We start from the raw sequence: 72,089 nt of genomic DNA, 5'->3' as shown, positions 1-72,089 counted from the left end.
GTGGTATCTGTGTGTCATCCTCAAGCTCGGGTCCTCTACCAGAGGCCTGGGAGTTTGAGGGTTCTGCGCAGTATCTTAGCTGTTCCTTGGACTGAGCTCTTCTGGACTGAGGCTTCTGATGTTGTTCCTGGGATCTGTTGGAGCCACTCCCCCAGTTTGGGGGTCACTGCCCCGAGTGCTCCTACTACCACGGGGACCACGCTCACCTTGACCTTCCACATCTGCTCCAGCTGTTCTTTCAACCCTTGGTACTTTTCAACCTTTTCATGTTCCTTCTTTCTGATGTTGGCGTCTGCTGGTATGGCCACATCTATCACCACCACCTTCTTCTGCTCCTTGTCTACCACCACTATGTCTGGTTGGTTGGCCAGGACCTGTTTGTCAGTCTGGAAGCTGAAGTCCCACAGCACCTTGGCCCTGTTGTTCTCAGCCACCTTCTGTGGTGCGGCCCATTGGGATTTGGGTACTTCTATTCTATACTGGGTGCAGATGTTCCTGCACACTATTCCAGCCACTTGGTTGTGTCTCTCCATGTACGCTGACCTGGCTAGCATCTTACACCCTGCTGCTATGTGCTATACCTGATATATGAGGTACACCTGTTTATCTACATTCGTTCAATAAAGTGCAGTTTAGCCAATGAGAAACTACTATTTTCCGTGTCCATGGTATGTGTTAAGAAAGTTGGACTACGTTCTCCAGAATCAACTCACCAGTGACATTCAGAAGCTGCCAGCAAATAATTTGTGTTCACGTCACACAGGTACCGTCCTGAGTCTGGACACATGAGTCCGTCTCATTTACATTACTGATCAAAGTGTTTCCTCTGATCATATGCTGAGCTGTAAATGTTCCCTTCTACTACTGACCTGAAATCTGAAGTCGTGATCTTCAGGCACAGAGTGAATAAATAAAAGATAAAAAGCAACCAGCTGAGCTGCTGCTGCTGCTGCTGCCAGTCCCGGTCCCCAGTAGAGTCCGAGTCTTCCCCGACTTCTTGTGTTTTGTGTCTCAGGTTTGGGCAAATCCCTCGCTGCTGTAAAGAGACCAAACTAATCGGTGTCATTCATACAAATCAAACTAAATACCCACAACAGATCTCAGTATAACTATACCTATATATAATCATACAAAGCTAACCACAAGTAGGTACAGCGTTCTCAGATATAATGGATGGAACTATACCCTGCCTTCCAAACATTATTTTATTGAATGATGACTCCTCTCTTGCTCTATCCAAATCAAATAGATATTTTCTGTGGAATAAGTGCAGAAAATGGCAGTAATGAGATGGAAATATCTGCATATTGTAAGCTTACTTACAACTTACAACAACACTATTTATCATCACATTTATTTTATCATATTGACAATATGTGAATCCAAATGTACATTTCTAATGGCAAAAATCAAATGGCAAATCAATAAAAACATTTGGTCACTATAAAGATGAAGGTGTAACATATGTCCCAGATACTGCTGTGGCAGAGCACAATACTTTTTATTTATCCAAAAAAGCTGCTGAAATGAAAGAGAAAGTTCTACTGAAGCAACTCACCACTGGCACTGAGTCGACATTTACCCAAACTGCCACCATTATGAAGTCTGATTTGTCCTTCTCTAAGAACGTCTTTGTCACACTGGACTCGTCCTTCAAATTGTTCATCCTGAGACTCTGAGACCTCCACACCGTCATGTAGATGATACAGGACTGATATCTTGTGATCAGTAATCAGTCTACAGTAGATAAAAAAGAAGTTGAGGGAACTGTGAGTGTTGGTTGTAAACGTCCATTCCAGTGTGATGTTATGGTTCTCCTCTGCCTGATAGGAGGTCTGTGTCACATTCACTACAAATGTTCCTGTTGAGGAGACAGAGAGGGAAAGTGAGGACCAGACAAAGTTACAACTTTAACATGTGAGCCTTTAGACTCCATCTCGAGATGTTTCTGTGGACAGTTTAGTGATGTTCTCAGTGCTGTAGAGGCCTTCCTCCTTACAGATTGAAAGCTGGAAGTCTGAAAGTGTATTTGGACTTTTCTCTTCATGGATAATAAAGTGAAGGTGTAAACTAACCACAGACACAGGAGGTCAGGTTGATGAGCAGCAGGATCCAGCAGATCATCTTCTCCCTGTGAGAGGAGACAGTGCAGGAAATATGTAGCTGAAGAGAACATTGAGAGTTCAATCCAAAGGGGAACAGCCTGCTTGTTGTACCAGGATTATTTTACAGTGCAGAACTGACTGTAGATGAGATTGAGAAGGAGGTGGAGTTTTACACAGCAGCAGCTCTGCCTCTTGAGTCCTGACTCACACAGTTGCAGCAGAATATGTTGTCAGTGTTTTTGATGAGCTTTTTATTACCTTTAAGAATAAAACTGATTGGTTTTATTTGAGTTGTTTCAAATGCATCAATAAAAACAGCAGGTTCAGTAAACATGATGTTTTATCAGATCAGGTGCATTACAATATCGCAGTTAACAAAAGGATAAAACTGCTTGAGGGAAATCTACAAATGGCATTATGGACAGATCAACCACACTGAACCACAAACGTCTGGGTGCACACATCTCTAACAGTGTCCCATACAAGTTGACCCAGTGTGTCCAAATCTGAAGACATCAAACGCTGCCATTTAAAAATAGAGAGTTCATAAAAATCAAAGAATTAGTAACGTTGAAGACTGGATAGTTGAAAAGGGAAGGTCAACATATATTAACAGTTGTTACGGCCCTGGCCGTATTATTAGTATTATGTTATGGTATTGGTTCCGTCTGTGGTGTGTGTTGGTGTTTTTTTGTCCCTGTTCCTCTGCAGGAGTGTGCAGCCTGTCGATTGTAAGATCTTTGACGGCAACCCGTAGGTCAGCTCGGACTGGTCCGTGCCGTGGGCTCGGCTTGTGGAGTGTCGCCTGCTGATTGGTTCTCCCAGGGAGCCGCAACATCCGCCGGGGATTCAAAACGCCGCACCACACCGAAGCTCTCCGACAGAACCTTCAGCAGCAGCATCCTTCTGTCCTCGGTTGTAGAGCATCCTTCTGTCCTCGGTTGTAGAGTGTGTGTTGTTGCGATAGAGTGAATTGTTACGGTCTTAGTAGATAGTGTTTTTGTATGATTGTGTTCAGTGAGTATCGTAAGGGTGAGCTGCCATTTTCTTTGTACTACTTTTCTCCTGTTTTTCATTAGGATAGGGAGTTAGGTTTAGTAACTGTATTTTATTTATATTGCATAGGGATTAGTAAGGATTTTTGTTTAAGGAAGTTAGCCCTGTTTTGTTTGTTGTTTTGGCCTTGGTTCACCCCGAAGTTTGTTGTTTAGTCTTTGTTGCACTTTGTTTCACCTGTTTGTAAATAAATCACATCACTTGATTGTTAACACTGTGTTAGTTGTTCGTTTGGGAATCGGGGTAGGATTATTGGTTCATTTTCATCACACATTGATGTGGCGCTCCTTCCCCCTAGACAGGGGCGTAACATATATTGGGGGGCTCGTCTGTCCTTCATTAATTATTTTTTTGTCTTTTTTTGTCTCTGCTTGTTAGTAAGAAAAAAAAACAAAAAAAAAAAAAAAACCTCACAAATTATTATTATTTTTTTCTATCTTATGTTTGATTGGTGATTCTTCTTGTGTGTGGAGGGAAAATGGATTTTCAAATAGATGAGTTTGCACAAAATCCCTCTTTAGAAAAATTAGATAGATGCACAAATTGGATTCGAAATTATTAAAATGCACAATTAGGATTAGTTGCTAAATTTTTTGGCATCTCTGTTCCTTTGAACGCACGCAAGGCAGAGATTAAACGCAGGTTATCAGAACATCTGGTGGAGAGTTGTGTAGTTACGCAGACAAAGCCAGAGAGGGTTCATGCACCGGAGGTTTTAGATGAGGAAGTGGGAGCGGAGGCTGCCACAGCCACACAAACCTTCGGCGGCCAGGTGAGTGTGGGGGCGGAGGCTCCGGTTGTCACCCAGGCCTATAGCATGGATCTGGTAGCTCTACTACAGTACTACAGGCTGGAGTAGATACGGATGATCTGAAGCTGGCCCTCCGCATGAAAGAGGTGGAACTCGAAACCAAGTCCAAAGAGGTAGAGATTATGCACCTCCGCATAAGGGCTCTGGAGCTGGATCGTCAGTCTCCGACTACTTCCACTCCTGTAAGTATGCGTCTTCCCACCGCTGCCTCTGAGCAATTTGATGTAAACAGGCATATTGCCTTAGTACCACAATTTAGGGAAAGTGAAGTAGATTCATATTTCAATGCTTTTGAGCGCATTGCTACGACATTGAGATGGCCCAGAGATGTGTGGAGTTTGCTGTTGCAATGCAAACTGGTGGGCAAGGCCCAGGAGGTGTGTGCAAGTTTATCTATTAACGAAAGACTGGATTGTGAAATTGTGAAAGCTACTGTGTTGCGTGCTTATGAGTTAGTTCCTGAGGCATATCGCCAAAAATTTCGCACATGTGGAAAATCGCCCAACCAAACATATGTGGAGTTTGCCAGGGAGAAAACTGTTCTCCTTGATAAATGGTGCACTGCTAGTAAAGTAACTAATTTTGCTCAACTCCGCGAACTATTCTTATTGGAAGAGTTTAAAAAGTGTCTTCCAGAGAAAATTGTCGTTTACTTAAATGAACAAAAGTCGGATTCTGTGTCCAAAGCTGCTGCGCTCGCGGATGAGTTTGTTTTAACGCACCTTGTTGCTTTTCCGGCAGGGCGCCGCGAGCACACTGATTAGTATTGCAAATACTGGAAAACACCATAAAATCTTACAGAAAAATCCACATGGACCTAATCCTACGTCTTCTGAACGTGAATGTTTTTACTGCCACGAGGCAGGACACCTGATTGCCAGCTGCCCTGCGCTCCAGCGTAAAGAGAATAATCAGAGGGTAAACAGACCAAAAAGTGTTGGATTTGTTCAGTCTGTTCCCACTCCGTCTCCTGTCAGTACTGAACCAGAAAACGACGAGGTAGATGATGATTACAGACCTTTCATTTTACAAGGTTCAGTCTCTCTGACAGGAAAGGAGGAAGATCAGGTTCCGATCACAATTTTGCGAGATACGGGAGCTAATCAAAAGTGCTGCCTTTTTCCTCTGCTTCATTTTGTGGTTCGGATGCACTTGTGTTGGGGGTGAAAATGAGTACTGTAAGAGCACCGTTGCACAGTTTTCTTGCGTTCACCGCTCATCTCAGGCCCTATGAGTTTCGGACTGCGCGCTCGTTTGCCAGTGCGGGGTGTTGCCATGATTCCCGGAAATGATCTGGCAGGGAAAAAAGTGTTTCCGACCCCCCGAAGTGATTGAAAATCCCGTTGCCGACTCGTGTGTTTCTGTTCCTGCTGCTGTCAACTCGTCCTCTGTGTTTCCGGCCTGCGCTGTTACGCACGCACAAAAGCGTAAACTTGGTGATGTGGTGGTCTGATTCATTCATGTGCTCTGAAGATGGTACTGAATAATCACACCCCCGTGCCGAAAAATGTGAAAAGAGTGTGCTTGATAACTTGTTACCTGTTGAAGCTAACTTGTGTTTCGATGTTGACAGGGGGAGAGTTCATCCGTGCACAACAGACTGACCCAACTCTGGCTACGTGTCTATTTGCTGCCGACTCACGTGCCGAGACGCTCAGTGTGTACAACATTAATGACGGTGTATTAATGCGTAATTGGCACCCTCCCTCAACTGGTGATCTAGGTTGGAATTCTTTTCAACAAGTGGTAGTCCCACAGAAATTTCACCCTCAGGTATTGAATCTAGCCCATGATAACATTGCTGGCCATTTAGGAATAAAAAAGACCTACCATCGCATGCTGCGGTACTTCTTTTGGCCAGGTTTGAAAGCCGATGTGACAAAATACTGCCGTTCATGCCACACTTGTCAGGTTAGTGGTAAACCGAATCAGGTTATTCCCCCTGCTCCGCTGCAACCAATTCCGGTCATAGGAGAACCATTCGAACACATAATCCTGGATTGTGTGGGGCCGCTTCCCAAAACAAAATCAGGACATCAGTACATTTTGACCTTGATGTGCGCCGCCACACGCTACCCAGAAGCAATTCCACTACGCACACTCAAGGCCAAAGCTATAGTTAAAGCCTTCGTAAACTTTTTCTCCACTTTCGGCTTGCCAAAATCCATTCAGACCGACCAAGGTTCCAACTTCATGTCCAAAGTGTTCGCTCAGGTCATTAAACACCATTAAACACCAAAAGTCCAGTGCATACCATCCTCAGTCACAAGGCGCACTCGAACGTTTCCACCAGACGTTAAAATCCATGATGCGCAAGTTCTGTCTCGAAACAGGAAAAGAGTGGGATGAGGGCTTACCACTGCTTCTCCTAGCTGCACGAGAAAGTGTGCAGGAATCCACAGGTTTCAGTCCTGCAGAGCTGGTGTGCGGTCCTCTGCGGTTGCTGAGAGAGAGATACCTGTCTGCCACTACTAGTCCGGGTAAAAATGTGAGATTATGTGAGCTCTTTCAGAGAACGTCTGCACTCAGCCAGTGAGACCGCGCGCAGCGCTCTTGCTGCCTCCCAGAAAAAAATGAAAAAGAAATCCAAGTTGGTGAAAAAGTTTTAACACTGCTCCCAATCTCTGGTCCTGCCCTCCAGGCAAAGTTCTGTGGTCCGTATGTTGTGGAAAAGAAATGAAGTGAAACTGACTACGTTGTTGGTACTCCTGATCGGAGGAGAAAGTCCCGTGTGTGCCACATTAATATGCTGAAGCCATATTTCGGTCGCGATGTCCCTTCCCCCTCCGTTGTGCTTTCTGTTGCGCCGTCCGCTGTGTCCACCATTACGCCGGTACCTCCCTCTCAGTATTGTCCGGAGAGCGATGGTTTGTGCTTTAATCCTGTTGAGCTCTGTTCTCGCCTCGAAAACTCAGCGTCTCTGAGAGAATTAAAGTCACACTTGAATCACCTGGATGATTCAGCTCAGAAAGATATCCGTCAGCTGATTGGCAATAATCTCCCTCTGTTCTCAGACCCTCCGTCCCGCACCACTGTTCTCTCCCATGAGATTGATGTAGGTGACCATTCTCCAATTAAGCAACACGCTTACCGCGTTAACCCAACAAAACGTACACTTTTTCAGCAGGAGGTCAACTACCTGCTGGAAAACGGCTTGGCTGTCCCGAGCACCAGTGTGTGGAGTTCTCCGTGTCTTCTCGTGCCGAAGGCTGATAAGACGCCACATTTCTGCACAGACTTTACAGGCAAAGTAAATGGTGTTACAGAAGCTGACTCCTATCCTCTGCCTCGAATGGAGGATTGTGTGGACAGGGTGGGTTCGGCACAATTTGTAACCGAATTGGATCTATTAAAGGGCTATTGGCAAGTCCCTTTAACTCCGCGTGCTTCTGAAATCTCCGCTTCCGCTACGCCTGACAATTTCCTGCAGTATACCGTTATGCCATTTGGTCTCCGAAACGCACCTGCCACATTCCATGCACATAGTCCTGGCTGGTGTAGGAATGGCTGCCATCGTGGATTCTGCAGAAATTTTGCAGACGTCGTTGCTCCCCTCACTACTTTGACGAGTGTCACTAAACCATTTGTCTGGTCACTAGAATGTCAACATGCCTTTGAGTCTGCTAAAGCTCTTCTCTGCAGCACACCTGTCCTTGCAGCTCCTGACTTTGCGTGTCCCTTCAAGCTGGAGGTGGATGCCAGTGACCGCGGAGCTGGTGCGGTATTGTTGCAGGAGGATGAGCAAGGTACTGATCACCCGACTTGCTACTTCTCGAAAAAATTCCGTAAGCACCAAACTAAATACAGCACCATTGAGAAAGAAGCTCTTTCCCTGTTGCTTGCACTGCAGCATTTTGAGGTATATATCGGGTCAAGCTCGCTTCCTGTTGTTGTATACACTGACCACAATCCTCTTGTGTTTCTGTCCCAAATGCAAAACTCCAACCAGAGACTCATGAGATGGTCACTGCTCGTGCAGGACTTTTAATTTGGAGATTCGCCACAAGAAAGGCACAGAAAATGTGTTGGCGGATGCCCTCTCCTGTGTCTCTTCCTAACCTTAAGGGTCAAACATTTTAGGGGAAATGTTTGATTTTTAGGAAGGGGGTGGTACGGCCCTGGCCGTATTATTAGTATTATGTCATGGTATTGGGTTCGTCTGTGGTGTGTGTTGGTGTTTTTTTGTCCCTGTTCCTCTGCAGGAGTGTGCAGCCTGTCGATTGTAGATCTTTGACGGCAACCCGTAAGTCAGCTCTGACTGGTCCATGCCGTGGGCTCGGCTGGTGGAGTGTCGCCTGCTGATTGGTTCTCCCAGGGAGCCGCAACATCCGCCGGGGATTCAAAACGCCGCACCACACCGAAGCTCTCCAACAGAACCTTCAGCAGCAGCATCCTTCTGTCCTCGGTTGTAGAGCATCCTTCTGTCCTCGGTTGTAGAGTGTGTGTTGTTGCGATAGAGTGAATTGTTACGGTCTTAGTAGATAGTGTTTTTGTATGATTGTGTTTAGTGAGTATCGTAAGGGTGAGCTGCCATTTTTTTTGTACTACTTTTCTCCTGTTTTTCATTAGGATAGGGAGTTAGGTTTAGTAACTGTATTTTATTTATATTGCATAGGGATTAGTAAATATTTTTGTTTAAGGAAGTTAGCCCTGTTTTGTTTGTTGTTTTGGCCTTGGTTCACCCTGAAGTTTGTTGTTTAGTCTTTGTTGCACTTTGTTTCACCTGTTTGTAAATAAATCAGATCACTTGATTGTTAACACTGTGTTAGTTGTTCGTTTGGGAATCGGGGTAGGATTATTGGTTCATTTTCATCACACATTGATGTGGCGCTCCTTCCCCCTAGACAGGGGCGTAACAACAGTTCATTAACTTGTCACAGTAAGTTACACACAGTGGCGGACTGGCCATCGGGAGCACCGGGACATTTCCCGGTGGCCTGGCAGCCGAACTGGCCCGCTCAGTGATTGCTGATGGTCGGGACCAAAGGCTCGGTTCGGGTCGAGCTTGATTTTTTAATAAACAATCCGTCGTGCGGCTCATCAGGGTATCTGCCTCACTGAAGCTCACACAGACTGAGCAGCAACGTTGGGCACAAACACACCCCCTCCCTCTCTTTGTCTGAGGCTCTCTGTCACAGCACTGCAGACAGACAGACAGACACACATAAAATAACTGACATGTTTGTCAGTAAGGGAGCAGGTCAGACATTAAACACTAGTGGTGACAACAGACGCACAACCAGAGCCTACCCAGCACCACCAGCTTCATGAGGAGGTTAGTTCCACTTTGTGGAAGCTGATGGGGCTAAAACTGACTTAATAAAACTAATTTAAATATAAAGTTGTAACAAAGGATATTGCGAATTGTGTGTTTGAAGTTTCCTTGTTTAATGTTACAGAGAATAAACCTACACATCTGCAGTGCGCCACCTGTGTACCTCTGACTTGTGGTCTGATACTATGGTTGACACAGTGGTCAAATTTATAACTAGTCTGGTACCTGTTACATTAAAAATAGGATTGGCCTCAAGTTTAGGTGGATGATGGTGTAACCTATTTTATTTCATCTACTACTACACTATTAAATGCGCAGCTTGCACATTTAATAGTGTAGTAGTAAATGAAATAGAATAGAATTTATGTGATTTGAGTACAGGTTATTGCAGCACAACAGAAACCTTTATTTTGTTGGGGAAAGAAACAGAAAAAGCTGTGTGTGGGCACAGGTGGAGCCTTTGCTTTATTATTTTACACTTTTACATCGGTAGACAACAGTCTGTAGGCAGCAGCAGTTAAAAAGGGGAGAGAGAGAGAGAGATGTTGGAGTGATGAGCTCGCCACGTTTCTTGGGGTTAGGTTGCCTTGCTCAAGGGCACCTCGGCAGTGCACAGGAGGTGAAACTGGCACCTCTCCAGCTACCAGTATGTGTGTGTCAGTATGTTGGAAAAGGCACTGAGGCGTCTTTGGTTCATGTCAGCTTATAAATACCATAATACAAAGACTCAAGTGTGAGACGTCAGCAGACTTAATGTAACGGAGTAACTGATTACTATCCACCCCTGTTAATCAGTTTAGTGTTGGAGTCAGAATTCAAACACTTTCCTCAAGTAAAACCAACCAACTGCAGTAATCTGGACAACTTCACAGTTACAGATGAATACCAATGTAACATTTCATATAGGGCACAACTTCCTGTGTGAAACGGGTTGAAATGACTTACAGGTTACATCTCAACAAGCAACAGATCCCAACAAACAGTACGTGAAGGATTTAACAGAAGTTATTTGAATGCAATTTTCCCAACTTCCAGCATTAAATGAAGACATTAGGTCAGTGGTTCCCAACTGTACATACAGTCAACCTATAGTTTATGTTTATATAATAAACACAGGAGGCCTACTTCTCAGCATCTCATTATTCTTTGTGGGGGAAAACTATTATTTTTTAGATTATTATTTAAGATGTAAACTTTGAGCTGATCACAAGCTGCAAATATAACCTTCACTCTCTATTAAGCGCCTCATGTAATATTCACAGGAAATAATCTGCTCAAAATTCATCCAAATCACTTGTTTTACACAAACTTCCTGCAGTCACTGGGTTCAATATTTGGGCTCATTGTTTATCGATTATTGTTATTCCTTGAATAAAAGGGGTCCCAGAACTGACTCACTAACCTAACTAAGCTCTTTCACTATAAATGCATTAGGAATTTCCAAGCACTGGTGCCTCACTACCTTATTCCTGGTGGAGTCTTCCACTGCTGGTTGGAATGGATGGGAACGGGGAGTGTTGGATCCTCCAGCCTCGTTCCTCCGGTGGTAGCGAGTTTCCCATCCATTCCTGAACCCCGTGGTACACTCTGAGGCTATGAAACATGCTGAAGATGCTGAAGATGCATTCACTATATCAGACTAAAGGTCAGAACATTTGGTGTCATATTCCTCCACTTCTGTACTCTTTCTTTTTCCCTACTTTGCCCTGTGCTGCTGTGTCAATTTAGAATTTCTCCTAAGGGTGATCAATAAAGGAACATCTTAGCTTATCTGTATATGAAAATGAATGGCCAGATGATTTCCACTTTCACTAAAACGTAAGCTAAGACTAAATAAACGGCTGTGCTTTGAGTCATTCTACTACATCCACACATGCAAACAGCAGCTGTTAGATAGATGATCACATATTCTTGGCGCAGACAAAGTTCTTCTCCTTGGAGCAGCGTGCCGCACTGAACCATGGCTCATCTGGAGACAAGAAAAGATACAACAGACGGCATCAGGAGTTACATTGGGGGGGGAAAAACTTTATGTTGGTAAAGCAAAAACAAATTTTGGTGTAAATCTCTTTACCTCCAACCCTCAAAATGATGCAGGGTCTTTCCACTTCCACTTTTCCATGATGCTTGTTGACACGGAATCCAACATTCAGCTTGAATTCAGATCCGTCGGTGTTCCTAATCGCTCCCCTGACAAACACAAAGGTGAAGATCATCCATCAGGATCCGTCTTCCCATCCATCAGTTTACCAACCCTGCCAATCTGCTCTCACATTCACTGCTTACCTCTGATCTCTGGGCTCCAATCCAAATGGTTTGGGGACGAGGGTCGGCACGCCAGGTCAAACAGAGCAGGTTGGAAAGCTCGTTATAAACGTGCAGTGACACCAGGCTACCGTTCAAGGTTCTGCAGTGTTCCTGAAATCAACAGTGAGTGTTAGTCTTCACCTTTATCATCACTGTCTGAGGATTCATGTGTCTGTGTGTGTTTCTATCACCTGTGCCTCATGGAAAGACTTCTGACTGTCGATGTATGTAGCGCACCGATTCTCATCAATGCGGCTCCATCCTTCAGAGCATGGGTTATCTGGATACCTGAGACATATTTTCCTTATTGAAAAAGCTGTGGGAACAAGACAAGTGCTTTAATCAACAGGTTTATTAGGCTTTAGTTCAGTAGTGGTCAGTGATGGTGTAGTATCTTACGTCCGGCTGTCACGGACACCAGCAGCACCAGTAAGACGACAGTGACCACAGCTGGACGCATTGCCCCGGCTCTCAGCAGAGTACCAGACCAGAACACTTTATATGCAGTTGGCTTAAACAAACAAGCAGTTATACAATCAATAAGTTAGTTGAGGAAGGATGTGAATTTGAATTCTCCACCACTGCTGTTCAAACACATCTATATTCCCGTGATCCTGTGGAAGCAAAACTCCAGCCTCAGTCTGGCCTTCACGTTGTACTTCCACAGGGTCACAGGGTCAAGGGTCGGCCCACCCTGCAGCCGGTCCCTACGAGTCAGGTATATCGACATTTTAGCCTCACCAATTAAAAAGTTTAGGAGTTGGCACTTTGCTTTTTCGTTTTTTTTAAATCCGACTCCACAAATAAAAACAGGGGCAGTAAAAATGACACCAAATAGGTTAAAAACATGAGTTAAAACGTTAAAAATGTCTGCCAATCTCCTGCACTCAGTAAAAACATGGAAAATGTTCTCAGTCAGAACTGGGCCCTCATTAAATTATGGAATAATAAAAAAAAAAAATTAAAATAGGCCTATTTGTGGAAAAAAAAGTAATATTTGAGTTAAAGAAAAGCTTTTTATTTGTTTTCTTCCCAATTGTCCTTGGTGAAGAACCCCCCCAACACAAAAGTGATTTGGCCACTGATCAAAATTTTATGTTGTCATTTGATTTGAAGTTAGCACAAAATGTCTTTCTCCGAAAAGTAAAGAAAAGAGAAGAAGAGAAGAAGAAACTAGAGGCCTTAGAGACAAATTCTAAACAAATATTAAAAAAGATGGTGACGGTGAAGCTGGAACTTCAGCCTTGTAACGTAACCTAACAGGCCAGCTCTAATGTTAACGTCCATCAGCTTAAAGACTGACACCACACGTTATCTGACAGATACAGCTGAGTTTGGTAGCTCCGTCAGAGAGGATGAGACAGAGAGAGAGAGAGACAGCTGCAGGCAGGTGACAGAGAGAGTGATGCGGAGGGGGCCCGCTGCCCCGCAACAGAGGGACAGAGTCAGGCTACCGGTGTGTGCGTGTGTGTGTGTGTGTGTGTGTGTGTGTGAGAGAGAGAGAGAGAGAGAGAGAGAGAGAGAGAGACTGGAGCGGGAGGAGCAGGATAGATCAGAGATCACACACTTAATTTCAGCGATCCTGCATTATGGCTAACTACAATGACCGACTCTGACTACGTGTGATGGCAAAACGAACGCTTTTCTCAGAAAGGGCAAAGGAATTGCCAGCAGATGCAGAGGGCATTCCCAAACTATTTGACATATTCCACATCCCACAATGGAAGGGGTTAAATCGATAGCGACTGGATATAGCAGCTCAAAAAAGGCCTTATTATTGTGCCTTGCATAAGCAAGCACAATACTACTCTGCCGTGTGCTTATTATTATTCTTCCGTACGTTTTTGGGCGCGCTTCTTCTCCCGCAGCTTTTGTCGCACGTACACAAAAAAGGTATCAAAACGTGCGGCTCGGCCGGGAATCGAGTGCTATGACTTTTCTAAGAATTTCGCCAAACGGTTTTCCGGTAAATCGCCAAAAACCGGTCCAAAAAATGAATGGGTGTGTATTGCGAGAACCTCCAACTGAAAAAAACTGCCAGAGTGCGTGACATCATCGCTAGAGTGTGGGGAGAGAGAAAAATTTGTCGAAAAATAAATTTGTAAACTGCTGTCATGGCCACAAATTTCACTCTACCGAAATAATTTATAGATAGAAACGTAGGTAAATTCGTTGGGGTCGCAGTGATACCACTGCTGAAGCTGTCAGACAAATAGTTTTGGCGGGAAACGCACTGATGCGCCAGCAACTCCCTCTCACGGCCCCATCTACTCCCATGTTAATTTTAGAGGAGGAATCTTGAAACACGCTCGTTGAACCTCTTCTCTCTCAATCTCCCCAGGTCACATTTTTTAACTTTAGCCACTGAAACTTGGCAGCGCTATAGTCAACAAGATGACGACGCTCACGGTGTTTTCGGTTTTCATTTCGGTCGTTCCTGGCCATGCTTTTGAGGGGATTCGTTTTAATTGTTTTCTGTCTCTCTTAGGAGTTAGAGACAGAGAGAGAGAGCGTGCGCAGCTGCTGTGGGCTCCCCTGATTGCCATGACAACCAAAGCCTGCTCACACACACACACACAGCTAGCTACAGAGAATGACAAGACATTAATAAGCTAGCTAGCTGGCTAGCTAAAGATAATTAGCAGGTGGCTAACAAACAAACAATTTAAAGCTGAATGATTTTAATATTAACACAAAATAAGAACAATACACCTTAAATATTTTACCCTACTATGAGCTGTTCCTTAATTTACATTAGCACTCCTTCAGGAGCATAATACAATTAAACACATTAACCAAAGCTAGCTATTAGCGGTTAACTAGCGATTAGTATGTAGCTAGCGATTAGCAGTTAGCTAGCGATTAGCACGTAGCTAGCGATTAGCAGTTAGCTAGCGATTAGCACGTAGCTAGCGATTAGCAGTTAGCTAGCGATTAGCACGTAGCTAAGCGCTAGCTTTTGTTTATGTGTTTATGTGTGCTAGCTCTAGCTAGCTAGCCAAAGAGAATGACATGATATTAATATGCTAGCGCTAGCTAAGGAGGATGACAGGTTATCAATATGCTATAGGGAGGATTACATGGCATTAATAATCTAGCGCTAGCTGGCTAGCTAAAGATAATTAGCAGGTGGCTAACAAACAAACAATTTAAAGCTGAATGATTTTAATATTAACACAAAATAAGAACAATACACCTTAAATATTTTACCCTACTATGAGCTGTTCCTTAATTTACATTAGCACTCCTTCAGGAGCATAATACAATTAAACACATTAACCAAAGCTAGCTATTAGCGGTTAACTAGCGATTAGTATGTAGCTAGCGATTAGCAGTTAGCTAGCGATTAGCACGTAGCTAGCGATTAGCAGTTAGCTAGCGATTAGCACGTAGCTAGCGATTAGCAGTTAGCTAGCGATTAGCACGTAGCTAGCGCTAGCTTTTGTTTATGTGTTTATGTGTGCTAGCTCTAGCTAGCTAGCCAAAGAGAATGACATGATATTAATATGCTAGCGCTAGCTAAGGAGGATGACAGGTTATCAATATGCTATAGGGAGGATTACATGGCATTAATAATCTAGCGCTAGCTGGCTAGCTAAAGATAATTAGCAGGTGGCTAACAAACAAACAATTTAAAGCTGAATGATTTTAATATTAACACAAAATAAGTTCAATACACCTTAAATATTTTACCCTACTATGAGCTGTTCCTTAATTTACATTAGCACTCCTTCAGGAGCATAAGACAATTAAACACATTAACCACAGCTAGCACTTAGCTAGCGATTAGCGGTTAGCACTTAGCTAGCGATTAGCGCACAGCTAGCGATTAGCGGTTAGCACGTAGACATGGTATTAACATATGGGCCAGAGCAAGGCACAATCAAAATTGCTTTAGGAATTTTCTAGTTAAACTTATTATTATTCTTCCGTACGCTTTTTCGGCGCGCTTCTTCTCCCGCAGCTTTTGTCGCACATACACAAAAAAGGTATCAAAACGTGCGGCTCGATGAGGACATTAGTGCTATGACTTTTCTAAGAATTTCGCCAAACGGTTTGCCGGTAAATCGCCGAAAACCGGACCAAAAAATGAATGGGTGTGTATTGCGAGAACCTCCAACCGAAAAAAACTGCCAGAGTGCGTGACATCATCGCTAGAGTGTGGGGAGAGAGAAAAATTTGTCGAAAAATAAATTTGTAAACTGCTGTCACGGCCACAAATTTCACTGTACAGAAATAATTTATAGATAGAAACGTAGGTAAATCCGTTGGGGTCGCAGTGATACCACTGCTGAAGCTTTCAGAAAAATAGTTTTGGCGGGAAACGCACTGATGCGCCAGCAACTCCCTCTCACGGCCCCATCTACTCCCATGTTACTTTTAGAGGACAAATCCTGAAAGACGCTCGTTGAACCTCTTCTCTCTCAATCTCTCCAGGTCACATTTTTAACTGTAACCACTGAAACTCGGCAGTGCTAAAGTCAAAAAGATGACGACGCCTACGGTGTTTTCGGTTTTCATTTCGGTCGTTCCTGGCCATGCTTTTGAGGGGATTCATTTTAATTGTTTCTGTCTCTCTGAGGAGTTAGTGACAGAGAGAGAGCGCGCGCAGCTGCTGTGGGCTCCCCTGATTGCCATGACAACCAAAGCCTGCTCACACACACACACACACACACACACACACAGCTAGCTACAGAGAATGACAAGACATTAATAAGCTAGCGCTAGCTGGCTAGCTAAAGATAATTAGCAGGTGGCTAACAAGCAAACAATTTAAAGCTGAATGATTTTAATATTAACACAAAATAAGTTCAATACACCTTAAATATTTTACCCTACTATGAGCTGTTACTTAATTTACATTAGCACTCCTTCAGGAGCATAATACAATTAAACACATTAACCAAAGCTAGCACTTAGCTAGCGATTAGCGCTTAGCTAGCGATTAGCGCTTAGCTAGCGATTAGCATGTAGCTAGCGATTAGCGGTTAGCTAGCGATTAGCATGTAGCTAGCGATTAGCGGTTAGCTAGCGATTAGCATGTAGCTAGCGATTAGCACGTAGCTAAGCGCTACCTTTGGTTTATGTGTTTATATGTGCTAGCTCTAGCTAGCTAGATAAAGAGAATGACATGATATTAATATGCTAGCACTAGCTAAGGAGGATGACAGGTTATCAATATGCTATAGGGAGGATTACATGGCATTAATAAAAGGTAATTAGCGCACAGCTAGCGATTAGCGGTTAGCACGTAGACATGGTATTAACATATGGGCCAGAGCAAGGCACAATCAAAATTGCTTTAGGAATTTTCTAGTTTTGCCTACCATGCTTGCTGTTCTCCTTTGAGGTAGAGAAAAAGTCAACTAGTGCACTAAATTCCACAGATGGGAGAGGAAGAGCAAGGGAAAAGAAGAATCTAAGATGATCTCGTCCCGGGACCAGGCACGACTGTCAACTGGCCTGAGCCACACGACGGATTAGTTATTTAAAATCAAGCGCGACCCGAACCGAGCGTTTGGTCCCGACAATCGGCAATCACCGAGCGGGCCAGTTCGGCGGCCACTCTTTGTCTAAAGAGACAACGATTATAATGTCGATATTACACCCCCCCCCCAGCCCCAGATAATAATTGGGCTACTAATGCGTCACACATAAGGCAGTAAGTTTAAAGTCGCATAAAAAAAGTTAGAACGCCTCGTTCATTAAACCTTCATTCAAATTCACAGGAATAGAATAAAAACTCACCCAAATGTTTTTGCTCCAACAGCTCCGTGTCTTTGAGCGAGTAGTGACTGATCGTCTCCTGAGGAATGGTCAAGTGGAAAACAGGTCCGAAGGTGCTCCTCCAATCATATAACGTCGGCTCCACGCCTGGTGTCTTATGATTGGAGGAGGGGTGACTCCATTTGTTCTGCAAGTAGCGGTTTTGAGCAGTATGACCGCGCCTATGTCTGCCTCTGGCTGTCAAGTTTCACCTTCCCCTTTTCCCACCTTTGCTCTGTTCCTAGTGTCTGCCTTTCCCGCAGTCTTTCTTTGTTGACCTTGGTTTGTCTTTTCAATTCTAACCTGCAGAACAGGTCAGCAGTGCCGGCTGATGTACAAGACTCTGACATCCCTTCCCCATGAAAGACAGCTGCTCAAACAGAGCAGCAGAAACATTTTTCAGAGTCACCTAGTTGACGTAGTGCCTTATGTGAATGGAAACGGAGCATAACGGACATACCTGCAGTGGCATACCACACACTCATTGTTTATCTTTGAGAAGCAGGGGCCCTTCCCTGGTGACTAACAAACACTCCTCTTCAAAATGCATCTTTACATTAACTCACAAGCTGAATGCAGTTAAGCAGAATATGAGTGAATGCACCTACAACATGTGGCAAGGGCGGTAAGGGGAGAAGGACCAACAATGCCACCTAAGGAATTGCTCCCCAGGAAATACTTTGACCTCTAACCTTAATTATTTGGATAGTTAATAAAGGCTCATAGAGACCTGTTCCGCAATTAAACAAATGTCTTATTGAAATGCTCAAAACAAAAAAAAAGCGGGGACTGGAGCAGCTGAAAAAAACAATTTTTAAGAAGCAAAGAAAATCTATGTAAAATGCTCAATGTGAACCAAAACTGAACCCCTTACCGCCCTTGCCACATGTTGTAGGTGCATTCACTCATATTAAAATATAAAAAGCTCTGGGAGAAGAAGCGAGCTGAAAAACGTACGGAAGAATAATAATAAGTTTAATAATAATAAGCCCGAGGAAGAGTAGTATTGTGCTTGCTTATGCAAGGCACAATAACTAGAAAATTCCTAAAGCAATTTTGATTGTGCCTTGCTCTGGCCCATATGTTAATACCATGTCTACGTGCTAATCGCTAGCTCTGCGCTAATCGCTAGCTAAGTGCTAGCTTTGGTAAAGGTGTTTAATTGTATTATGCTCCTGAAGGAGTGCTAATGTAAATTAAGGAACAGCTCATAGTAGGGTAAAATATTTAAGGTGTATTGAACTTATTTTGTGTTAATATTAAAATCATTCAGCTTTAAATTGTTTGCTTGTTAGCCACCTGCTAATTATCTTTAGCTAGCCAGCTAGCGCTAGCTTATTAATGCCATGTAATCCTCCCTATAGCATATTGATAACCTGTCATCCTCCTTAGCTAGCGCTAGCATATTAATATCATGTCATTCTCTTTAGCTAGCTAGCTAGAGCCAGCACACATAAACACATAAACCAAAGGTAGCGCTTAGCTACGTGCTAATCGCTAGCTAACTGCTAATCGCTAGCTAACTGCTTATCGCTACATACATGCTAATGGCTAGCTAAGCGCTAATCGCTAGCTAAGCGCTAATCGCTAGCTAAGTGCTAGCTTTGGTCAATGTGTTTAATTGTATTTTGCTCCTGAAGGAGAGCTAATGTAAATTAAGGAACAGCTCATAGTAGGGTAAAATATTTAAGGTGTATTGAACTTATTTTGTGTTAATATTAAAATCATTCAGCTTTAAATTGTTTGCTTGTTAGCCGCCTGCTAATTATCTTTAGCTAGCCAGCTAGCGCTAGCTTATTAATGCCATGTAATCCTCCCTATAGCATATTGATAACCTGTCATTCTCCTTAGCTAGCTAGCTAAAGCTAGCACACATAAACACATAAACCAAAGCAAGCGCTTAGCAACGTGCTAATCGCTAGCTAACCGCTAATCGCTAGCTAAGTGCTAACCGCTAATCGCTAGCTAAGTGCTAGCTTTGGTTAATGTGTTTAATTGTATTATGCTCCTGAAGGAGTGCTAATATAAATTAAGTAACAGCTCATAGTAGGGTAAAATATTTAAGGTGTATTGTTCTTATTTTGTGTTAATATTAAAATCATTCAGCTTTAAATTGTTTGTTTGTTAGCCGCTTGCTAATTATCTTTAGCTAGCTAGCGCTAGCTTATTAATGTCTTGTCATTCTCTGTAGCTAGCTGTGTGTGTGTGTGTGTGTGTGTGTGTGTGTGAGCAGGCTTTGGTTGTCATGGCAATCAGGGGAGCCCACAGCAGCTGCGCACGCTCTCTCTCTGTCTCTAACTCCTCAGAGAGACAGAAAACAATTAAAACGAATCCCCTCAAAAGCATGGCCAGGAACGACCGAAATGAAAACCGAAAAGACCGTGAGCGTCGTCATCTTGTTGACTATAGCACTGCCGAGTTTCAGTGGCTAAAGTTAAAAAATGTGACCTGGGTAGATTGAGAGAGAAGAGGTTCAACGAGCGTGTTTCAAGATTTGTCCTCTAAAATTAACATGGGAGTAGATGGGGCTGTGAGAGGGAGTTGCTGGCGCATCAGTGCGTTTCCCACCAAAACTATTTGTCTGACAGCTTCAGCAGTAGTATCACTGCGACCCCAACGAATTTACCTACGTTTCTATCTATAAATTATTTCTGTAGAGTGAAATTTGTGGCCGTGACAGCAGTTTACAAATTTATTTTTCCACAAATTTTTCTCTCTCCCCACACTCTAGCGATGATGTCACACACTCTGGCAGTTTTTTTCAGTTGGAGGTTCTCGCAATACACACCCATTCATTTTTTGGACCGGTTTTCGGCGATTTACCGGCAAACCGTTTGGCGGAATTCTTAGAAAAGTCATAGCACTCGATTCCCGGCCGAGCCGCACGTTTTGATACCTTTTTTGTGTACGTGCGACAAAAGCTGCGGGACAAGAAGCGCGCCGAAAAACGTACGGAAGAATAATAATAAGCACACGGCAGAGTAGTATTGTGCTTGCTTATGCAAGGCACAATAATAAGGCCTTTTTTGAGCTGCTATATCCAGTCGCTATCGATTTAACCCCTTCCATTGTGGGATGTGGAATATGTCAAATAGTTTGGGAATGCCCTCTGCATCTGCTGGCAATTCCTTTGCCCTTTCTGAGAAAAGCGTTCGTTTTGCCATCACACGTAGTCAGAGTCGGTCATTGTAGTTAGCCATAATGCAGGATCGCTGAAATTAAGTGTGTGATCTCTGATCTATCCTGCTCCTCCCGCTCCAGTCTCTCTCTCTCTCTCTCTCTCTCTCTCTCTCTCTCTCTCTCTCACACACACACACACACACACACACACACGCACACACCGGTAGCCTGACTCTGTCCCTCTGTTGCGGGGCAGCGGGCCCCTCCCGCATCACTCTCTCTGTCACCTGCCTGCAGCTGTCTCTCTCTCTCTGTCTCATCCTCTCTGACGGAGCTACCAAACTCAGCTGTATCTGTCAGATAACGTGTGGTGTCAGTCTTTAAGCTGATGGACGTTAACATTAGAGCTGGCCTGTTAGGTTACGTTACAAGGCTGAAGTTCCAGCTTCACCGTCACCATCTTTTTTAATATTTGTTTAGAATTTGTCTCTAAGGCCTCTAGTTTCTTCTTCTCTTCTTCTCTTTTCTTTACTTTTCGGAGAAAGACATTTTGTGCTAACTTCAAATCAAATGACAACATAAAATTTTGATCAGTGGCCAAATCACTTTTGTGTTGGGGGGGGTTCTTCACCAAGGACAATTGGGAAGAAAACAAATAAAAAGCTTTTCTTTAACTCAAATATTTTTTTTTTTTTCCACAAATAGGCCTATTTTAATTTTTTTTTTTTATTATTCCATAATTTAATGAGGGCCCAGTTCTGACTGAGAACATTTTCCATGTTTTTACTGAGTGCAGGAGATTGGCAGACATTTTTAACGTTTTAACTCATGTTTTTAACCTATTTGGTGTCATTTTTACTGCCCCTGTTTTTATTTGTGGAGTCGGATTTAAAAAAAACGAAAAAGCAAAGTGCCAACTCCTAAACTTTTTAATTGGTGAGGCTAAAATGTCGATATACCTGACTCGTAGGGACCGGCTGCAGGGTGGGCCGACCCTTGACCCTGTGACCCTGTGGAAGTACAACGTGAAGGCCAGACTGAGGCTGGAGTTTTGCTTCCACAGGATCACGGGAATATAGATGTGTTTGAACAGCAGTGGTGGAGAATTCAAATTCACATCCTTCCTCAACTAACTTATTGATTGTATAACTGCTTGTTTGTTTTAAGCCAACTGCATATAAAGTGTTCTGGTCTGGTACTCTGCTGAGAGCCGGGGCAATGCGTCCAGCTGTGGTCACTGTCGTCTTACTGGTGCTGCTGGTGTCCGTGACAGCCGGACGTAAGATACTACACCATCACTGACCACTACTGAACTAAAGCCTAATAAACCTGTTGATTAAAGCACTTGTCTTGTTCCCACAGCTTTTTCAATAAGGAAAATATGTCTCAGGTATCCAGATAACCCATGCTCTGAAGGATGGAGCCGCATTGATGAGAATCGGTGCGCTACATACATCGACAGTCAGAAGTCTTTCCATGAGGCACAGGTGATAGAAACACACACAGACACATGAATCCTCAGACAGTGATGATAAAGGTGAAGACTAACACTCACTGTTGATTTCAGGAACACTGCAGAACCTTGAACGGTAGCCTGGTGTCACTGCACGTTTATAACGAGCTTTCCAACCTGCTCTGTTTGACCTGGCGTGCCGACCCTCGTCCCCAAACCATTTGGATTGGAGCCCAGAGATCAGAGGTAAGCAGTGAATGTGAGAGCAGATTGGCAGGGTTGGTAAACTGATGGATGGGAAGACGGATCCTGATGGATGATCTTCACCTTTGTGTTTGTCAGGGAGCGATTAGGAACACCGACGGATCTGAATTCAAGCTGAATGTTGGATTCCGTGTCAACAAGCATCATGGAAAAGTGGAAGTGGAAAGACCCTGCATCATTTTGAGGGTTGGAGGTAAAGAGATTTACACCAAAATTTGTTTTTGCTTTACCAACATAAAGTTTTTCCCCCCCAATGTAACTCCTGATGCCGTCTGTTGTATCTTTTCTTGTCTCCAGATGAGCCATGGTTCAGTGCGGTACGCTGCTCCAAGGAGAAGAACTTTGTCTGCGCCAAGAATATGTGATCATCTATCTAACAGCTGCTGTTTGCATGTGTGGATGTAGTAGAATGACTCAAAGCACAGCCGTTTATTTAGTCTTAGCTTACGTTTTAGTGAAAGTGGAAATCATCTGGCCATTCATTTTCATATACAGATAAGCTAAGATGTTCCTTTATTGATCACCCTTAGGAGAAATTCTAAATTGACACAGCAGCACAGGGCAAAGTAGGGAAAAGAAAGAGTACAGAAGTGGAGGAATATGACACCAAATGTTCTGACCTTTAGTCTGATATAGTGAATGCATCTTCAGCATCTTCAGCATGTTTCATAGCCTCAGAGTGTACCACGGGGTTCAGGAATGGATGGGAAACTCGCTACCACCGGAGGAACGAGGCTGGAGGATCCAACACTCCCACGTTCCCATCCATTCCAACCAGCAGTGGAAGACTCCACCAGGAATAAGGTAGTGAGGCACCAGTGCTTGGAAATTCCTAATGCATTTATAGTGAAAGAGCTTAGTTAGGTTAGTGAGTCAGTTCTGGGACCCCTTTTATTCAAGGAATAACAATAATCGATAAACAATGAGCCCAAATATTGAACCCAGTGACTGCAGGAAGTTTGTGTAAAACAAGTGATTTGGATGAATTTTGAGCAGATTATTTCCTGTGAATATTACATGAGGCGCTTAATAGAGAGTGAAGGTTATATTTGCAGCTTGTGATCAGCTCAAAGTTTACATCTTAAATAATAATCTAAAAAATAATAGTTTTCCCCCACAAAGAATAATGAGATGCTGAGAAGTAGGCCTCCTGTGTTTATTATATAAACATAAACTATAGGTTGACTGTATGTACAGTTGGGAACCACTGACCTAATGTCTTCATTTAATGCTGGAAGTTGGGAAAATTGCATTCAAATAACTTCTGTTAAATCCTTCACGTACTGTTTGTTGGGATCTGTTGCTTGTTGAGATGTAACCTGTAAGTCATTTCAACCCGTTTCACACAGGAAGTTGTGCCCTATATGAAATGTTACATTGGTATTCATCTGTAACTGTGAAGTTGTCCAGATTACTGCAGTTGGTTGGTTTTACTTGAGGAAAGTGTTTGAATTCTGACTCCAACACTAAACTGATTAACAGGGGTGGATAGTAATCAGTTACTCCGTTACATTAAGTCTGCTGACGTCTCACACTTGAGTCTTTGTATTATGGTATTTATAAGCTGACATGAACCAAAGACGCCTCAGTGCCTTTTCCAACATACTGACACACACATACTGGTAGCTGGAGAGGTGCCAGTTTCACCTCCTGTGCACTGCCGAGGTGCCCTTGAGCAAGGCAACCTAACCCCAAAAACGTGGCGAGCTCATCACTCCAACATCTCTCTCTCTCTCTCTCCCTTTTTAACTGCTGCTGCCTACAGACTGTTGTCTACCGATGTAAAAGTGTAAAATAATAAAGCAAAGGCTCCACCTGTGCCCACACACAGCTTTTTCTGTTTCTTTCCCCAACAAAATAAAGGTTTCTGTTGTGCTGCAATAACCTGTACTCAAATCACATAAATTCTATTCTATTTCATTTACTACTACACTATTAAATGTGCAAGCTGCGCATTTAATAGTGTAGTAGTAGATGAAATAAAATAGGTTACACCATCATCCACCTAAACTTGAGGCCAATCCTATTTTTAATGTAACAGGTACCAGACTAGTTATAAATTTGACCACTGTGTCAACCATAGTATCAGACCACAAGTCAGAGGTACACAGGTGGCGCACTGCAGATGTGTAGGTTTATTCTCTGTAACATTAAACAAGGAAACTTCAAACACACAATTCGCAATATCCTTTGTTACAACTTTATATTTAAATTAGTTTTATTAAGTCAGTTTTAGCCCCATCAGCTTCCACAAAGTGGAACTAACCTCCTCATGAAGCTGGTGGTGCTGGGTAGGCTCTGGTTGTGCGTCTGTTGTCACCACTAGTGTTTAATGTCTGACCTGCTCCCTTACTGACAAACATGTCAGTTATTTTATGTGTGTCTGTCTGTCTGTCTGCAGTGCTGTGACAGAGAGCCTCAGACAAAGAGAGGAGGGGGTGTGTTTGTGCCCAACGTTGCTGCTCAGTCTGTGTGAGCTTCAGTGAGGCAGATACCCTGATGAGCCGCACGACGGATTGTTTATTAAAAAATCAAGCTCGACCCGAACCGAGCCTTTGGTCCCGACCATCAGCAATCACTGAGCGGGCCAGTTCGGCTGCCAGGCCACCGGGAAATGTCCCGGTGCTCCCGATGGCCAGTCCGCCACTGTGTGTAACTTACTGTGACAAGTTAATGAACTGTTGTTACGCCCCTGTCTAGGGGGAAGGAGCGCCACATCAATGTGTGATGAAAATGAACCAATAATCCTACCCCGATTCCCAAACGAACAACTAACACAGTGTTAACAATCAAGTGATCTGATTTATTTACAAACAGGTGAAACAAAGTGCAACAAAGACTAAACAACAAACTTCAGGGTGAACCAAGGCCAAAACAACAAACAAAACAGGGCTAACTTCCTTAAACAAAAATATTTACTAATCCCTATGCAATATAAATAAAATACAGTTACTAAACCTAACTCCCTATCCTAATGAAAAACAGGAGAAAAGTAGTACAAAAAAAATGGCAGCTCACCCTTACGATACTCACTAAACACAATCATACAAAAACACTATCTACTAAGACCGTAACAATTCACTCTATCGCAACAACACACACTCTACAACCGAGGACAGAAGGATACTCTACAACCGAGGACAGAAGGATGCTGCTGCTGAAGGTTCTGTTGGAGAGCTTCGGTGTGGTGCGGCGTTTTGAATCCCCGGCGGATGTTGCGGCTCCCTGGGAGAACCAATCAGCAGGCGACACTCCACCAGCCGAGCCCACGGCATGGACCAGTCAGAGCTGACTTACGGGTTGCCGTCAAAGATCTACAATCGACAGGCTGCACACTCCTGCAGAGGAACAGGGACAAAAAAACACCAACACACACCACAGACGAACCCAATACCATGACATAATACTAATAATACGGCCAGGGCCGTACCACCCCCCCTTCCTAAAAATCAAACATTTCCCCTAAAATGTTTGACCCTTAAGGTTAGGAAGAGACACAGGAGAGGGCATCCGCCAACACATTTTCTGTGCCTTTCTTGTGGCGAATCTCCAAATTAAAAGTCCTGCACGAGCAGTGACCATCTCATGAGTCTCTGGTTGGAGTTTTGCATTTGGGACAGAAACACAAGAGGATTGTGGTCAGTGTATACAACAACAGGAAGCGAGCTTGACCCGATATATACCTCAAAATGCTGCAGTGCAAGCAACAGGGAAAGAGCTTCTTTCTCAATGGTGCTGTATTTAGTTTGGTGCTTACGGAATTTTTTCGAGAAGTAGCAAGTCGGGTGATCAGTACCTTGCTCATCCTCCTGCAACAATACCGCACCAGCTCCGCGGTCACTGGCATCCACCTCCAGCTTGAAGGGACACGCAAAGTCAGGAGCTGCAAGGACAGGTGTGCTGCAGAGAAGAGCTTTAGCAGACTCAAAGGCATGTTGACATTCTAGTGACCAGACAAATGGTTTAGTGACACTCGTCAAAGTAGTGAGGGGAGCAACGACGTCTGCAAAATTTCTGCAGAATCCACAATGGCAGCCATTCCTACACCAGCCAGGACTATGTGCATGGAATGTGGCAGGTGCGTTTCGGAGACCAAATGGCATAACGGTATACTGCAGGAAATTGTCAGGCGTAGCGGAAGCGGAGATTTCAGAAGCACGCGGAGTTAAAGGGACTTGCCAATAGCCCTTTAATAGATCCAATTCGGTTACAAATTGTGCCGAACCCACCCTGTCCACACAATCCTCCATTCGAGGCAGAGGATAGGAGTCAGCTTCTGTAACACCATTTACTTTGCCTGTAAAGTCTGTGCAGAAATGTGGCGTCTTATCAGCCTTCGGCACGAGAAGACACGGAGAACTCCACACACTGGTGCTCGGGACAGCCAAGCCGTTTTCCAGCAGGTAGTTGACCTCCTGCTGAAAAAGTGTACGTTTTGTTGGGTTAACGCGGTAAGCGTGTTGCTTAATTGGAGAATGGTCACCTACATCAATCTCATGGGAGAGAACAGTGGTGCGGGACGGAGGGTCTGAGAACAGAGGGAGATTATTGCCAATCAGCTGACGGATATCTTTCTGAGCTGAATCATCCAGGTGATTCAAGTGTGACTTTAATTCTCTCAGAGACGCTGAGTTTTCGAGGCGAGAACAGAGCTCAACAGGATTAAAGCACAAACCATCGCTCTCCGGACAATACTGAGAGGGAGGTACCGGCGTAATGGTGGACACAGCGGACGGCGCAACAGAAAGCACAACGGAGGGGGAAGGGACATCGCGACCGAAATATGGCTTCAGCATATTAATGTGGCACACACGGGACTTTCTCCTCCGATCAGGAGTACCAACAACGTAGTCAGTTTCACTTCATTTCTTTTCCACAACATACGGACCACAGAACTTTGCCTGGAGGGCAGGACCAGAGATTGGGAGCAGTGTTAAAACTTTTTCACCAACTTGGATTTCTTTTTCATTTTTTTCTGGGAGGCAGCAAGAGCGCTGCGCGCGGTCTCACTGGCTGAGTGCAGACGTTCTCTGAAAGAGCTCACATAATCTCACATTTTTACCCGGACTAGTAGTGGCAGACAGGTATCTCTCTCTCAGCAACCGCAGAGGACCGCACACCAGCTCTGCAGGACTGAAACCTGTGGATTCCTGCACACTTTCTCGTGCAGCTAGGAGAAGCAGTGGTAAGCCCTCATCCCACTCTTTTCCTGTTTCGAGACAGAACTTGCGCATCATGGATTTTAACGTCTGGTGGAAACGTTCGAGTGCGCCTTGTGACTGAGGATGGTATGCACTGGACTTTTGGTGTTTAATGGTGTTTAATGACCTGAGCGAACACTTTGGACATGAAGTTGGAACCTTGGTCGGTCTGAATGGATTTTGGCAAGCCGAAAGTGGAGAAAAAGTTTACGAAGGCTTTAACTATAGCTTTGGCCTTGAGTGTGCGTAGTGGAATTGCTTCTGGGTAGCGTGTGGCGGCGCACATCAAGGTCAAAATGTACTGATGTCCTGATTTTGTTTTGGGAAGCGGCCCCACACAATCCAGGATTATGTGTTCGAATGGTTCTCCTATGACCGGAATTGGTTGCAGCGGAGCAGGGGGAATAACCTGATTCGGTTTACCACTAACCTGACAAGTGTGGCATGAACGGCAGTATTTTGTCACATCGGCTTTCAAACCTGGCCAAAAGAAGTACCGCAGCATGCGATGGTAGGTCTTTTTTATTCCTAAATGGCCAGCAATGTTATCATGGGCTAGATTCAATACCTGAGGGTGAAATTTCTGTGGGACTACCACTTGTTGAAAAGAATTCCAACCTAGATCACCAGTTGAGGGAGGGTGCCAATTACGCATTAATACACCGTCATTAATGTTGTACACACTGAGCGTCTCGGCACGTGAGTCGGCAGCAAATAGACACGTAGCCAGAGTTGGGTCAGTCTGTTGTGCACGGATGAACTCTCCCCCTGTCAACATCGAAACACAAGTTAGCTTCAACAGGTAACAAGTTATCAAGCACACTCTTTTCACATTTTTCGGCACGGGGGTGTGATTATTCAGTACCATCTTCAGAGCACATGAATGAATCAGACCACCACATCACCAAGTTTACGCTTTTGTGCGTGCGTAACAGCGCAGGCCGGAAACACAGAGGACGAGTTGACAGCAGCAGGAACAGAAACACACGAGTCGGCAACGGGATTTTCAATCACTTCGGGGGTCGGAAACACTTTTTTCCCTGCCAGATCATTTCCGGGAATCATGGCAACACCCCGCACTGGCAAACGAGCGCGCAGTCCGAAACTCATAGGGCCTGAGATGAGCGGTGAACGCAAGAAAACTGTGCAACGGTGCTCTTACAGTACTCATTTTCACCCCCAACACAAGTGCATCCGAACCACAAAATGAAGCAGAGGAAAAAGGCAGCACTTTTGATTAGCTCCCGTATCTCGCAAAATTGTGATCGGAACCTGATCTTCCTCCTTTCCTGTCAGAGAGACTGAACCTTGTAAAATGAAAGGTCTGTAATCATCATCTACCTCGTCGTTTTCTGGTTCAGTACTGACAGGAGACGGAGTGGGAACAGACTGAACAAATCCAACACTTTTTGGTCTGTTTACCCTCTGATTATTCTCTTTACGCTGGAGCGCAGGGCAGCTGGCAATCAGGTGTCCTGCCTCGTGGCAGTAAAAACATTCACGTTCAGAAGACGTAGGATTAGGTCCATGTGGATTTTTCTGTAAGATTTTATGGTGTTTTCCAGTATTTGCAATACTAATCAGTGTGCTCGCGGCGCCCTGCCGGAAAAGCAACAAGGTGCGTTAAAACAAACTCATCCGCGAGCGCAGCAGCTTTGGACACAGAATCCGACTTTTGTTCATTTAAGTAAACGACAATTTTCTCTGGAAGACACTTTTTAAACTCTTCCAATAAGAATAGTTCGCGGAGTTGAGCAAAATTAGTTACTTTACTAGCAGTGCACCATTTATCAAGGAGAACAGTTTTCTCCCTGGCAAACTCCACATATGTTTGGTTGGGCGATTTTCCACATGTGCGAAATTTTTGGCGATATGCCTCAGGAACTAACTCATAAGCACGCAACACAGTAGCTTTCACAATTTCACAATCCAGTCTTTCGTTAATAGATAAACTTGCACACACCTCCTGGGCCTTGCCCACCAGTTTGCATTGCAACAGCAAACTCCACACATCTCTGGGCCATCTCAATGTCGTAGCAATGCGCTCAAAAGCATTGAAATATGAATCTACTTCACTTTCCCTAAATTGTGGTACTAAGGCAATATGCCTGTTTACATCAAATTGCTCAGAGGCAGCGGTGGGAAGACGCATACTTACAGGAGTGGAAGTAGTCGGAGACTGACGATCCAGCTCCAGAGCCCTTATGCGGAGGTGCATAATCTCTACCTCTTTGGACTTGGTTTCGAGTTCCACCTCTTTCATGCGGAGGGCCAGCTTCAGATCATCCGTATCTACTCCAGCCTGTAGTACTGTAGTAGAGCTACCAGATCCATGCTATAGGCCTGGGTGACAACCGGAGCCTCCGCCCCCACACTCACCTGGCCGCCGAAGGTTTGTGTGGCTGTGGCAGCCTCCGCTCCCACTTCCTCATCTAAAACCTCCGGTGCATGAACCCTCTCTGGCTTTGTCTGCGTAACTACACAACTCTCCACCAGATGTTCTGATAACCTGCGTTTAATCTCTGCCTTGCGTGCGTTCAAAGGAACAGAGATGCCAAAAAATTTAGCAACTAATCCTAATTGTGCATTTTAATAATTTCGAATCCAATTTGTGCATCTATCTAATTTTTCTAAAGAGGGATTTTGTGCAAACTCATCTATTTGAAAATCCATTTTCCCTCCACACACAAGAAGAATCACCAATCAAACATAAGATAGAAAAAAATAATAATAATTTGTGAGGTTTTTTTTTTTTCTTTTTTTTTTCTTACTAACAAGCAGAGACAAAAAAAGACAAAAAAATAATTAATGAAGGACAGACGAGCCCCCAATATATGTTACGCCCCTGTCTAGGGGGAAGGAGCGCCACATCAATGTGTGATGAAAATGAACCAATAATCCTACCCCGATTCCCAAACGAACAACTAACACAGTGTTAACAATCAAGTGATGTGATTTATTTACAAACAGGTGAAACAAAGTGCAACAAAGACTAAACAACAAACTTCGGGGTGAACCAAGGCCAAAACAACAAACAAAACAGGGCTAACTTCCTTAAACAAAAATCCTTACTAATCCCTATGCAATATAAATAAAATACAGTTACTAAACCTAACTCCCTATCCTAATGAAAAACAGGAGAAAAGTAGTACAAAGAAAATGGCAGCTCACCCTTACGATACTCACTGAACACAATCATACAAAAACACTATCTACTAAGACCGTAACAATTCACTCTATCGCAACAACACACACTCTACAACCGAGGACAGAAGGATGCTCTACAACCGAGGACAGAAGGATGCTGCTGCTGAAGGTTCTGTCGAAGAGCTTCGGTGTGGTGCGGCGTTTTGAATCCCCGGCGGATGTTGCGGCTCCCTGGGAGAACCAACCAGCAGGCGACACTCCACCAGCCGAGCCCACGGCATGGACCAGTCAGAGCTGACCTACGGGTTGCCGTCAAAGATCTGACAATCGACAGGCTGCACACTCCTGCAGAGGAACAGGGACAAAAAAACACCAACACACACCACAGACGGAACCAATACCATGACATAATACTAATAATACGGCCAGGGCCGTAACAACTGTTAATATATGTTGACCTTCCCTTTTCAACTATCCAGTCTTCAACGTTACTAATTCTTTGATTTTTATGAACTCTCTATTTTTAAATGGCAGCGTTTGATGTCTTCAGATTTGGACACACTGGGTCAACTTGTATGGGACACTGTTAGAGATGTGTGCACCCAGACGTTTGTGGTTCAGTGTGGTTGATCTGTCCATAATGCCATTTGTAGATTTCCTCAAGCAGTTTTATCCTTTTGTTAACTGCGATATTGTAATGCACCTGATCTGATAAAACATCATGTTTACTGAACCTGCTGTTTTTATTGATGCATTTGAAACAACTCAAATAAAACCAATCAGTTTTATTCTTAAAGGTAATAAAAAGCTCATCAAAAACACTGACAACATATTCTGCTGCAACTGTGTGAGTCAGGACTCAAGAGGCAGAGCTGCTGCTGTGTAAAACTCCACCTCCTTCTCAATCTCATCTACAGTCAGTTCTGCACTGTAAAATAATCCTGGTACAACAAGCAGGCTGTTCCCCTTTGGATTGAACTCTCAATGTTCTCTTCAGCTACATATTTCCTGCACTGTCTCCTCTCACAGGGAGAAGATGATCTGCTGGATCCTGCTGCTCATCAACCTGACCTCCTGTGTCTGTGGTTAGTTTACACCTTCACTTTATTATCCATGAAGAGAAAAGTCCAAATACACTTTCAGACTTCCAGCTTTCAATCTGTAAGGAGGAAGGCCTCTACAGCACTGAGAACATCACTAAACTGTCCACAGAAACATCTCGAGATGGAGTCTAAAGGCTCACATGTTAAAGTTGTAACTTTGTCTGGTCCTCACTTTCCCTCTCTGTCTCCTCAACAGGAACATTTGTAGTGAATGTGACACAGACCTCCTATCAGGCAGAGGAGAACCATAACATCACACTGGAATGGACGTTTACAACCAACACTCACAGTTCCCTCAACTTCTTTTTTATCTACTGTAGACTGATTACTGATCACAAGATATCAGTCCTGTATCATCTACATGACGGTGTGGAGGTCTCAGAGTCTCAGGATGAACAATTTGAAGGACGAGTCCAGTGTGACAAAGACGTTCTTAGAGAAGGACAAATCAGACTTCATAATGGTGGCAGTTTGGGTAAATGTCGACTCAGTGCCAGTGGTGAGTTGCTTCAGTAGAACTTTCTCTTTCATTTCAGCAGCTTTTTTGGATAAATAAAAAGTATTGTGCTCTGCCACAGCAGTATCTGGGACATATGTTACACCTTCATCTTTATAGTGACCAAATGTTTTTATTGATTTGCCATTTGATTTTTGCCATTAGAAATGTACATTTTCAATTTTTTTATTTGTATAGCGCCAATTCATAACAGAAGTTATCTCAGGACACTTTTCAAATAGAGCAGGTCTAGACCGAACTCTTTAACATTAATTACAGAGACCCAACAGTACCACCATGAGCAAGCACTTGGCGACAAGGGCAAGGAAAAACTGCCTGTTAAAAGGCAGAAACCTAGGACAGATCCTCCGGCTCTAGGTGGGTGGTCGTCTGTCTCGACCAGTTGGGGGTGAGAGAGAGAGAGAGAGAGAGAGAGAGAGAGAGAGAGAGAGAGAGAGAGAGAGAGAGCGACAGACAGACAGACAGGTGCACAGCAACAACACTATTGGCAATGGCCGTCAAGCAGGACCATGGCAGGAGGCTCCACCAGGATCCATGAGAACCTGCGAGACGAGAAAGCACAGGAACTCCGGGGAAGAAGTGGAGTTAGTAACATGCATTAAAGGGACATGAATGAGTGCAGAAAGAGAGAGGAAGAGAGGAGCTCAGTGCACCATGGGAAATCCCCCGATAGTCTAGGCCTATAGCAGCATAACTAAGGGATGGTTCAGGACTCACCTGATCCAGCCCTAACTATAAGCTTTATCAAAGAGGAATGTCTTAAGCCTACTCTTGAATGTGGAGAGGGTGTCTGCCTCCCGAACCACAACTGGAAGCTGGTTCCACAGGAGAGGAGCTTGGTAACTGAAGGCTCTGGCTCCTGTTCTACTTTTTAGAGACTATAGGAACCACAAGTAGCCCAGCATTCAGAGAACGTAATGTTCTAGTGGGGTAATAAGGTACTATGAGCTCTTTAAGATATGAAGGGGCCTGACCATGAAGAGCTTTATAGGTGAGGAGGAGGATTTTAAATTCAATTCTACATTTTACAGGGAGCCAATGCAGAGAAGCTAGTACAGGAGAGATGTGATCTCTTTTTCTAGTTCCTGTCAGTACTCGTGCTGCAGCGTTCTGAATTAATTGGAGCGTTTTAATGGACTTATTGGGGCAACCTGATAATAAAGAGTTGCAGTAATCCAGCCTTGAAGTAACAAATGCATGGATTAATTTTTCTGCATCTGTCTGTGATAGTATGTGTCTAATTTTTCTAATATTACGTAAATGAAAGAAGGCGGTCCTAGAGGTCTGCTTTTTTTGGATTTGGATTCACATATTGTCAATATGATAAAATAAATGTGATGATAAATAGTGTTGTTGTAAGTTGTAAGTAAGCTTACAATATGCAGATATTTCCATCTCATTACTGCCATTTTCTGCACTTATTCCACAGAAAATATCTATTTGATTTGGATAGAGCAAGAGAGGAGTCATCATTCAATAAAATAATGTTTGGAAGGCAGGGTATAGTTCCATCCATTATATCTGAGAACGCTGTACCTACTTGTGGTTAGCTTTGTATGATTATATATAGGTATAGTTATACTGAGATCTGTTGTGGGTATTTAGTTTGATTTGTATGAATGACACCGATTAGTTTGGTCTCTTTACAGCAGCGAGGGATTTGCCCAAACCTGAGACACAAAACACAAGAAGTCGGGGAAGACTCGGACTCTACTGGGGACCGGGACTGGCAGCAGCAGCAGCAGCAGCTCAGCTGGTTGCTTTTTATCTTTTATTTATTCACTCTGTGCCTGAAGATCACGACTTCAGATTTCAGGTCAGTAGTAGAAGGGAACATTTACAGCTCAGCATATGATCAGAGGAAACACTTTGATCAGTAATGTAAATGAGACGGACTCATGTGTCCAGACTCAGGACGGTACCTGTGTGACGTGAACACAAATTATTTGCTGGCAGCTTCTGAATGTCACTGGTGAGTTGATTCTGGAGAACGTAGTCCAACTTTCTTAACACATACCATGGACACGGAAAATAGTAGTTTCTCATTGGCTAAACTGCACTTTATTGAACGAATGTAGATAAACAGGTGTACCTCATATATCAGGTATAGCACATAGCAGCAGGGTGTAAGATGCTAGCCAGGTCAGCGTACATGGAGAGACACAACCAAGTGGCTGGAATAGTGTGCAGGAACATCTGTACCCAGTATAGAATAGAAGTACCCAAATCCCAATGGGCCGCACCACAGAAGGTGGCTGAGAACAACAGGGCCAAGGTGCTGTGGGACTTCAGCTTCCAGACTGACAAACAGGTCCTGGCCAACCAACCAGACATAGTGGTGGTAGACAAGGAGCAGAAGAAGGCGGGTGGTGATAGATGTGGCCATACCAGCAGACGCCAACATCAGAAAGAAGGAACATGAAAAGGTTGAAAAGTACCAAGGGTTGAAAGAACAGCTGGAGCAGATGTGGAAGGTCAAGGCGAGCGTGGTCCCCGTGGTAGTAGGAGCACTCGGGGCAGTGACCCCCAAACTCGGGGAGTGGCTCCAACAGATCCCAGGAACAACATCAGAAGCCTCAGTCCAGAAGAGCTCAGTCCTAGGAACAGCTAAGATACTGTGCAGAACCCTCAAACTCCCAGGCCTCTGGTAGAGGACCCGAGCTTGAGGATGACACAGATACCACCCCGAGAGGGAAGTTTTATTTTATTTTATTTTATTTTATATATATATATATATTGGTATTTTTATTGTATATTATTATTTATTATATGGAAAATAATTGAGGGCCAAACAAACTGTTTCTCAACAATCATATTGGTGTTTTTATGCACAAGATGGACAAGGGCGGAATACTGTTGGGATGCTAAGTACCTTGGTATCCCACAGGCTAATGGAAACCATGAGGAAGCCACAAGGAAGTCAACCACAACCTCCAGAGAGTAAGGCAGGTTCTGAAAAGTCAGCTGAATGGCAGGAACAAGATCCAAGCCATCAACATGTACGCACTACCTGTCATCAGATACCCTGTTGGGATCATAAGCTGGCCAAAGGAGGAGATAGAAGCCACAGATATCAAGACAAGAAAGCTCCTCACCATGCTCTGTACACAAAGCGGAAAGAGGGAGGCCGAGGACTAGTGAGTGAGTGACACAGATACTCACCCGAGAGGGAAGTTGTTTTTTTTCAAATAATAGTAAAATAGTAAAAACTTATATAAAAGTCTGTTAACTGAAGTTTTACAACTAACATATAAATAAGTCAACAATTATTTAAAATAGTTAATCAAATGAAAACAATAATAAATACAAAAAGATACAATGATAAAATACTATTATTATTATTCAGCACTTTTAGTTTGTATCAATTGGACACTATATTAGTTTAATGGATAATAATAATAATAATGATAATAATAATATATAAAAAATGCATTACATGGTTTTATAATATTATAATTAATAATATTGTACCATTAATAATATTAATAATAATATTATAAAACCATGTAATTTTTTAATTGATGTTATTATTAATATTATTATATGTAACATTATTATTATTATTATTTTAAATAATAATAATAATAGTAATTAAATTTAATCTAATTTAATTTAATTTAATTAAATACACTGGAGATACAATCATCTTTGGAGGAATAAATAAAACCAATCCAGAAATAGAATCAGAGTTCGATCACTCATCGATTACTTTTCCCTGAACACTAAAATACCGGAAGCGGAAGTGAGTGAGCCGCGCTGATTGGCTGCGACAGGGACGCTTCCGTCGGTCGGTCGGTCGGTGCTGGTGTCGGTGTGTCTGTCGCAGTTGCTCCTCGGTCGCTCCTCGGTATCATGGCGCCGCCGTGGACCCGGTGCTGAGCCTGGAGTCGCTGACTGTCACTGAAGGACTGAACAACAGGGATGTCCTGAGGAGCGGGAAGATGGAGGACAAAGCGCTGGAAGTGTACGGTGAGGCGCGGGAACGGTACCGGAACTGCTGCCGCGGTGGAGAGATAAACGGCGCACCAGACTCCATTCAAAAAGGAGCTGAAATAAGCGTTCTCGTGTTTAGTAGCTTAAAACGTCCGTAGAGGACTTCTAGTCTAGTCTACTATAAGTACGTTAGTTCAACGAAACGGCGCCAAAGTTGTTATCAAAGTATGATTTGTATCAAGTGTCTTTATATCAGTTGTTGCCGGATCAATAAGTTTATTGTAAGATTCGTTGTATGAAGTTGGTGCCATTATTGAAGGCAACATTAAATAGAGGATTTTCTGAATGGAGTTTGGTGTGTTGGTAGTGAATGACACATACTGGGATTAGTGCTGGAACAGATCTTAAATCGATGGTTTTCTGAATGGAGTTTGGTGTGACGCTCTGGGATTAGTGCTGGAACAGATCTTAAATCGATGGTTTTCTGAATGGAGTTTGGTGTGACGCTCTGGGATTAGTGCTGGAACAGATCTTAAATCGATGGTTTTCTGAATGGAGTTTGGTGTGACGCTCTGGGATTAGTACTTTCAGACACTCATTTGTTACGACTAACTTTCTGAACTCTACTTTAACGTTAATTGAAGTAAACAACGACACATCTCGTTTCCCGCCCTCTATCAGACGTGATCCGATCGATCCGGGACCCGGAGAAGCCGAACACCCTGGAGGAGCTGGACGTGGTGACGGAGAAATGTGTGGAGGTCCAAGAGCTCTGCGAGGACGAGTACCTCATCATCATCAAGTTCTCCCCGACCGTCCCTCACTGCTCACTGGCTACACTGATCGGTGAGTCTGGGGACAACCACAGATATTGATCTGAATACACTGTATCTTTATTGATTATTGATCAGTGTACACTGTATCTTTATTGATTATTGATCAGTATACACTGTATCTTTATGGATGATATTGATCAGTATACACTGTATCTTTATTGATTATTGATCAGAATACACTGTATCTTTATTGATTATTGATCAGTATACACTGTATCTTTATTGATTATTGATCAGAATACACTGTATCTTTATTGATTATTGATCAGTATACACTGTATCTTTATTGATTATTGATCAGTATACACTGTATCTTTATTGATTATTGATCAGAATACACTGTATCTTTATTGATTATTGATCAGTATACACTGTATCTTTATTGATTATTGATCAGAATACACTGTATCTTTATTGATTATTGATCAGAATACACTGTATCTTTATTGATTATTGATCAGTATACACTGTATCTTTATTGATTATTGATCAGAATACACTGTATCGTTATTGATTATTGATCAGTATACACTGTATCGTTATTGATTATTGATCAGTATACACTGTATCTTTATTGATTATTGATCAGAATACACTGTATCTTTATTGATTATTGATCAGTATACACTGTATCTTTATTGATTATTGATCAGTATACACTGTATCTTTATGGATGATATTGATCAGTATACACTGTATCTTTATTGATTATTGATCAGTATACACTGTATCTTTATGGATGATATTGATCAGTATACACTGTATCTGTATGGATGATATTGATCAGTATACACTGTATCTTTATGGATGATATTGATCAGTATACACTGTATCTTTATGGATGATATTGATCAGTATACACTGTATCTTTATGGATGATATTGATCCTGTATTGACAGTCAGACTGTGGACATATGACGGCCTTTAGCTCGTGTTTCTAGAGTTACGTGTTGTTACGAACACGTTAGGAATTGTTAAAATGTGATATTTCTTAAAGGGAGTTTGGTGCAGGGAGCTTTTAGTTGGATTCAAACTGCTGATATGGATCATTGTTAACGTTTAGTCTCCACTACAGAAACACTAGCTCACTGCTGAAGGCTGATCAGGTTGTCTGACGTTGACTGCTGTTAGTTATTAGTTTGATTGATGCTTTGATAATGGGAGTATTGATCACTCAGTTAATCCAACACTCGAGGTTAAAGACAGGAAGTTTTGTGGTGTGACTGGTTGTGCAACTGAAGGTTTGACCTTTCACCTCCTTCCTGCTGGCAGTGATCAGTCTAATCTTTCAGCAGCAGAGTCAGCACGTTCGGTTGTTAGGTTACAGAGTTGGACTGGAGCTGTAATTTCCTCGAGAGAAGCAGCGTGTGCGACCGCGGGAACACGTGATACAAACGACGTCTTTGCTTATTCATATATTCAAATCTGTGTGTTAACACGTCTTTGTGTTGCGTCTGGCAGCAGAGACATTTTCCCTTTCAGGACACAAAACAACAGGAAGGAAAATTGAAGCCTGACTGAGTTTTTTTCCTGCTAAACGGATGTTAGGAGGATAAATATAAAACCTGGCTGTGGTTCATACACACACACACACACACACACACACACACACACACACACACACACAGAGTAAATTGGATTCAGTAGTCCATTAGCTACGAGCTACTAAGTGGGCGCGAGTCCAGCAGCCAGACTCTGGTTTTAATGAGCGTTGTATTCTCAGCGCTGAACAATCCACATTATTCTCTTGTCACTCACATTAGACACTTTAATTACCGACATTTTGAGTCGCAGTTTGTTTCTGTGGCGTGTTTGTTAATGAGCGAGCAGGTTTTTATACACGTGTTCAATTCAAATGCGAATGCTTCAACTGTTTCAACTGTTAAATCGAGTAGTTTTAGGGTCACATAGAACTTATCTCACAGCTTTATTCTCATTTTATCTGCTAAATTTTATCTTTTATTTAATTTTTTTTCACAAACAAACAACTGACAACAGATATAACACACACATACACAAACACATGTACATATTTATCAAGTACTGTATGTAATTGAGCCTTCCTCTGTGCTCCAATCTCAACCACATTATTAAGATGCTTAAAAGATAAAACAACATATACAGGCACATGTTAAGTTAGCTAATGCTAGGAAAGTGCTAGCTAAATACAACTAAAATTGTTTCTGTCGATGATAAAAACTTGTATTTATTCGGTAAAATATATAATAAAAGTCCAGCTTTAACCAAAAAATCTAAAACATTAGGTTCTGTATTTATTAAAGTAAAGTTTTGTAAACCACAGCTGACAGTTTTTAATGTTAAAATAGTTTTATTGTGCTAATGAAAGTAAGTGTAATTCATTCTTAATGAAACAATCAGATTTAATGTGATTAATTAGACTCTCTCACTACGTTTATACACAAAGACACACTGCAGCATCTACAGTTTACGGGTCAGTGGTCAAATAATTGGTGATGATTTATAAGTGATTAAAACTTTAATTTACTCATCTGAGTGGATGGTTTCATTGTCAGTGTAGTTACTGCGGTCGGCCTCTGGAGGGCAGTGTGCGATCATTATTATGGGATAGAGGCTCAGCTGTTGAGCCGAGAGAGGTTAATATTACTGTTTGACATAACTTCAGACTACAGCAGAGACATAATGAGCTCTGTCCTCAGATATTTATTAGTTTCTTTTTTGCTCCTTTTCATAAGTAAAGTAATATTTCTCCGTTCACTGTCTGTGTGTTATTGAGGATTTTAGGATCTGGTTGATCTTTTATACTGGACATTAATCATGATTCACTTATATGGAAATATAGACAATACTAAATTATCATCCCACACTAATAAGAGCCAGTAGACTCATTAATAATCCAGTTAGAATATGAATGAACTGACAGATTCTCCCCCAGGAGCTCGTTCTTAATAGGATGAATTGTCGAGATGTAATTGACGGCGTCCTGAAGTGATCCCGGCCTCTCTGGGGCTCCGGCCGCGTGCCGGAGGAGGGAAGCTTTCTGTCTCAGACGACCCTTTGCAGAGGAGGACAGCTGCTGGCGGATCGAACCCTCATCGCTACGTCCATTTTGGAACAATCAGCCGTTTCCAGCTGAGTCTGAAAGCAGTGTGTGAAACATCAAAGGTAATCGACAGGATTTGGTGTCTGTCCGTGTGGAGAGGGAGGCCAAAATCACACAGAAGGCAGGAGTCCATCAGAGGGAAGAGAAATCAATTCTACAGCAGGAAATAGACCAGGATGCTTTGCAGCTGCACAGCAGAAAAACCAGCCAGTATATAGCGTTTGTAAAAACCCCATCTGGGATCAGAAACTACATTATATTTTATTTGTTAGGCACTCCACACATCTGTGTGACTAAACAACGTGAATATAAACACACATGAAGGAGTCTGACAATCAACTGCAGCAACAAAACGCTGGTTTCACTGAGAAAAGAAACTGGAAAATGCTCAGGAGGTTGTGCTACCTTCCCGTCTGTCTTCACGAAACCTACGAACGGCTGCTGATGATGATGATGATGATGAAGATGAAGAGGTAATTTAGCATTAAACCTCACTGACTTATTTAATTACAAGTCAACAAACATTACCAGCACCATGAATCCATCGCTCAGTTTCTGTTGAGAAACTAAAACCTCGACTTCAGTTCGGCCGACCTTTCAACCCAACGCAGTCGTCCCCGTGGAGCCGATTGGTTCATGCTTGTCACATGACCTGTGGTGCGTTTGCTGGGCTCTGAAAAGATCAGACTTTCCATCTCGAAAAACAGCCAACTAGCGCGGATTCAACTAATTGGGGGGGGGTGTCATTGGTCAGCTTGGACATTAGAGACTGTTTTTCCATCTTATGTTTGGATATGAACGTCGATTTAGTTGAACCAGGTCCTAATTACCATGGTAACCAAACAGCATAGATATGTGTGTATTGTGGCCCCAACATCCCTCAGCGAGTGATGCTGGAATTACAACTTGGTGTTAATTGCTGAGCTTTGTATGTTTGCCGACGTTTTGCCGACCGGCTCACTGTTTGTTTGTGCTCTCTGCAACATAATCTCCCAGCATGCAGCATCGATAAATCTGACACAATCTCCTCTAATCTGCTGGTTATTGTCCTGAAACCTGGCTGTGATCAGAATCTCTGTGGCTGACGGAGACGTTTTATGTGTCTGCAGGTCTGTGCTTACAAGTGAAGCTGCAGCGATGTTTGCCATTTAAACACAAGGTGAGTACGAGAACAACAACTTTAACCCTTTAAAAACACACATTTCCTCAGATAACTTCCAGTGGGGGGGGGAATGCAGTTTGGCTTGTGGTGCTCACATCATTAAACATTTCAACAGCAGCATCTGTTCTCAGGAACAGTGTCCCCGTTTCTCCAGATCAGGGTTTTCACCGTCTGATACTGCTGCTGGTCATCAGTCGACATTGTGACAGAAATATTTACAGTTAAACATGAAGAGTTTGTTTTAATGGCCCCAGTAAATACCTCCTGTCCCGACTCTCTACCTCTCCTCTTGGGGCAGTCATCCATGGACATCTCTCACTGGATGACTTCGATGCAGAAGAAAAACTATATATGTTATAGGTTATATATGAAATGTACTTTACCAGACTCCAGGGACAAAACCACAGATTTTACCTAGCAGATAATCAAATAAAGAAACAGAATTAAATTCACCAAAACCGTCTTTGTTAGACTTTCCAACATCACCAACGCTGGTTTGGTGGAAATAAATCTTTAGTTCACAGAGTTGGATAAGAAGATATTCGTTAAAATGGCTGAAATGGCTAATATGCTAACATATTAGTTAGTATTTGTGCCTCCACTAACAGTAGTTGTTGTTGTTTGTTCCACTAACAGTAGTTGTTGTTTGTTCCACTAACAGTAGTTGTTGTTTGTTCCACTAACAGTAGTTGTTGTTTGTTCCACTAACAGTAGTTGTTGTTTGTTCCACTAACAGTAGTTGTTGTTTGTTCCACTAACAGTAGTTGTTGTTGTTTGTTCCACTAACAGTAGTTGTTGTTGTTTGTTCCACTAACAGTAGTTGTTGTTGTTTGTTCCACTAACAGTAGTTGTTGTTTGTTCCTCTAACAGTAGTTGTTGTTGTTTGTTCCACTAACAGTAGTTGTTGTTTGTTCCTCTAACAGTAGTTGTTGTTTGTTCCACTAACAGTATTTGTTTGTTCCACTAACAGTAGTTGTTGTTTGTTCCACTAACAGTAGTTGTTGTTTGTTCCACTAACAGTAGTTGTTGTTTGTTCCACTAACAGTAGTTGTTGTTTGTTCCACTGACAGTAGTTGTTGTTGTTTGTTCCACTAACAGTAGTTGTTGTTTGTTCCACTGACAGTAGTTGTTGTTTGTTCCACTAACAGTAGTTGTTGTTGTTTGTTCCACTAACAGTAGTTGTTGTTGTTTGTTCCACTAACAGTAGTTGTTGTTTGTTCCACTAACAGTAGTTGTTGTTGTTTGTTCCACTAACAGTAGTTGTTGTTGTTTGTTCCACTAACAGTAGTTGTTGTTGTTTGTTCCACTAACAGTAGTTGTTGTTTGTTCCACTAACAGTTGTTGTTGTTTGTTCCACTAACAGTAGTTGTTGTTTGTTCCACTAACAGTAGTTGTTGTTTGTTCCACTAACAGTAGTTGTTGTTTGTTCCACTAACAGTAGTTGTTGTTTGTTCCACCAACAGTAGTAGTTGTTTGTTCCACTAACAGTAGTTGTTGTTTGTTCCACTGACAGTAGTTGTTGTTTGTTCCACTAACAGTAGTTGTTATTTGTTCCACTAACAGTAGTTGTTTGTTCCACTGACAGACTCAGGTTGTTATTGTCAGTGTCTGACAGCATTATGGAAAGGATCCCTACAGAGATAGACCTTTAGTTTAACCACAAACAGCCGTAATATCACTATCACTCTCCACCAGACTCCAGAGACACAAACACTAATTTTACCCCGAAAAGTGTGAATCACACTGAATCTTAAAGTATGTTTCTAAGAAGGAGGTTTTTGACTGTAAGGGTTGTAAATGTGAACAGCCACATCAGCAACCAAACTATAACTAACTCTAGTTTTTAAAACACCTCCAGGCACCTGTACCCCCCCAGTACCTTCGCCTCAGGTCTCTTCCTCCTCCTGGCAGGATGATTTAACAGCTGCTGGTGATTTGATTTATACGTTTCCATGAACTTTTTACCTCGCACAGCACAAGTTTAAAGTTGACTTCCAAACCCACAAACATGACTAAACAAATCAAACGCTCCCGCAGACAACAAAGGGAGGCGGAGGAGTCGATGAGAGGAAACGGTTGTTCTTTCATTAACAATTCAAAGAGCGCAGCTCTGCAGTATTCTGTGAACCATCAGGACGGAAAGTAAAGCTAATAAGCTCTTTATTCACCACCCAGTTTCAGTCGAGGGTTCGTGGAGAGAGGAGTTCTTGGACGGCCATCAAACAAACGGTGTGTGGAGGCAGGTGGAGAGCCGCGATGAGTAGCCTCTTGAGTCGAGGAGTGTTTTCTATCAGGAACATCTGCTCGCTGCAAAGAGCCTGACGTCGTAACAGTAGTGAGATAAAATCTATTGAAATCAAGCTCAGACTTTAAATCAATTCACGCTCCACTGATTAGATATTTATATATATGGAAAATAACTGACAGTCATATTTAGAATAACGTTTCTATCTGCAATGTTCCTATATTGTATTTGGACCGTTAGCTCCATGCTAATAACTAGCTCGCTGTTTACAAATCAGCCATCAGCCAACACCAGACCCACAATGCAACACCAGACCCACAATGCAACGCCAGACCCACAATGCAACGCCAAGATACAGCCAGACAACAGCAGTTAGCTTAGCTACAGTTAGCTAGCTGGATGCCCCTCCCTCACATCACTCTCAGCTAGCAGAAAGCTATCGTTAGCTTTGTACTGTTAGCATCATTTATTGTTGGCTAACATCGACAGAATACAGAAGTTAGCATCGTTAGCTGGGGAAGCTAACGTAGTATTTTGCTAGCAATAACGTTAGCGAGCAAGTTGAGGTTTCAGGAGTCTGAATGAAGTATTAATTATTATTAACATTAATGCTAAGCTAGCTGACAATATTTTGCTACATTAGCTTGTTAGCAATTCATCCTTGTTAGCAACCAAGCTAACAGACAATATGTTCCACTAGCTTAGCATTAATGTTAGCTTTGACTTTGGACTCTGTGTTGTGGACTCTGTGTTGGACTCTGTGTTGTGGACTCTGTGTTGTGGACTCTGTGTTGTGGACTCTGTGTTGTGGACTCTGTGTTGGACTCTGTGTTGGACTCTGTGTTGGACTCTGTGTTGTGGACTCTGTGTTGTGGACTCTGTGTTGTGGACTCTGTGTTGTGGACTCTGTGTTGGACTCTGTGTTGTGGACTCTGTGTTGTGGACTCTGTGTTGGACTCTGTGTTGGACTCTGTGTTGGACTCTGTGTTGGACTATATCTATCTATATCTTTATATAGAGAGTTGCTGATGTTTTAAATCCCTTATATAACCTTTAAAGTTTCCCGTCTTTGGATTAAGGTCCCGAACCAGCAGAGACGACCCAGTGTAGCTTCTGTGTTGTGATATATTTATTGTTGTGTTCAGCGTATTCCCTCCGCAGGATTTTAATAATTACATTTGTTGTTCTCTGAGCTGTGACGGTCCCATTTCTCTGTTGATCTTTCCTTCTGCCATTAACCTTCTTCTCTTTAAAAGCACAGCTGACATTTAAAATACTCTTTACTTTGTTCTTAATTGAATTTCTTGAATAATAGCTGGATAAACAACGCAATAAACAAACAGTTGTATTTTCTTTCTGTTGTCAGTTGGAAATTTACATTTCAGAGGGAACCCATTCCACGGAGGAAGATAGTAAGTGTCTTTTATTTATTCTTTTATGTTTATGGAACAAATGGTTTCTTTAGATTCGAACGACCTCCCACTAAGGTAATTTTCTGAGTCATGTGGGACGTTGTCCACACTGGCAGCGAGAAATATGAACAACGTTAGTGTTTACGGGTCAGTGAGCTGAAACATTGAGGAGGATCTACTGTCAGGAATATGTTTGCTTTAGTGTTTAATCAGCTGATAATAAGAATTGTTGTGTTCTCGTTACCTTAGAGTGAGACGTTTTATAAAGGGAGGGTGAGGCAAGGGGGTTGTAATCAAACAACTACAGCCTAAACACTCCTTTAAGGAACTAAATACTAAACTAAATGAACTATTTTGAGTATTGAGTCCGCAATTTTTGGTTGCGTTTTTCTGTCCGTTTGGCTGTGTACAATGCGAGAGAAAATCACGTGCAATCATCAAACGTATAGCGATAAGACGACCACGTGGAAACGCAACTAGCCTTGATAAGAAAACAAATTTCAGATACTTCCAGCGAACAGTTTACAGGTTATTCAAGTAGTTATAGAATTTAGATCATTTAGAATAATTATCTCACCTCGATGCGACAGGCTATCCAAATGCCAGATGAACGTCTTCACCCAGAAATGTTTTCTTTTTACCCGGATAAAGAATGTTGTGGAATGTTTGGCGAACGATGATAGCGATAACGATGCCGCTGTTCGGACGCATCACACGATTCGGAGGCATATCACATATTTAAAGATTATAAAAACTGATTATTTTCTGATTCATGGCACGTTTTTTTTTTGTGTGTCTGTGTGTGTGTCTGTGTGTGTGTGTGTGTGTGTGTGTGTCTGTGTGTGTGTGTGTGTGTGTGTGTGTGTGTGTGTGTGTGTGTGGTCTCACTGTAATCCTGTCTCCAGTTAACAAGCAGATCAATGATAAGGAGCGAGTGGCGGCCGCCATGGAGAATCCAAACCTGAGGGAGATCGTGGAGCAGTGCGTCACCGAACCCGATGACTGACACAGGAAGCTGCAACCGCCGTGGAGCCGCAGTGTGTGTGTGTGTGTGTGTGTGTGTGTGTGTGTGTGTGAGAGAGAGAGAGAGAGAGAAGAGAGTGTGTGTCTCTACAGTGCCTCAGGATATTATTCAGAGCGTCTGTCTTAAGGCAGAGGCTTGTGTCGGCTCGGGGGTGTTCGCAGGTGTTTGGAGGATTTTCTAGAGAGCCTCCAGTGAGGAGCTTGAATGCTGGGAGGTAAATAAGAACCAGGATGGACGCTGGATTAAAGCCACAGACGTGTGTGTGTGTTGACTTTGTGATGGTTCCCTGCTGGACGCAGGCGAGGAAGACGAGGGCCAGCGTTTTCATCCTTTCCTGTGTGGACTGTTTTTAAAAGTCTGTCCTTTTGTTAATGCACTTATCCATCAAATCGCTCATATTATAAGTGAAAATATGAATATTTTACACGTGATTGTTTTAAAAAGAAACCGATATTAAAAGCTACAGAACCAGACGCTGTTGGGTCGTGTTTGTTGTTGATTCAGTCAAATTTGTTGTTTTTAATCATTATTTTACAGTTATTGTTAACTGCAGATTAACGAGCATTAAAGACTTCTGAACCGGCTAACTTGCAGTTTAGCTTTCCACTCACTGAATGGGGATAAAATGGTTTTATTGTGTGGCTCTCCAAATGTTACCGGACTGAATGGATCAAATTCTTACAGTGAAAAACTTTATTGATCCTACACCGGGGAAACAAACTGTTAACACAGCTTAAAACTTAAAAATAGAGGTAAAAACCGAACTATAAAACAAATAAAAATACAAATAAAAGCTTTACTTTATCGAGGAACTTTATGCTACACACATTGAAAGAGATCATATACAGATATATGACCATAGTGCATAGATATAAAGATATATACTCTATATAAAGATATAGTATACAATATGATATGAATATAAATAGGATTTATAATCTGAGATAAATAGTGATACATTATGTTCTGATCTGCCGTTGATGGAAGGACCTGCGGTATATAATTATAACAGGTTACTACGTTCATATTTCTGTCCTCTCCACAGACGTTAAACGAGGATTCACAGCTCTGCTCTGATGTTGTAACGCCGTGCTTCGCCTGTTGGGGGCACTGTTGGTCTTAAAGCTCCTGAGAGAAATAAAGTGACAGTTGGAGCTGCTGAATAAACATCAGATGAGACTGATCCATGTCTTCATTATCAGAATCAGAAGCTTTGAATTCAGCAGCTACAGCGTGCGTTAATAAAACACGTACCTGAAGTCATTTAAATGTATCAACAGCCTCCACACTAAAACCACCGAGTGCCCGACGGATGAGGAGCAGGTTTACTGTCGACCTACGCTGTGTTTTATAGAGTCTCCTCACACGTGCAGTCAAACCTGACTAATCAAAATTTCAACCACGACTCTGTTGTTCAAGAGTCTGAAGACTAATTGTGTTTCTTAAAAGGGGAAAATGCCAATAACTTCCCTCCTGTATTTGACATTTTAAACACACTTTTTTTGTTGTTTGAGTCCTTCAGTGACTCTGATGGGGAGAAATCTGTCAGCAGAGCAATATCCTGAACTATCTCTGTAGGGAAATGTTTTTATCATGAGTTTTTGACTGACCTCCGCCCCGTATCTGAGAATCAAATCAAATTACAGATGACTACAGATTTGTTATGAATGTTTTTCCGTTCATGGTGCGCTCTAGTGTGCATTGATGAGCCACAGTATGTTCTTAGAAAACTACACCCAGGAAGTAGACACGTTACTGTCAATTAAAAGTTAATTTGGTCATTCAGCAGCCGTTTTTGTACAGGAATCAGTCAGGTTGCTAGCTAGCTAACTAATGAATCTTCGCTGTGTCACTAAAAGTTGATTTATGGGTGGATGTCATGATATTGCACATTTTGTTTAACAGGAAGAGAAAAAAAATACAAAGAAATAGATTTTAATGTTTACATTCTTTGGCATAAATTGTAAATAGGAGCACAACATGACCACAGACGTAATCTTTAAGGGTTAAATGGTCATTTTTCACTTAATCCGTACTTTAAGAAGGACTTGTACTTGCAGTAGAGTATTTTTACATTAATGTACTGACACTTTTACTACAGCAAATTATACTAATATTTCTTTCACCTCTGAAGAAGAAACGGAATGAATTTGTTGCTCTGGGAAGCAGAGGAGTGTAATGAAATGAGCCTGGCCTGCCTCACAGATCCCATACAGCCCTCCTCTGTGATCAAAGCCAGAGTGCAAATGCCAAGCAACAATAAAGCCTCACAACGCTGCCTTGTGCAGCGGTTCAGGGTCGTACTCAGCGGGTATCTCTGACTCTGCTCTGCCTCGTTTGACAGCGGAGGCTGAGAGTCCTACAGGAAAGACTTTGATTACGGGTAAGGAGAGGAGGTGATTTGCATTCAGTGTCAAAACATTATTTTTAGGACTGTGGTAATGAAGTGTAAGGAGAGGTGGGAGAGCATAAAGACTGCTGCCTTTCTGTCACTATGAGTGTGTGTGTGTTTTATTAGTATCTGTGTCACGTTCATGTTCACACACACTGTTGGATCCGCGTTTCAAAACGTGATGATTCTCTGCTTTAATGCCACAGTTTGCTTTTAGCACATTTGTGGAGAGCCACTCTGCCACATGCTGTCAGTGCTGTAATTACACTCTTTATATAACACACTTATGTAAGTGTAATAATGTGTTTGAATGCCAAATAAAACCCCAGCTTATATGTAGGGAAATTATTTTACCACGAAGCAAGTTTTTGACTGACCTCCGCCCCGTTTCTGAGAGTCAAATGGTATTATTATGTATATTGAAACTGCATTGTAAAGTGAGAATCTGTCAATAAAATAAATACTGTATCTCTGCAGGGAAATATGTAGAGACATACTGTATTTTTACCATGAAGCTTTGACCGACCTCTGCCCCGTATTTGCTATATTTAAGCACAATGCCTGCATGTTTGGCTACATTAACTGCATGATTTAACAGGCTAACAGTATCAGCAGAACAAACCACATCTCTTACTTGTTTCTGGCTTAATTTCTTGATTTTGTTTTATTTTTTACAGTCTGATCTCTGCTCTGAACAGCAAGGTATTCTTAACACAGTTAACACTTCTGGAGTTAAATGTCAGATTGATCTTTATCACAGCAACAACCCACACATTCCCCAAACACCTGTCACACACACCTGTCAATCAACATGCAATGCTGAATGTATAAACACAGTGAGAACTGGACATATGGAGGCAGTTTGTCAACTTTCAGCACCAGACTGTTGAAATGATTTCAGTTTGTCTTCATTTAAATTCCTGTGAGACATTGAGGAGGATTTATTGTCAGAAATGTAAGTGTTTCCCATGTGAAACCAAAAGTTAACAATGGCTCTGAAGTGACGTATGAGTTTTGTCAGGTACATTACGTACATTACAACTTTTAGTAGTTTTTGTGCCTAGACTTAATAAAACTATGACCTTCTCACAATGTTAACCACATAAGCCTTTTTTTGAAAGTGTAACTAGACATTTCACTTTGACCGTGCAGTCCTGCACGAGATAGCTATGGATGCCTATTCAAAATTCGAGAATTTGTTGGAACGTGGTTAATTTTAGAAATGTAATGACCTGTTTTCCAATTCAAAAACTACAAGCCATAAGAACAACAGACAGTCCCTCCAGAAAAACGCGATAATGCGATCGCATAATTCAATGCATAATCAGCCAAAGTCTGCATATTTATGCGGGGGCCACATTTTTCAAATACGCTGCACTTTCGCCGCATAAATTGCCGATTTCCGCGCAAAATATGCAGGGCTTGCATGATTTCATAATCCCCGCATTTTCGTTGCAAAAAAGTCACATATATCTTAGCAGAAAGTTGAAATATGTTGCGTTTACTTCACACAAGAGAAGCCATTTTCCCCTGTTGCGCATGGGAACATTTGGCAATTACGCAACGTGAACATCATCGAAAAGCTGCAAACCCCGCGATGAAGCCATGATGAAGCCTGCAAATCAGTCTCATTTGCCACAAAAATAAGCGCAAAAGACTGCACAAAGATACAGAACTTGTTTGACTCATCAATGTTTTGTAAGTTTGAGCCATGTGTTTATTAAGGTCTGAAATAAAACAAGATAAGAACTTAAATATTCCCAGCACTTTCTGTGATGTAGTATGCTTGCTTATCATAGGAAGTAATAAGAAATGACTCTTTACGTTAAGGTTGTAGCCTAGTGAGAACAGGGTGTTGGGGGAATCACTTTATTTTCTCTTTTTCATCAAACCGCAGTTTTTGCTTGTTCCCGCAATTTTTGAAAGTTCCCGCAATTTCATCGCATAAAATTGCATAAATATTCCGCATATTCCATCGCATTTTTTAAGAAAACGTGCTGCATAATCAAGGATTTTTGCCCGCAACAATCACAAAAAAACTTTTTCTGGAAGTACTGAACAGAGAGTTTGAAGTAGTTTGCCTTGTGATCCAGCAGAGGGCGCTCCACTATCAGCACTATTTAACCTGTCAGTAAACTATCTAGTAACGTTATATTGTTTACTATTAAACTCAACGACACTAGCGAGCGACGCCGCCACGAGTGGACAATCGCGGCACCAAAGCATCTGAGAAGCTTCTGTCGACTTTCCGGCCAATGTGTTCTGCCTCTTTTGCTCTCCACGGATTGTTTATCTGCATGAAAGAAAGCTAGCTGATTGGTCAGTTCGGACTACAAAACAACTACACTTCCGATGTTAACATCTTGGTTTCTTACCTACAGATTCTGCATTCATATGCAGATATCCGATTGTAGAGATTAGCCAAAATCTGTCTTTCGGACCGCAGAGGAAGACTCAACCCGGCTCTATGTTCCATCTGTATCTTTAAATCTTCTTATAAAACGATGTGTCCTTGACAGAGGATGAAAAACAGTAAATTACAAAGTAGAGAAGCAAAATGTACAACTGAAGACTTTCAGTTAGTCCGTCTATCGATACGTTCTAACTTCCTCTCAGCTCCAAGATCATACGTTCAATCTTTTTTGTTACTTTGTCTTTTTCTACTGTTTTATCATATTTTTTCCGTTATTTATAAGGAACATATGTGATACATAACACAAGCTCTATCCACTCTACAATAACGCCACTCTATAATTAATTCAGACACACATTGAATATCACCCGCTGTACTCTATCTGGCTTTATCTGAAAGGAGACTGTACAGAGAATCTATATATTCGTATTCATAAATTAGCAATGTTCCTTGTTCAGACCTCATCCACCCCCCCACTCCTGGACTCCTGCTGGGACTCCGCTGGGATCAGCTCCTCCAGCAGCTCAGAATATCTCTGCATATCACTGCTGCTGCAACCCGCTCAGCTTACTGAGGTTCGGACTGAGAACTGAACAGATGGCTGAAGAAAGTTTACTTTGTGGAAGAAGCACAGAGCTGAAAAGAGTAAGAAAGGCTTGAACATGAGAGCTCAGGGGACTAAACAATCTGGAGGTACGTGAGGTAACGGGCTGCTATAATTCCCATGTTCCCCAGTTCTAGGGTTAGGGGTGGCGGGTTAGTGAACCCTGGGAACATAAATACGCTCCCGTTGTCCTTTGCTCGGCTCAGTGGGAGTGTTTTATGCAGACTCTGGTTTGAAAATGCCTCAGAGACCGGCACAGGTGTTTAGGGGTCGCAGCCCCAAATTACAATATTGTTGCACCAGCTAGCTTAATTGGGGGATGAATAACTGGGAAAAACAGGCGTGTGTCTATATAAACCTAACATACAGTGCAGTTAGCAGCTGGCAGAGCTTAGCGTGTTCAGAGAAGCCACCATGCTGGTGTGTGTTTAAGATTCAGTGCTGGGATCAGTCCACATACAGAAATGTCAGGATGCCGCCAGACTGAGCCGACCGAATGTGACGAATGACACTTTGGTGACTCTCTGTTATCTCTGAATGAAACAGGAGAGAATAATGGACAAAGACTCACGTTTCAGTGTCTGCTGGGTGTTTGCTAGCACGACAACTAAATGAGGGGATAATGTGTCAAACTCAATGTTTGTGGAGCTCTTCTTCATTTCATCAGGACTTATAATTAACAAGCAAATCATGTTTAATTAGGAAAGTATGTAGTAAATAGTTGCCCTTTGTGCCCGTAAAAACTATTTACAGCAAACTAAACTGTGGACAATTAGCCGATAATGAGCCTGATCAGCATCAATTATTAAGGCATCAATCAAACTAATAACTACCAGCAGCAAACGTCAGACCGGCTTATCAGACAGTTAGCTAGTGTTTCTGTAGTTGAGAGATTTCTTAAAGGGAGTTTGGTGCAGGGAGCTTTTAGTTGGATTCAAACTGCTGATATGGATCATTGTTAACGTTTAGTCTCCACTACAGAAACACTAGCTAACTGCTAAAGTCTGATAGTAGGTGTCCAAGGCTTTACTTGTCTTTGAGAGTGAGGGAGTAACAGCAAGAGCTTCTGCTTGAATCCAGTGATTTTCTTTTTATTCTCTGAGCCTGTAGAGATGTGAGTCCCTCAAGACGTTAATTACACAGTTGTTTATCTGAAGAGAGCGAGGGACATCTGACGACAGCAGTGTGCGATGGCGTTCGGTTCTTTATTCCGGTCCAGACCGACAAATGTCAAGTGAAATGTCATCTCTGGACAACAAGACGCCCGCTCAAAGTCTTGTGAATGTTAATACACATCTCATCAACAATCTGTGGTTCGGCAGCCGGTGATCTTTGTACAAATCCTTTAGTTCAGTTCTGTTTCTCGATAAAACGTGATCAACAAACAGCCAGTGAGAGCGGCGCTTCAACGGGAATCAAACGTCCTTTGTCTTGTGACATTTTCTTGATGTCTGACGAGGTGGTTGTGTAACGACAAGCTGAGGACAAAAGAGACTCCTGGTCAAACATCATGAATAAAATAAAGCCTGCTCTTTCAACAAAATACATTATCACAACCTGACACAAACAGATGTAACACACGCTCGTCCGCCTGCCAGAGGAAGAAAGTTGTGCTGAAAGTTCAGGAAGTTTTCGGCCCGGCTCCTGTGACAGAAATTAATTTGTTTTGTTGTTCAGTTGAGCGGCTTCGTTGTATCCGACAGTCCCAGGCCGAGAGCCGTGACAGGGATACACATCCAGTGTGAGCGCCGGTCCGGAGAGAATCAGGGAATTTATTCTTAAAACTTAGTGTGTTTACAAAGAGCCATTCATCACGAGGAGCAGAGACCTGAGAGCACTCGCTTCACTCCCTTTACAAAGTATGCAGTAATGAGTTTCTGTCGGGTAGAGGACGTCGGATGAGTATGGAAGCTAATTTCTGCTAATGTGACAAAAAAAAAAAGATTCTGTAAGTCATTTTAAAGAGAAACTTATCATTATCAATTTTTTGAGATACTAAATCAATATTCTCTCGTTATAATGACTCACAGAATCCTTTATTTCCGTCATAGTGGCAGAAATTAGCCTCCATAGATGAGACAGATGCGTTTGTTGACTGGTGTCACAGATTAAACATGTGTAGCGTCTGATTCAGAATTAGAATCAGATTTATTGCCCGGTAGGGTTTTACACATACGAGGAATTTGTCTTGGTGCAATGGTGCATAAAATATCCAAATCACACAAAAATTACACAAGAATAAAGTATTTTTAAAATATAAATAAATAAAGATAAGAAAGAAGGGAAAAGAAAACTGTACAGAAGACGGGAGTGCATTGATGTAATGCATATATACAGGGTAGGTTTAAGAGTCACTGTCAGTGGGGGATCCGGCCTTGTTAATTCAATTTTCAATTCAATTCAATTCAATTCAATTTTATTTGTATAGCGCCAATTCATAACAGAAGTTATCTCAGGACACTTTTCAAATAGAGCAGGTCTAGACCGAACTCTTTATAACATTAATTACAGAGACCCAACAGTACCACCATGAGCAAGACCTTGGAGACAAGGGCAAGGGGAAACACTGCCTGTTAAAAGGCAGAAACCTAGGACAGATCCTCCGGCTCTAGGTGGGTGGTCGTCTGTCTCGACCAGTTGGGGTGAGAGAGAGAGAGGGCAGAGAGAGAGAGAGAGACAGACAGACAGACAGGTGCACAGCAACAACAGTATTGGCAATGGCAATCTAGCAGGACCATGGCAGGAGGCTCCACCAGGATCGATAAGAACCTGCGAGACGAGAAAGCACAAGAACTCCGGGGAAGAAGTGAAGTTAGTAACATGCATTAATGACGCCAGCGTTAAGAGCTTCTCAACGTCAGCTGTCTTCTGCGGTGCCGGAGATGATGCTGAAGACAGTGACGGCCCCGGGGCCTCTCCAAGGGCTTGTGTGTGTTATGTTGTTGCAGTGGTGTGTTTTTGTTGGCTCCTGATTGTTGGAGCTGGAGACAGCAGCCCTCTGTTATGTAAGCCCCCCCCTCCTGGTAGTAAGGAGGCTCCCCTGCAACCAGTGATACATTTCTGGTAATTTATCCCTCGTGTATGCTTCCCTTATTTAATATGACCTGAGAGTGTAAACCCCACAAAGGCTGTTTGAAATCACAACGTACTGAGCTAACTGTACCGACTGTTCACACTGGAGTTTATTCAAACATACGTCTTCTCTGTATCACATGACCAGCTCTGACTGTGGAGACGGTCCAAGCTGAATGCAAACAGTTCATAAATCAACATTTCCTCTCTCAGTGGATTATTCTCCAGGATCATTTTCAGGCATATAAACATAAGAAAGGAGGAGAGAGGAGCAGTAAGGCTACTGTTTGTATAAGAATAAAGAATGAAGGTAAATATTAATACCACAGATGGAGTCGGCAGCATCAGCAGCTACTGTCGGTTTATTTTACTGAGAAGCAGAAGAGGAGGCTGCTGAGCTCAGGAGGAAGAGGATGGTGCTTTCTTAGCGTTTGTCTCTGGGTGTCAGTTATCTTATGAAGTTTACCTAAAGCAGTGCTTAACTAAACAGGTTAAATACATAAACAGCAGATAGAGATGTTGCTGTTGGCTCCAGTGGACTGTGGGACTGTGGAGGAGTGAGGAGGCCTGTGGCAGGCTGGCAAGAAGCTCGTCCTGGCTGGCTCGCCAACTCCCTCCGCTGGTGCTTCTGGAGCTTCTCAACGCCAAAACGTTTGAGCACTTTCATGATTCACCATCAATTTATGTAAAACTGTCGATATTAGAAATCTATTAGAAATTAGATTACTCGGTTCAGATATTCTCAGCAGTGAATTTTGAGGTGAAATAATACACGAAAATAGTAAAAACAAAACTGGCTAAAACTGCCTCCCAGTCTGCCATTGACCAGTCACAAGAGATGCAATCTATTATGGGGTGGTTGAGAATGTGAAGTAAAGTAAATACACAAAATTCACATACTGCACAGTTGTAACACACTACAGACTTAATTTGACGTCAAACACAGCCAAATAAATGTTTACTACCTTTGTTCTGTATGAAAATGACAGTGTTATAATTCATGTTCCAGGGTGGAAGTCGTATTAACAAAGTAAAGTGTTGCAGGAACATGTTAACATTTCAACCCATGTTTCACACAGACTCCGTGTTTGTAGCTTCTTTGATTGCTTTACGTCCGGCACTCTAAAGCTCTGGTGACAGTGAAGCTGCTATTTTAAGGTATAAAGGTTACATAATGGGACTGTAAAAGAACTTTAACCTAACCTTTAAAACATCATTCTTTCAATAATAACGATCCTCGTTTCCTCCTTCAGGCCGAACAACCAACAGCTGATTGCAGCACTTTAAACCCTTTTCTTTCTCAATTCCAACTTCTTGAAAATAACTTTGCAGAGCGAGCTGCAGATCACAGACGGATGAGCTGTAAACGTGGAGGAAAGTGAAATCTGCGAGGGGAGCCTCTCTGTGCCGCTTTGGTGACAGTTTAATCTCAGGCACCGAATGAAGAAAAATGCTCCCAAAAGTTTCAGGGTGCAATGAATAAATATGAGAACTGACCAGCTGTGACGATGAAAGGGTCAGTTTGTAAATTATAATTCACTAAAATCAGTAAATGACAATGTCAGTGTCACACTGTGTTTAACTTTTGGTTGTTTTTTCAATCTTTATTTATTGATTTCTTTCACGAAAAGCAATGTTATTACATCCATAAGAAACACAAATGGATATATAAGCAATAAGAAAATAAAAAGAAATCCTAATAAAGTATCTTAGGAAATAGTCTCTAAAACTTATTTTCATTAAGATTGATTGATTTCCTTTCATTATTATTTATAGATTCTAAATATAATAGGCTACAAATTTGTGTAAGAATAACTATATAGCACATTTTTAAAACAAAGTTGATGATACACAAAATGTAATTAAACATTAAAAATACAGACCACCACAATACAACAATAAGAGCCGAATAGAAGCCATAAAAATAAAATAGATATAATGAAGTAAAAAGACAACATCACATTATAGACAAGTCTATGAAAATGGACGTATTTTTTCTTGTAGATAAGCCAAGCAGGGAAATAAATCTTTAAAACAATGTAGATGTGCAGCTTCCACTGAAGTGGAGTCGAGGGTTGAGAGAGAAGAGATTATTGTTGCTGATAGGAGTTCTAAATTGGTAGTAAGTGACTTTGAAATTGGATCCGTATTTTGAAAGTAAAATAGGGTTCAAGGACCTTCTGGATTTTAAGGGGTTGTTTCAACAGACCCTTCAGTCTCTGATAAACAGCAACCAAACAGCTGATAGAGGATGGAAAAGAAAACACTGAAGAAGCCTTATTATTACTTTTCATTTATGATTGTAAATAATCTGCACAAATTTCATCCAAATCTCTGGTTTTACACAAACTTCCTGCAGCTGTTCTGTCCTGTTATTGTTCAATATAATGTGAAATATTCAGTTTATCCACTGATAGAAAAGGAACCAGTGCTGATGGACTTCTCTCTCTGACACAGATCATTCAGTGGTTGAACAGATCAGAGATCAGATAAAAACAACAATAGCACATCAGTTTCTGTGTGGTTGTTTGTGTTGGGCTGCTTTCTTACTGTCGCTTTATTTGTGACAAGAAGAATAACGTCTTATCTTCGTGGTCACTTCGGCTGCCATTGTGACCGACAGACAGACAGTTTCCTCACGTCACTGACTGATGTAGTTATACTTTGTGTTTTCTGCTGTGCGTGTATTGTCAAATTTCTAAAGATGTTTTCATAATTTGTTTGTGATGTGTCAGCGACTCGTTCTGGGGGTTCAGAACCTGGACGAGCCCCCATTTGTTCTGCTTGTAAGAGATGGGGGCCCGTCCGGTTCTTGACGGCAGTGGTTGACTGCATTAAAAATGGGGAATATTTGAAACTAAAAAGGTGCAAGCGGGTAACCTGACAAACCACCGTAGCTCCTTTAAGAACAGCAGAGCCGGATGGGTGGCATAGATAAATCCCGATTTTATCATTCAAAGTTTAATTAAAGCCCTCATTTCTGCTAGCCATTCAGCATAGCAGGAGCACAGCTGCTGATAGTCAGAGCTAACAGAGCTAACCAGCCACCACCAGCTGCTGTCAGACACAGAGTCCCCGCTGGAGCTTTTAAAGTCACTAGAAGCACATTCATGCTGAAAAAGTTCCTGTGTGGTTCCTGAGTTGTGACGTTAGCTAAGGTAGTGGCTCAGATAGGCTAACTCTGAGGGGGAATGTCGAGCGAACGGCTACGTAGCAGACCACAGTGTGATTAGTCGAGATGTTGGTTTTATAGCAGCAGGGTTTGGTTGGTGACGTCATCTGCCTTCAGATCAGCCAATAGCAAAATTAAATTGCAATAGGCGATTTCAGCCAGCAGAGGGCGCTAGCTGTGCATTTTTATAGCTAAATATCTAGAATTCAAATGCTTTTAACTAAAATGTCCAGAGTGGTTTGGGGATTTAGTTACTCTTTAAGAAATATTGCCAAGGTACGGAGCTTTTTATTGCAGATGGATTTGTTCACACTTTAATTTCCAGTCAGCTGTACCATGCTGCTCAACTACTGCTACTCCTGAATGCAGCAGCTAGAGCTTTAAGTAGAAACACCTCGTTACACTGGATCCTGATACATTTCCGAATTGGATTTTAATACATATTTTTAATGCTTGTTTTCAAAGCACAAAACTGTCTCTAGTGTTTCTGCTCCGGACTACTAGATCTTGATTTCAATGATTTCTGCGTTATTTGATATATAACAAATATAAAGAAGGCTCGTTGCTCTATATCAGTGTTTCTCCAATGGGGGTACCCCTAGGGGTATTGTGGGGTGCTGCAGGGGGTACGTGGGATTTTTTATTTTTTGTTAATTAAAAAGAATATAAGTAATGCATGATTCCTAAAATTATTATACTACAATAACTTCAGTAAAAAATGTTGATGTGAGTTTGATAAACCACATTTTATGTTCATTTTTAATGCAATCAGCTGCTGTACGCTGTCAGTGGCCCTGAAACCTCTGGAAATACTTCAGTGCACTCAATTGAATTGAATTGCGTTTTTGCATGATAAAGCGGTTAGCTAACGGCAGCTACATTAGCAGTTAGCGGAGGACGTCAGAGGGAAAACCAGATAATATTCTCTCCATAAAATCTGATCCAGTTTCACCCAAATCTCTGATAAAGTTGAGTTTGTACAGTAATCAGTGAGCTCCACTAGGTAGCTAGCTCACTAATGAGTCTTCGCTCTGTGTTGCTAACAGTTGAAGATTGATTGTCGGGTGAATGTTTGATATTATTGGTTGAAATCAGTTCATGCTGACGTAAACACACATCACATTGTGTTTTACAGGAAGACACATTGATTGATTATTGATATAAAAATACAAATAAATTAAGTTTTTGTGAACGTTAAATAAGGGAACAATATAACTGATGATGAGATATTAAAGAGTTAAAAAAACATTTTCTTCCCTGGACTTTCAGTTTTGGTGTGTTGAGCTCTCTGGGCCGCCGTAGAAATGAGTCTGCTGTGTATTATTAGCAGAGTGAGTCTCAGAGGACTTCATATCGTTTAAATTAAAATCTGTTGATGGTACAAACTCAAGATTTATTTTCCCCATTGAAATGCAAATGTGTAATTCTTGGTTCAATAATTTTGCCTCCATAAACACAGAGAGGACATCCATTTATTCTGAAGCAACTTTCAGCAGAGGACCTCATAAAACTGTTCAGTTTACAGTAAAATCCTTTTAATTATGGGAAGATTAATTTAAAAATGAGAAACAGATCAATTCAGAGGGCAACAGATATCTCCCTGTTTTTAAAAGTGAAATATTTGCCTCAGTCTGAAATTCTAGTCACGTATCAGAAACTTCACCACAGAGCGAGTCTCAGAGGACTTCACAAGGACGAGTGGATGTGAGAGATAAACAACAGCTAATCACACAATAAAATGATTTAGTGATTGATTTTCTTCCCCCATGAGCACTAGAGGCGATCTCAGTGTCTCCTTTTATATTTCTCATATCAGTTAAATATCACACATGCAGAATACATAATGAGTCAAACACAGCTTATTGTGAGACACTGCAGAGGAAACGCTCGTGTGTTACTGTGACTGATACTTCCTACAGCCCTCGCTACTTCAGGCTGCGGCCGTCAGTACACGAGTCCTATCGTTCAATTAAACCGTGGTATTGATTTGGGGATAATTACGTGGCTGAGAGCTAGCTGGTCTTGTCAGTAAATATACTGTCAGATTATATTTACTAATATTATATTTGACTTTTAATGTGGCTAGCATTACGTCAGCTCTCTGTCTCGTAGCGTAGCATTAGCTCTCTCTTGTAGGAAGGAAGGAAGGTGTTAGCAGGGAAATGGAGTTATGGCTTGTAAAAAACTTTATTTATTTAAAAGCACATTAAAAATATAATAAAAATAAAATAATGATCTTATTATTTTTTCTTTGGTGACTGTGGTATAAGCGGGATAATGCCCTTCGAGGTGTTCATTATCATGAATTAATGGATGATGTGGAGGCCAGAACCACATTAATATTATTTAACCAGCCAATAGAATTAAAGCCACTATTAAAATCAGCAGGAGACGGTGATTAATGCCTCCACTCAGTTAAAATCGTTACGTCTGATCGTTTGCTAACGTTGAGATGCATTTTGCTGCGGTGACAGACGGCCCTTCTGTGCTCAGGAGGAAAGAAAAAGGCTTTTAAAGTGGGATATCTCACTCCTTCAGGTGGCAAATGTCCATCAGACTGAGCCCCAAACGGAGGAAGGTCATTCTGTGGAGTGCGAGAAAAATATATCAGAATGGACTGCTGGGAAAATGAGCTTAAATATCTCATCCTGTCAGGTAGGACATACAACAATGGAGGGCCCGGAGGATAGAAGTGAAGGTTTATAGCAATTTAACCACCTGACAGAAGGAGCTGGAGTCCTTTAATAGGTTCCTATGTTTCAGGACAACCTTAAATACGACTTTATCCAAGCACTCATATATAGAGCTTTGTGTAATTATTTAATTATACTATACTTACGCTTTACCTCTGCACTCAACTGCATATCAGAAGGGTTAGAGAGAGACGAAATAAGGACGACTTTAAGGGCAGATTCACATTTATTTTTATATAAACAAGCAACAAACAAACAAACATAATTAACCCCACCTGTGTTGATTATTAAATTACCAGAATACACGCTGATGAAGGCCGTAACGTTAATGTTGCAGCAAGCTATCGTAACCTAACAGATCGTAGTATAGTTAGCTGCTCACACTTCGGGTAACGCTAGCATTAACTCCGCTGTCCAGTTCAAGACACCAGGATTGTTTTTAATGTTGAAGTTGACTCACATTCAATAACTTTACTCACGTGTCCTAAAAATGCTAAAAGTGTCCAGAGACACTACGTCCTATAAAGGTGGATCATAGGTTTTTAATGAGACGTGTGTTATGTGATGAAGCCTGCGAGGGGAACATCTCTGGAGTCCATCAGAGACTCTTCAGAAGCTCTTATAAATACAGTCCCGTCCCCTCCGGCTCGGCCAGTAAACTCTTATTAAATATGAAGTATGTCACTTCGTTAGCTCCGAGTCGGCTGCAGCTGCTGACTGTTATTGTGCCGTGGGCCTTTTCCACACCCACAGCAGCTCACAGGAGATTTTCCCGGGTGTTGTTTGTGTCCTCGGAGCGCCACCGAGCTCCGTCGTTTCGCCCGCGGATACACAACCCCGGCACACGGCGACTCGACTCACAGCAGCTTAATCTTTAACCTTTATTCAGCGAGTGACAGCTTCCTCCTCCTCGCTCAGAGCGGGTCCCGCTGCTCGCTTCACGTCACATCTGAGATTATTTGTGTTTCCTTTCACTTCCTGTAAATCCTCCTCGCTGTTTCTCACACTGAGACGAACGAACGGTGACAGACCGCCGCTCCTCACCTCCCCGTGGTGTCGTAACACCGGAGTGACAGGATATAAAATCTGCTGTGCATCTGATTTCTCCTCTCAGCTCTCCGTCTTTAAAGTCCCACAATGACAGGATTTAAGTTTAAGGGTCATTCTGCCAAATCTGCTCCTTCTCCATCATTTAAAACATTAATAAAAAACCACCTGTAACACTAAAGGAACAGGATTATAGCTCGTCCCTAAGTTACATCAGACGTTAGTTGGCTTTCGACCTGTATTCAGCGGTTTTGGTGAAACTGGATCAGATTTTATGGAGAAAATATTTCCTGGTTTTCCCTCTGACCTCCGGCTGCTCAGCTTCAACTCTCTCTATCTGCCGTTAGCGGGCGACAGAACCGGGCTCAGCAGCCGGACCGGGATCGAACACAGCCTCCGAGACCGACAGGGGATAACGTTACAGTACCGAGGTCGTTTAATTGATAAATAGCCAACAGCTAACTGCCAGTAGCCGAACAATATCAATCAATCACTAACTGTCGACTGTCGAAACACGTAAATATGAGAAAGCAAACTTCTCTCTGATTTCTGTTTCTGAAGCTTCCACCTAAAGAAACATCCGCACACATTTGACCTGTTTTTAATTATTTATGTTCATTACTGAATCAGAAATTAAAAAAGAAAACCCTTGGGGATGAATAAAGTATCTATCTAATCTAATCTTTAATAAACAATATCTAACGCTTATTTATTCAATATCCCAAACAGAGTGTGTTAATGTGTCATTAAACATGTGTGAAGAAGATCTTTAAAAAGATGACAGGTGATTGATCTGACATTAAAGCTGCTCTAATTGATATTTATTTGATATAATCAATAGATGAAGTGAGCGTGTATAACGTGAAATAGGTCGTTTGTTTGTCAGCTCATTGTTTTGTAGGAACAAACACACATTTTTAATTATACAGACGATGGAAACGACCAAGAAATGGTTATAATAATAATATAATCTCACGTTTGCTACTGTTGGACAGAGAGTCTTTATGCTAAGCTAAGCTAACCAGCTGCTGACTAAAGCTTACACACAGTAAAGAGTGATATCAGTCTGAATTGTGTGTTTCTGTAGAACTGAGCCTTTAAATAATAAAGATATATATTATTATATATATTTATAAATATTTTTAAGGTAAAAACATGCAGCTGTGGTTTACAGAACTTTAGTGTCATAAATACAGAAGAACTTTTTCTACTATTGTGATAAAATTATATTAGTACTGTTGACTTTCTGGTCAAAGTTGAGTTTTATTCCATATTTTACTTTAAACTTTAAGTTTTTACAATCAGAAGAAACATTTGCCTCATGAAAACACCACATGAATGCTGGTGAGAAATTTCTGTACAATTTACAGTCTGTAATATATAAAATATATACTTTATTTCTATATAAATGTCATATTAATAAAGGTTTTTACCATGAGATATGATTACTGAATTACTATATTAAACTGTATTTAATGTTTTTAAAGTTTACGGCCTTTTACTTTAAGAGTTTTTTACTGTAAAATCTACATTCATATTTTACAGTGTATATATATTAAATCCAGCTATACTTCTGTTTGTGCCCCCCCCCCTTTCCCCCTTTCTAGCTGAGAGCCTCATCAGGCTTCATTTGAACCACTTTTGTACATCTATCAGGTTTTTGATGTTTGTTCCTATATCTTGAGATCGCCATGGTAACCAGCACGGCATGGTATTCGGTTCAAAGGCTCGGATGAGAAAGGTACCGAGGACTCTTTAATGCTGTCGATCCACAGATGGGAAGAAAGGCTCTCAGAGGGCCACGTTTCTCCTTCAGTCAGCAAAACCTGAAACACCCACTCGAATTTAATTTCACTAAATGAAAATAGAAATAATTAGTTGGGGTTTAACGATCGAACGAAACAAAAAAATGCAATTAGAGCTTAAAAAGCAACAACATTAAGACGAGTGGAAAAGGGCACTTAGAGCTATTAAAGCATCCAAAATAAAATGTATACAGCACAACGCCTTAATAGACTCAATAATAACAACAACAGAGCAATAAAAGTGTTCATTAGCTGAAAACTAAAAAGAAGAAAAGCAGTTTTATAGTAAGTCTGTTTTAACATTTAGATCAAAGCAGTAATTACACAATAAATTATTAAAACATGCCCCCAATATATTTAATTTGCATCATAACTCTACTGCTGTTTCTGCCTGTGGTTTGAAAATAACTGACAATTATATTTATTCGTACAACCGACACCAGACCCACACCGCGCAGCCAGGACACAGACAGCTGGAGAACCCTAGCTTAGCTTAGCTACAGTTAGCTAACTGGATGCACCTCCCTCACATCACTCTTGGCTAGCAGAAAGCTATCATTAGCTTTGTACCGCTACATCATTTATTGTTGGCTAACATCAACACTGTTTGTCAGAATACAGAAGTTAGCATCATGGACTACGTTAGCTGGGGAATTCAATTCAATTCAATTTTATTTGTATAGCGCCAATTCATAACAGAAGTTATCTCAGGACACTTTTCAAATAGAGCAGGTCTAGACCGAACTCTTTATAACATTAATTACAGAGACCCAACAGTACCACCATGAGCAAGCACTTGGAGACAAGGGCAAGGAAAAACTGCCTGTTAAAAGGCAGAAACCTAGGACAGATCCTCCGGCTCTAGGTGGGTGGTCGTCTGTCTCGACCAGTTGGGGTGAGAGAGAGAGAGAGAGAGAGAGAGAGACAGACAGACAGACAGGTGCACAGCAACAACAGTATTGGCAATGGCAGTCAAGCAGGACCATGGCAGGAGGCTCCACCAGGATCCATGAGAACCTGCGAGACGAGAAAGCACAAGAACTCCGGGGAAGAAGTGAAGTTAGTAACATGCATTAATGGAACATGAATGAGTGCAGAAAGAGAGAGGAAGAGAGGAGCTCAGTGCACCATGGGAAATCCCCCGATAGTCTAGGCCTATAGCAGCATAACTAAGGGATGGTTCAGGACTCACCTGATCCAGCCCTAACTATAAGCTTTATCAAAGAGGAATGTCTTAAGCCTACTCTTGAATGTGGTGAGGGTGTCTGCCTCCCGAACCACAACTGGAAGCTGGTTCCACAGGAGAGGAGCTTGGTAACTGAAGGCTCTGGCTCCTGTTCTACTTTTAGAGACTATAGGAACCACAAGTAGCCCAGCATTCAGAGAACGTAGTGTTCTAGAGGGGTAATAGGGTACTATGAACAAGAATTTTGTTCTTTTCTGAGTTTAACATCAGAAAATTGCAGCTCATCCAGGATTTTATGTCCTTAAGACATGTTTGTAATTTAGATAATTGGGGAAGCTAACGTTAGCCAACTGACAAATCCACTCAGATAATATTTTGCTAGCGATAATGTTAAGTAAACCAGCCACATTGAATAACGTTAGCAAAATCAGACCCAGCAATCTGGATGAAGCTAGCTGACAGTATTTTGCTACATGAACAACCAAGCTGTTGGACTCTGTGTTGGACTCTGTGTTGTGGACTCTGTGTTGGACTCTGTGTTGTGGACTCTGTGTTGTGGACTCTGTGTTGGACTCTGTGTTGTGGACTCTGTGTTGGACTCTGTGTTGTGGACTCTGTGTTGGACTCTGTGTTGTGGACTCTGTGTTGTGGACTCTGTGTTGTGGACTCTGTGTTGGACTCTGTGTTGGACTCCTCCAAAACGGCGGCTCGGCCGGAACATTAGTGGTGCGACTTTTCTAAACGTTTGACCAAACAGTTTGCCGATAAATCTCCAAAAACCGGTCCATGAAAATGAATGGGTGTGTGTTGGTAGAATGTTCACAGCTAGAGTGTGTGACTTTATCACTAGAGTGGAGAGAGAGAGAGAAACATTTGTCGAAAAATTAATTTGTAAACTGCTCTCAAGGCCACAAATGTCACTCTACAGAAATAATGTATAGATAGAAACGTAGGTAAATCCGTTGGGGTCGCAGTGATACCACTGCTGAAGCTGTCAGACAAATAGTTTTGGCGGGAGACGCACTGATGCGCCAGCAACACCCTCTCATGGCCCCATCTACTCCCATGTTAATTGGAAATTAGAAATTCTGAAAGGAGCTCGTTGAACCTCTTCTTCCTCAATTTCCCGAGGTCACATTTTTTAACTTTAGCCACTGAAACTCAGCAGTCCTATAGTCAACAAGATGACGATGCTGACAGTCTTTTCGGTTTTCATTTCGGTTGTTTTTTGGTCATTCCTGGCCAATGGTTCGAGGGGATTCATTTTGAGATTTTCTGTCTCTCAGGAGTCAGAGACAGAGAGAAAGCCTGCAGCTGCTGTGGCCTCCCCTGGTTGCCACGACAACCAAAGCCTGCCTCTCACAGCCACACACACACACACAGCTAGCTACAGAGGAGTGTTTAAGGTATTAATATTGTGCCAGAGCCAGGCACACTCAAAGTTTCTTTCTCTAAAATAACATTATACATAAAATTAAAAAACATTAAAGCTACCTACGGCCTAAAAAGACTTTTATTTTACATTTAGTCTCCTTCAGGTAAATGCTGTTTATTAATGTCAGACTAGCTACTCAACATTACAAAACGATAAGCTGCCACATCTGGGAAGCTCAACAGACAACAGGCGTAGGATAGCCTACTTACATTGTTTGTTTTTTGAAAAAACGCTCTGATTGTTTTTTGTTTCTTCATTGAATTGAAATCACCCGCTCTGTCATAGTAGACAATGGTCTGATCACCGCGACAGGCACAGGCGCAGCTACCAGTTCCTCTTTAGGACCCTGGGGAGTGAGAGTCGTGCCTTATGGTGTGTTCAATTTACACTGAAAGTCGGAACTTGGAGCTCGGAACAACGTAACCCCAAAGTTGAGTACTCCCAGCACTTCCCAGCCTCACAAACGTACAACAAAACATGTAACTACTGTTTACGGGAGTAGCAGATAGCATGAATTCTATGTCTGGCTGGTGAGATTAATCTGACTTTCCGAGTTGGAGATCCGACTTCACAGGGGGGGGTTCTGATTAAAATTCTGACTTGGAGCTCGGAAATTCCGACATTTGGGCACAACTGGAACGCACCATTAGTTGCAGCACACAAACGCCGGGCTCTCAATGCGCGCTGCAATGTAAATTAGTTTAACTAACGGAACATTAATCCTCCGTTTTATCGGTGATGTTTGTCGCCTTATGTAGGGACAGTGGGGGGGTCACTATGAATCGGGGGGGGTCATATCACCCCCGTCCCTAGTGCCATCTGCGTGCATGGACCCACCGGATGGGACCACGAGAGTCGTCCTCGTGGTTCCCGCTGTGTTGGACTCACTCTGACTTTAAAAGAGATGTTCAGTGAAGTGGCAGGTGTGTCACACTGTTGGAGCAGAGTAATCAATCATTAATATAATTCAGTGTCGGATTAGAGTGCCCTCCATCCCTCTGATTGATTGATCACATGGGTGTTTCAGCTGCAGCGGGGAGCTCGAGCGGCCTCGCTCTGCAGCACCTGATAAGATGTTCAGATTTCACGAGTCATTAAAAACCCATCTGAGTGTAACATGCAGTGATTGTAGAGGTGGAGAGAAAACACAGCAGCTACAAACCGCAGGAAACAGATGGTTTGGATCACAGCCGGCAGACCTCAAGTTATCTGGATACAACAAGAAATATTAAAAACTGTAAAAACAGTAGTTTTACATTTTGAGAGATAATTTGTGACTGAAGGAGATTACAAACTGTTTCATTCTCACATCCAGCGAGTTCATCTGAAGTCACACAAACAAACTAAAGCAACTCCAGCTTTCTGTGGGCTCTGAAGAGAACATAGAGCAGTATATAGGAACCCCTTTAATATCATTTAGTAAACTCAATTAGGGACATATAATAAATAAATAACAAATAATGAACTCAGTAGCTGCAGGAAGTTTGTGTAAAACGAACTTTTTATACAATTCTCTGCTTGTAACAATCATAAACAATCATATTTGTTTGTTAAATAAAGTGTTTTCTTGTCCTTGACACTTGGCCATTGAACCAAACACTGAAATAAAGAAAGATTGGGTTTTACTTTACAGTATAAGTTTTTTAGGCACTTTAAAATCAGAAAGGCTTTCCCTGGTTTTAATCCAGCGTTCGACACAGAATTTAAATTTTAAATAAAAAAAAATTTCAGGAAAGTTTAAAGCGATAACTCACCTCCTCCTCCTCCATGTTTAATTCCTCCTCATTTACAAAAAGTAAAAACGGGACACAAGGAGCAGATTGAGCTTCAGCTTCGTTAGCGGTTTTAAAATGAGGAGAGAAAGATCAGAGGTTAGAGGAGAGGAAACGAGGAAGAGGAGGAGGAGGGGAGGTTGCTAGAGAAGGAGGAAACAAGGTGAGGGGACTAAGAGGTAAGGTTAGGAGAGGAGAAAGGAGGAGAAGGAAGAGAGGAAACGAGAAGGAGTGATGAGAGGACAGAAAGGGAAATAGAGGAGGAAGGGCAGAGAAAGAAGGAAACACAGGAGAGGATAAGAAGGAGACGATTAGAGGAGAAGAAACAAAAGGAGGACAGATGGATCTGTGGGCTCTGATGACAAACTCCCACTCTGTCATTATGATTACTGACATCAAAGTGACTCCTGCAGCTCCTCTTTACTCCCTCAGCCTCCACTGAGTCCATGAGGAAATAATCTGGATATTTACCATAATTTTACATAATATTCTTCTTCATGTGTCTTTGTCTCAGTGAGAGGAGAGATTAGAGGAGAGCGGTTGGAGCCGCTGATTTCCAAACCTTTGAATTAAAACTATATTCTGAATGAAGGAGTTTGCAGACGCGCTGTGAGACACTGTTGAGTTAAAGTGTGAGTGTCTGCTGGCAGTAATCTGTCTGCACACAGAGACAAAGACAGATTACATTAAGACCCTCCGTTCATTCATTCATTCATTCATTCATTTACTGCTGTTTCCTCTCATTCTTCGTCTGCAGGGGTGTTTCTATAGCACCACCGGAGAAGTTAGCATCGCCCTGGTTCCTTCAACAAGAAGCTGATGGGATTAACCAGCAGATACAGCTAGCAGCAGGTAACAGTTACCTTCTGAAGCTAAAGCTATCTGTCCAACAGGAAACTCTCAGAGAGTCGAAGCTGAGCAGCCGGAGGACGTCAGCGGGAAAACCAGGAAATATTTCTCCATAAAATCTAAACCAGTTTCACCAAAACCACTGAAAGAAGTTAAGCTAACTAACAATTGATGTAAATGAGTTAGTTAGTATGTTGTTAACAATACCTTCCAGATGTAACTAGTTAGCTAATGACTGATGTAGATTAGCTCGTTCACTTGCTACAGAGCAAACTTGGCTGTGGGACTTTTTATGACACGTAAAAGCTTCAAAATTCACACGTTTTACTTGTGTTAACCACATCCCATTGACTTCAATGAGAGGGAACTGGAGGGGCTAATATGCTAACTGAGTTCTGGGTTTATTAATTCAATTCAATTTTATTTGTATAGCGCCAATTCATAACAGAAGTTATCTCAGAACACTTTTCAAATAGAGCAGGTCTAGACCGAACTCTTTAAAACGTTATATTATGCAATGGAGGCAGAAAGAAGAATCTGTCTTCCCAACAACATCTTAAATAAATACTGACAGCTGTTTGATAATGACGTTGCTCGACTCAATTAGTCTTCATTTGCATTTTTATATCACATCTGGAAAAATAATCCTTCCTGAAGAGAAAACAGCTTCCGCTCTCCCACAGTGAGGCTTTATAAAGGGCTCCAGCGTCACTTGACATTTAAATAAAAAATGTTCTTGTCCTGGAAGTTGAACTAAAACAGCCTTTAGAGTCGCACTAGCAGTTCTGTGAGTGTTTTAACATGCTTACATTGGTTTATTAGCACTAAACACACGTACAGGCTGACGGCAATGTCATTAGTTTACAGCGCTAAATTAAAAGTTAGAGGATCACCAAGTTATTACAATTCATCATATTCCAGTTCAATTAGTTCAATCTAATGCTTTTAAGGGCAGAATCCTAAACTCAAGTATGGTATCTGAGATATTATGTTTCTGAACAATAATAATAATAATAATGATAAAATAATTCATTTTGTAACTTATTACAGAAGCTAAGCAAATAAAAACTAAACTTTATACATTTCCAGATACCAATAATTATCTTTTTTGTTGTAATCTTTGAGCTTTGTGATAAATCTTTAAGAATAGATTTTAATCGAATATTAAAGGGTAATTTGACATCATGGTTGGTTTGTCCCTTCTGGGCTACTGTAGAACCTGGTGGACAGAAGAGGACCCACTTCCTCTGTAGATAAAAACGTCTCGTTCAAGGTAAAGAAAACACAACAATTCTTATTTTCAGGTGATTATAAACTAATGAAAACATACCTATGAACATTATATTTGAGCCTCCTCAACGTTACACACTGGACCTTTAAATTAATGTGACCAGCATGAGATGTACCGCTGAGAGGCTCAGCACAGATTTAAGTCCCGAACCTCCTGGGTTTCCACAAATCAAACAGCTCTGCAGTTTAAATCCCTCCCTGCAGTTATTTATTGCTAAAGAGAAGCACGCCTCGAATCAGACCTCCACCGTCACACACTGGCAGCCACGTTGGATTCTTTTGCTCCTCTTCGTGTTTTCTGTGAAGAGTCGGACTATTTTTGGGGGTTGAAAGTAAATCTATTCAAGTACTATGTAAATACAGTTCTTATATTTTATGCTACTTTACAAGACAAACAATCACCTTCTAAAACATCATGTATTTTATTTGTAATTGAGTTGTTGACCTGTTTTCAACACAAATCAATATTTGTATAAAGGATACTTTATCTTTTAATAAAGATGGATAAAATGTACCAAAGTACTTTAATTTTAGTCTTTTTAACAATGACATCTCTATATTCACTTAATCTTTCACTAATTGTACATTTCAGGTGTTCAGCCACCAAAAAGATGATGGGAGTATTTGTGAGAGATAACGTCTGAACAACCCAAAACCACGATGGCGTTTCACCTGCCAAAAGGTAATTCCTCCAGGATGTCAGAGGCTTTTGTTGGGATTGTTGCAGCCTAAATTATTTTTGGGAAGTTAAAGAAAATATTTGTTTTTGTATAATTCATTAAAAATCAAAGGTAACTTGTGTCTTTGAGAATAAAATCTCAGTACTTTGGTGACGTATGGTTATTATTGGTATTATAAAAATACTTGTATACTGCCATACAAAGCACAACCGCAGTAACTATTTAAAGCATAGTAATGAGGAAAATGGGTTCAAAGTTTTTTATCTTGCCAGCCTAATGGGTTTTAGGTATATTATATTTATGAGGTAAGTTTTCTGTCCAAAAATCATGATGGTTGATTTGACCTTTGACCCTAATAATGTAGTTACTGCACTCTTACTTTGCATTGCCTTAAACTGTTCTAACCAAAGTGCAGTAACTACAATGTTTTATTTTAGCTATTATTTTGTTTTCATTGAACAAAACTATTTTGATATTATTTTCTCATAATTGTATTAAATCTAAATCTATTGATTTTTAATTAATTAATTAAAATTATTTTTATTTATTTTATATTTTGTATAATTATGATTTAATTATGCCTGGACAAATGGAGAATTTCAGACCTGATATTATAAAATGATGTCATAATTTATAATTATAATATTATTATTATTTTATAACTTTTTTAATATTCACAAACCTAATTAATTTAATTTTCATCATGTTGTCATTCACGACTGACATGACATTAATAAAATCGATAATTCAACACAATGAATAAACACAGGGCTACACTGAATCACAAACTTTTATTAATTAATTAATAAAAAACACGTGTTTCTTAAAAAGGACGCAGTAACATTTCATATCATATTGTGAAGACAAGACAAGACTTTCCCCAAACACCCGGTGGTTTGGTGGCGTCAGAGTTTTGTGAGGATGTCTGCCTTCTTCTGCCTCACAACCCCTTTCACTGCTGGCCTGAGTCGTTTCTTGAATTCAAGTGTGGTCTTCTTCATGAGGAAGTCAACTGGGGTAAATTCCTCCTGAGTTTCACCCACATGCTCCTTGAGCCTGTCTTGAATTGTATTTCTGCCATCTCTGCCAGAGGAGGTGCATCCCTTAACTTTGTCAGGGAGTGCCCAGCTTTCCATGCCCGGATGTCCTCATTTTTCAGTTCCACCACATCCACTTTTTCCAAGATGAAAATTACGCTGCTAAAGTCCTGAAAATCAAGGACAACACCCCCCCGGTTGCCTCTTAATCTCTTGCTCCACCCCATGATGGAAACTGTCTGCCACTTCATCTGCCTTCCTCCCAGCTATCCCCTCACACCAGATCACCGACATGCTCTTTTTTTTTACCCTGTCTTCTTGCCTACAGTGGCAAAGGTCTCGTGGAAGACAGAGATCCGTTTGGTAAAGATAGCTGTCTTCACCCTTGGCATTCGGGGCAGTATGATAACTTTCTGCAGGTCCACGCTGCGTATACTCAGGCTGTCACCTTGTTGTTTTTCTGAATCAAGCTTGTACTGATGCCTCCCTCTTGTCGCTCTTTCCTTGTGGTCCTCACACTTTTTACCACTGGAGCACTCTGGAGTTGGGACCTGGTTGGCAGCTTGGTGTTTGGTATATTTTTTGGCGCTTTTTATTGCCTTTATTACAGTGACAGCTGAAGGTAGACAGGAAAGGGGGGCAGAGAGAGGGGATGACACGCAGCAAAGGGCCGCAGGTTGGATTCGAACCCTGAGCCACTGCAGCAAGGACTCAGCCTCGGCACCCCATTAATGTTGCTATTCTCTACTGCTCTGCTGTGGGTTTCATAAGAGCATTTATGGTTCCCAGAAAACAACTTGTACTGCACAGTTAAATCGCCTGG

The 72,089-nt window shown here is 41.8% G+C and overlaps 1 protein-coding gene across 1 annotated transcript; it reads left to right on the top strand.

Moving 5' to 3' along the window:
* The first annotated feature begins 35,911 nt into the window (after positions 1-35,911).
* ciao2a (cytosolic iron-sulfur assembly component 2A) lies at positions 35,912-46,292 on the top strand. Its single transcript, XM_051380974.1, has 5 exons — positions 35,912-36,094; positions 36,740-36,904; positions 41,086-41,135; positions 44,750-44,795; positions 45,701-46,292. The coding sequence occupies exons 1-5, from the start codon at positions 36,067-36,069 to the stop codon at positions 45,799-45,801; spliced, it is 390 nt and encodes a 129-aa protein (XP_051236934.1). The 5' UTR covers positions 35,912-36,066; the 3' UTR covers positions 45,802-46,292.
* Positions 46,293-72,089: the final 25,797 nt, after the last annotated feature.

Source organism: Dicentrarchus labrax, unplaced genomic scaffold (genome assembly GCF_905237075.1).
Source record: "Dicentrarchus labrax unplaced genomic scaffold, dlabrax2021, whole genome shotgun sequence".
Taxonomy (NCBI): Eukaryota; Metazoa; Chordata; class Actinopteri; family Moronidae; genus Dicentrarchus; species Dicentrarchus labrax.
Note: the sequence above shows the minus strand (reverse complement) of the source record. Positions and strands in the feature narration are given on the sequence as shown.

Coding starts and splice junctions, on each gene's coding strand:
- ciao2a (XM_051380974.1), top strand. CDS start 36,067: ATGGAGGACAAAGCGCTGGAAGTGTACG. Junction 36,095..36,739: donor CAAAGCGCTGGAAGTGTACG/GTGAGGCGCGGG, acceptor GCCCTCTATCAG/ACGTGATCCGATCGATCCGG. Junction 36,905..41,085: donor CTCACTGGCTACACTGATCG/GTGAGTCTGGGG, acceptor ATGTGTCTGCAG/GTCTGTGCTTACAAGTGAAG.